This window comes from Indicator indicator, chromosome Z (assembly GCF_027791375.1).
Source record: "Indicator indicator isolate 239-I01 chromosome Z, UM_Iind_1.1, whole genome shotgun sequence".
NCBI lineage: Eukaryota > Metazoa > Chordata > Aves > Piciformes > Indicatoridae > Indicator > Indicator indicator.
Genome location: NC_072053.1, coordinates 64,310,764 through 64,381,861, shown reverse-complemented (window position 1 = coordinate 64,381,861; position 71,098 = coordinate 64,310,764). Strand labels below are relative to the sequence as shown.

The following is a 71,098-nucleotide window of genomic DNA, read 5'->3' as shown; positions in this document are numbered from 1 at the left end:
TCTCTGGATTCACGTCTTTGCTGTTGATTCATTTCATCTTGCTCAGAAGAAACAGGTGATTGATGGCAGAAATTTTAGGTTTGAGATCAGCAGCAGAAGTAGCCATGCTAGCCCAACCCTAGCATGCCTTAACCTGTCCTACCTCCTGCTCTGCAGAGGGCTTGCTGCCCCCACTGAGTGCCTCAGTGGCTCAGAGGAGCACTGCAGATGCTACAGTAGATCTGGGGCAAAGGACTGTAGTGAAGAGCTGAAGCATCTCCTCATAAAACGTAAGATTGATGATGTTTCATTGCCAGGAATAGGAGAAGAAAGCAGGCAGATCTTTGCCCTTTGGAGGAGAAAGACAGACAGAGGAAGTCATGGAAACCACCTGCCTGCCAGGAAATGCCTAAAAGAACAGTCCCCAGTAAGGCATCCTGCCTTGCAAAGGGTGGCAAGATTAGATTATAATAGGGTCCCACAATGATCTCATGAGGAGTGTGAAACAGCCAAAAAAGCAAGGACAGGGTATAAGTACAGTTTGGGTAATGGGTCCCAGTGTTGGCAAGCTGATGGATGAGAGTTGTATGAAGGCAAAACCTGCCCTGCTGCACACTAAGTGCTGCAGAGCAGCTTCACCACATGCCAGAGAGGCAAGCTGATCCCTGGGGCCAGGGCTGAGCTGAAGTCAGCAGCTAGCCCAGCACCCCTGCAAGCTGGTTGGGTTGCTAGGAAGGTGGAACATCTCACACTGTGCTCCTTGATGTGGCTGCAGGGCTCTTCAGCTTTTTGAGGGTCACTTGAGGTCTTACGGTGTCTGTTTCTTTGAGGTGCTGCAGACAGTGACTTGAGCCCAGTGGGAATTAGTTAGTTGCATAAATCTTCACAACAAAACAAACAAACAAACCCCAAAAAACCCCATAGCACCAGGTTGCTTGTGTCCTCCTTGCTTCAGTTAGGGGAGTGACTTCTGGTTGCTATGGCTCCTGGTAAATGTGATGGCAGGTAAGCAGAGGCTGCATGGCCCATGATCTCCCTGTCCTTATGGGAAGTTTCACAATAGGTCCAGGATGGGATGGGCTCCTTGGGGTAGTGTGTCTCATGTTGGTGTCTCACTGACCTTTTGCAGGCATTTTGCCATACTTTCTTTCTCAATTTGCTTTTTTGGTACATTTTTCTTAAGAATTTATGCTTTCTCGGAGATGCTATGTCCCACAATATCCTCCTGTAATGACGATTTCCTTTGCTTTTTATCATAAACTTGGGATTTACTGCTACATGTAAGCTGTATTGGAGTACTGTCTTAAAGCCAGCTTCTTGTCCTTATAGCATGTGAAAAACCATGATAGATATACTTTAAATAGTTAAACTTTATTAAGTACTAAAATTTAGTGAAAACTAAAAAATCCGAATGGGAAAGGGGAATCAGTTTGGGGATTAGTCATTACTGAGTAGGATTTTACAGAGGAGTAAAACTAGCGTACAAATGTAAACTAGCTTTGCATCCACCCACCATACCATGTTTGCTTGCTGAGAAACATCAAGCAAGAATCAGTAGGCACATCATCTGATTTACTGCAGCAAAGGTTCATGGGTCAAAACAATCTAGCAAACATCTCAGACAGCAGATGTACATGCTTGACCTGGGAAAGACCTGCTTGCAAAACATCACTTAGTGATCCCTTGGCCATTTAGTTGCCCAGCAGCCTTTGCCCAGAGCTGTTTGCAGATCTTTGGTATTGCCTGTGTGCCCACTCTCCAAAAGATGTTTCACAGGGACTGCTGCAAGCAAAAAAATTTTCCACCCAGTCCTGCACTCTACCCCTTCCTTTGGCAGATTAGATCCTTGGACAGTTACACAGCATCCATGAGGTTATGGACAAATGTGTTACGCCATGGAGGGCTCCTTTGCCTCTGATATGACCCTTTGCAGTAAGTGTGCAGATTAAACCTCCTCTGTTCCAGCAGCCTTCTCATGTCTTCCTCTGACAGCTCTCTCCTACCAAGCCTCAACCACCTCCCAACAGATGGCAGCAGCCTTGCACATTGCCAGCGCACAAGGCTTGACACTGTGCACAAGGTTTGACACTGTGTACAAGGCCTGACACTGTGCACAAAAATTATGCTTTTGTCTGGCAATTTTGGGGATGTTTTTCATCCCTAATCACCCAAAGACCTTTTGTTTTCCAGACAAATGTAGTCCAATAAAGAGACTAACTCCTTTCCTCTATCTCTTCCCAAGACCTTCACAAGTGCCTTGTTTCTTCTAACAACATCAACTTTTGAAGGCAGGTTTTGTCAGCACTGACACTTCTCCTCTTTCTCTTCTACTACTGCCCTTAAGTCCATTTCTTCTTCCTTTCATCTTTCTTGATTCAGTACTGCCTTTTCTTCATCCCCTTGTGTGATTGGGGGAGCTTTTTCTTCTCTGTACCTGCATCTTCAGAGCAACACCTCTTCTTAGAAGGCAACTGAAGGGTGAGGGAGGTCCTTTTGCTTAAGACCTCAGCATTGGTCTGTAAAAGCAAAAAAACCATAGGCTCCAGAAAATGTGTGAAGTTTTAGATACATTTTTTCCCCTAATTTAAAAAAATAATCATGCCAGGCCATCTGTTGCTAGTGTAAAAAAAAAAAAAAAAGATGTAAATAGATGATACATAGTGTACAGAGTATCACATGAGTGCTCCATCTGCTGTGAGGAAAGTCACCATTCCCCAGCAACAACACTGAGTGCTGAAGTGCAATACAGGGTTTGGAGCAGACTTAGGCTTTCCAAAGGCATAACCAGCTCTAAAGGCTGCCCCAAAAGGAAAATAACTCAAACAAGAGTGGATAGAGAAGATCTTTGCATATCAATCCCTTCTGTTTTTCTGGCAAGAAGCAATAATGGCTGCGCTAGGCACAGGATAAGTTATACTATGCTCTTGTTCCAGACTCTTCCCAAACTCAGGAATCCCACTCCTTTACTTATATTTTCAAGGTTTACCTGGCAGCCAACAAACTAGCAAGTGAGATACAGATTTACCTAATGAGAGCAGAAGGCTCCTGCAACGTCAAAGTCCTTGGACAATGAAGTGGCAGGTGAGATACAGCTTTGATAAACATGAAATAGTTTGGTGTGCTCAGTAAAGATCAGAAAAGGAAATAAAAGGTTGAGAATTACTGTGAAGAGAATACAAGTATTAATTAATTCATTCTTTGATGTGTCTGCATTGTGAACCCTCCATCTAGTTCTGGTCTCCCTGTGAGTGAAGTGACAGGACAAGACCTATTCTGAAGCACCAGAAGTACGGAACAGGTCTGTGCTAGAACATGGCAAAAGGTACTAGGACTTCTAACCTGCAAAACAGAGAATGTATGGTAGAAGCATAAGAAACCACAACTCAAATGGCAAACATGAACAGCAAATCACTGCTTCTCATGCCACTAGGTCTGCGTGACCACCCATGAAGTTAGCAGAAAACGATGAGCTGAAGTCTTCACAAGACACACAGTTAACTTCTGCTGCTGGAGCTGAGCTTGTGACGTTTCCAAAGGCTTCTAAACAAATCTGTGGCACAAATTCCATGATAACTGTTAAATGTGGAGGCTCCAGAGCAACCTCTGCCTCATCATCAGCAGATGGAGGATGATCTTTTAATCCACTTGACTCTTTCTGAAGTGTCTGCTATTAGCCAGCAGCTGTATCAAACGGCCACATAGTGTCACCAGTTTAGGAGCAGCAGTTTCCCAGAATTCATGCTTTCAGCCTGCAACATACTTGGAACAACAAGGTGGTGCAAAAAGAAAACCACAGACAAAAATCCTTCACAATACCCTGTAGGAAGCACTGCTCGGTTGAGAAAATTATCCCCTTCTTCACAGTACCTTCCTCTGCTAGGTTCTCCCTGGAGGTTGTGAGGAGAGGGATTGTGAAGGGCAGACTTTTGCTCCAGGTGCAGAGACCATGCTGCCATGGCCTACGTGCAGCCCAGGGGTAGGGAGAAAGGCAGCAACACAGGAATCAGCACAGCTCATTTGGCTGGACTTCATGGAGGGCTCACCACCCCTTGGTCTTCTCTGGTTACCGCAGGAAGGAAACATTATCCAGTCCAGGGAGAAAGAGTGAACCATCCCTTGAAAGCACCAGTGGGCATTTATCTTTCTTTTCCAGTGCTGGAGTGTGTCGTCCATCCCCTCTTCATTTCCAGAGGAGCAGACGGCTTCCCTTCAGGGGTACAGCTGGTATTAACAGCTCTTCACCCCTGAATATGACAGCAGTGTCTTAACACAATGTGGATTTTCACAGTGAATTGATGACTAAGGAAAAAAAAAGAAAAAAAAAAAAAACGGAGGAGAAAGCATCTGAAGTCTTTTGGGAAAGGGGAAATTTGAAACACAAGGATGCCCATGTTCTCCCTGCCTGGCCCAGATCAGGACACCTTGTTACAGTGGTTCTTGGTACTGGCAGACACAGAAACAATCGAGTCAAAGACACCCCACTTCTGGGTTGAAGACAGCTGTTAACAGCAGGATGAAGCCTCCCCTGTACTACCAAATTTGTCTGGGGAAGCAGGACACACACAGGTTTTGCGAAAAGCAAAACCAGTTGCAGAAGAAGAATAGCACCCCACTCACCCCAGCCCAAATACTGCTGATCCAGACAAAGCCTGAGTTTTGCTATTGCTCAGGAAAAGGTATCACAAAACACTATTTTCTGCCTTTTAAAAAATCTGCTCCCTTGGAACATAAAGGAGGACTAATTCTGCCTACCCAAGGGTGGTGATGCAGATGCATATCTGCCCTTGTACCTTACCATGTTGGAGAAATGTTCCCACTAGGGGTGATTATGGAACACCCAATGCAACAGACCAAGCAGGAGATAAATGCAGTTTGTAGCCAAGTCAGTAAGCAAACAGTAGGTTTGGCGTCTTAGGATGGGGTTGTGGAGCTAGTGCCAGCTGTTTTGCACCCCATCCCAGTCTCCCCAGCCAGAGCTCAGTGATGGGCAGCTCCTGCAGCAGACATAGAGGAAGAGAGCTGGCACAGGGATCCATTTCCCTGCCTGAAAAGCTGCATCTCAGAGATCTAATGCAAGCAGAGCAGAGGCAGGTGAGCCATATCTGAGATTATGCTCCTGCTTGTTTTCAGAGGGCATTTAGGCACGTGTAGACTGGTTGTGACTGGGCCATTCCCTTTTTTCACCTTTAATGGCTGCTTGAGAGTCCTGAATGGTCCTAGTTTTGAATTTATACCCTCTATGTGGATGAGCAAACAAGTTGTGCCTTGTCTCCACTGGACTTCTCCACCCTTTGCTGGCTGCCTTTCAGTTATCTGCCAAAGTGTGTTGAAGGCAAATATTTGCTCCGTGGTCTCAGACACTACCTCATTCCTGTTTGCCCAGGTTCTCACTTCAGTGCCTTGAACATTGTGCTTACTCCTCCCACACCCTGGGATGTTCAAACAGATACCCGAGTCACAGGGACATGGGCTTTGTGCATGCTGCTCTACTGCATGCTCTCCTTTCCTGGTGCTGGCAAACATGAAGAAGAGACAGCACAGTTTCATAGATGTCCAGGCTGTCAAACCCACACAGAGTCCCTGCAACAGGCATGTCCTTGCTTTGAAGAGCACCAGCACAGCTCAGCACCACACTTAGCACCAGGAGGTGAAGTGAAGTGGCAGGCACTGGGCCTGCTTTCTGTAGAGCTTTGTGTAAAGACTAAGCCCGTGTGTCTCGGTTTGGTTGGACTCTGTTCTGTTGCAAACCAGGATGGGTAGAGGCTTGGGGTGCACCTTTTTCGTCCACCTGTGTGTGCCTTGCACACAGAGCTGTCACCTGAGAGGGTTGCATTTAATTATTTGTATAATTTTATTCCATTGGGCTGCGCTTCTATGAGGACATGCAAACTAGATAAGATACTAGTTGTGGACAACGAGGAGTGCAGTGCCTGAAACAGCCTGGAAAGGATGCCTGGTCTCCTCATCTTGGCAAAATTGTTCAGTTAAGGCAGCTGCAGGCCCATCCTTCCCAGAACTCTCTCAGTCAGGTGTTCAGTTTGACTTCCCCTTGGAAGAGCCCTTGCTTAAGGAACAATAGGAAAATTAATTTCTCTGTTCTCATACCTTTCTTTTTTCCCCTCTTGTCCTGAGCTTACAGCTGCAAAGCTCTGAAGAGCAGCCAGACTCTTCCCTCTACAGGGCAGTGTCACAAAGACCCCTGTGTGACCTGACAGCAAAGATGGCTTTTATGCACCTGGGGAAGTTTAGCCAGGACAAGCACCAGTGCTAATGTAGTCTCCAATGTCTGTCACAGTGGAGCAACAGCTTTGCAGAAGGCCCCACATGGTTTTAATCTGGAGAAAAACAGCACACTGAGAGGTCAGGTTCCCACTCTTGTAATAGTTCCCAGAGAGATGGACACTCTCTGCTGCAGGTTTCCTGCTCTGGGGAAGCAGTGCAGCTGCTGCAGTGACGTGATGTGGTTAAGAAGCAGTACAAACACTGCAGTACTCTCCTGAAGATCTGTCAAAGGAAGAGGTTCTCACCTTCCTGCAGCTTCCTGCAGCTTCCTGCAGAGCTGGTGTGTGTAGCAAGGGATCAAAGTTTGTGTTTTTAACAAAGCAGAACCGGCATGCAGTTTGGCACATAGCAAACATTTTCATTTCAACAATTTCTGTTTCTGGCCCAGCACATTCACTTCTCAAAAGACAACAGAGGGTACTATAAAGTCTCTCCTGGTTTTGGCTTTCAAAAGGAAAGTAGTGATGCCAGTTTTGAAAGTAGAAGGGAAAGACAGCAATGGCAGAAGGCAGCTGCCCGTCAATCTCAGCTGCACAGCACAAGGCAGACACTCCCCTAGGCCATGCTTTGCAAATCTGTCATTTCCCCAAAACGACACTGAGTCACATTTGCCCCAATTCTCATTTAGAGAAACTGAAAGAACTAACCGGCAAGACACTAAGAAAGGCTTGTCATGAGTCACTCTGCCAGAGCCATATCTGAAAAGGGATGGGAAAGCCCAGAAGGCTGTTACCAAAAAGCAGCCTATGGGCAAGAGTGTCCCTCAAAATTCCTATAATCAGTAATCAGTAGGACTCAAGCACCTTCAGAAAGGCAGTACAAGGGGAATACTGAAGGTTGAAGATGTTCAGTGATTTGCAGTCATTTGCATAGCTTGGTTTTGGCTTGGCTCATTCCTATCCACTGTGCCTGATCTCAGGTAATCTGGAAATAGATTTCAGAGCAGTCATTAAGAAAGCATTTTGTCCATCACCCATTAAAATTGGCTGCATCATGAAAGAGAGTAGTTATAGCTGGGGAGTGAGAGTTGCTAATCTCAGATTAACCCAGCTGTCCAGCAACTGGAGTTAAATCTCTATCTCTTCTCAGAATACAGTGCAAAAAGAGACTGAAAACATTCCCCTCCAGTCAGCTCTTCCTTAATCTTCAGCTGCAAAAGCTAGAAAGTCTTGTCCTGTGGTAAAGGAGCAGAGGTATTCTGGTACCTTTGTTGTGTTTTCTTAATTACTTTCAAGATGCCAATTTTCTAAAGTGTATTTTGGGGAATAGTTGCAAGTCTCCCCATGCTGGTGTTCTGCCACAAAGTATTTACACTAGTCTTAGTTTTGTGTAATTGTCTCTTTGGGATTTTCCTTCATTTGCTCCCCCATTTAGGCATGCTAAACACAACCCCAAAGAGAAGTGAGATCCAAGAGCTCCTCGGAGCCAATGGTCAAATCTATAAAGCCTATCCAATTTTAAGAGCCAGGCTCTCTCTGTGGCTTTACCCTAGTCCTGCCCAGCAACACTGTGCTGACCCTGTAGGCTCACAGTGCTCATGAGTTAAGCAGTGCCTCACCTCTAAAGCTGCAGTTATTGGTCAGTTCACCAACCTGAGATTTTTCTCTTTTGGGTATTGACAAATGAAATCATAGAGGGGAACATTCCTGCTAGTAGACACTGTTTCTGTCCTTCTCTGTTCAGGAGGATGTATTCAGTGAATTTCAGGGCAGAGGAAGTCGAGGAGAGAGAGAGACAGGAGACAGAGAGCTGGGGAGGCTGCCAGCTGCAGCCAGAGGGAGCAGGTGAAACAGCATTAGGGTTAGAGATAAGCAGTGAGTGGGAGGCACTGAAGAAGAGCTCAGGCATAGAGAAAGGATGGCAATGGGGTGGAGAGGAAGGCAAGGACAGATGTGTATCAGCATCAGGACCTGCAGAGCATTAAGGGGTTCAGCTTTTTGCTGAGGAATAGGGTAATACAGGGGGAGAGAGACTCTCCTGTAAAACACAGGCCATGTGTAGCTGGAAACCTCCTTCACGGTTTAGGATTTGCTTAAGACCTCTCACTGAGGTTGCTTACCAGATGCAACAGTTGCAGCTATCAACCCATTTCATATTCCTTTCAGTTAGGCCCACAGCACAGGGTTATGGGCCACTATGTTGCTTGCTGCATTGCCTACCAGTCACCAGGAGCAGCAAGCTCCCTCTGGAAACTGCAGGGAGACCCCTCTACCAGGTCCAAAAGAAAAAAGTTGCTTCATTAAAGGAAACAAACAAACAAAACCAACCAACCAACCAAACCAAACAAAAACCCCCAAACAACCCCTGCCACACACTCAACCCCCCACCCCAAAAAAAACAAACATACAAAGAAAAACCCACAAAAACCACCCTAACAAGCTGAGGAAAGAATAAGCATTTAACCCTGTGCTTATCCAGCTGGGGGTTGGCAGTGTTCAGAACTGTTGCATGGCAGGGGGGTTGGAAGTGGATATCTTTAAGGTTCCTTCCAACACAAACCGTTATGTGATTCCATGACTCTGTGGCTTCAGTACAGAGGAGCTACCAGGTCCAAGCAGGAATCTACTTAACACAACAGGATGGCTTGGAGATTCACTTACGGAAGATGTATCCACAGATCAGTAAAAACTGCAAGGATATAGTCAGAAACTATGTGATCTGCCTGCCCCATATCTCTTTTACTATGCTGCACTACTTTATTCCTGAAGAATGAGCTTTGAGGCACCCTCCAAAACTCAATCTTTACAATGTATTACCCATAGCCATCAAATCATGGTTCATGACACATATCTAGGGAGCTGTCCTTTGCAACTTGGACTTTCAAGCCAACAGGACGTTGGGTTGCATTAATAAAGGTATCACAAGCAGGGATAAAGATGTCATTCTCCTACACTACTCAGCACTGGTCAGGCCCCAGTGTACACAGTGTGAGTACTGTGTACAGTTTTGGTCCTTGCTTATACAAGACAGATGCAGACAGGCCGTAAAGGGTCCAGAGAAGGGCCACAAGAATAATCAGAGGACTGGAAGACCTGTCATGAAGGGAGGCTGAGTGAACTGGGTTTGTTCAGCCTTGAGAAGAGAAGGCTTAGGGGAGACCTCATAACCATGTACAAGCACATGAAGGGTGGCTTTCATGAGGAGGGAGACTCCCTTCTTACAAAGAGTTACATGGTAAAAACAAGGGGTAATGGGCACAAGTTGCTACTGGGGACATTTTGACTGCATGCCAGAAAAAAATAAAATAAAAAAATCATCATTCCAACTACTGGACATTGGAATAAACTCCAATGGGAGGTGATGGATTCCCCTACATTAGACAGTTTCAAAGCCCAGCTTGACAGGGTGCTGAGCCATCTCATTTAAACTACATTCTTACCCCGAAAGGCTGGACTAGATGATCCTTGAGGTGCCTTCCAACCTGGTATTCTACGGATCTGTGAATCAGACTTCCAGCCATGCCTGGCTTGCAGACCACAGGCAACAGCCTCCATTCATACAACCACTGGTCTGAACTGATGGACCCATCAGTTACAGTCGTTAGCTCCTGAGACAAGTCTTTTTGGGACTGATGTTTGAGAGCTGTGGCAAGAAGATGAAAGCACAAATTTCAGATTTGGCAGGATGATTCAGATGAAATTGTCATTTATACTGCCTGACCTTGCTTACTGTTGGTTGCAGGAAATTCAATGTCATGTCTTGCACATGGCTATGTCACAGCAGAGAAAGGCAAAACTCTTGAAAATTACATAATGTGCCAACTGCAGGTGAAATGGAAAGTAACCAGCCCCCATTAGGACAAGAAAGAGAAGTTCATAGCTTTTTGTGTCACCTGTTCTTTAACTTCTGTCAATTTCCAGAATCATCTGAAGGGTGTATGCCAGAATTTGAGTCATCCAGTCTGAAAGGAGAGAAATAGCAGGCTGCAAGTGTACCACTGGGCCTTTGCTTCACCTAGTCTAGAAGATGTAGTGCCAAGAAATAAGTGATGACTTGTTGAATTGCATACTGTGCAAGGGCCATCTTTGTTTTGCTCTTGAAAGCACCCTGGAGACAGAGAGGGAGGAGAAAGGAAAAATGTCAGAAGAAAATGTAAAAGAAAAAGACAATTATCCTGCAGGTTATTCAACCAATGAAAGGTACTTAGTTTTTATTCCACATCTTGTAGAGCACAATCAGTCTAAACTATGTCCTTGACCACTTCTGAAAGCACCACTCTGAGGCATTCAGGGCCAGAAGAACTGAAAGCTTAAAGAGAACATGTAGAATGATTTCTCTACCACATACTCAAGATATTTTTCTATGGAACTAGGCTATGAAGTTCAGGCTGACACTCAAAATGATATCCTCAACCATTTATTAAAGCAGTGAAGGCTCTCATGATGTTGTTGTTCTTCCTTCCCTCTGTGTTTAATTTGGAAAGTATCTAGAATATTCTGAGAGTGTTACACACTCTCCCGAGAAGAAACCTGTGTTAGAAATTTGCAATTGGAGTGGTCTGGCTATGGTGTGAAATGCAGCCTGCAGCCACACACGACGTGGAAATTAAAAAGCATTAACTAACTCCCAGAGCGCTGAAGGGGGCATGGTACACATTTAGAAGCCCTACTAACCTACACAAAACTGATTATGTGGTCACAAACCATCAATGCTAACGTACAACATCTTGAACTACAGAGTACTCACAGCTTCCTCTTTTTTACCCCTAACATTTGCATGCTTCTGAAATCTTGGTATCTGCATCTTAAACCAGAAGAAACTGGTTCCTGTACCTTTTCTTCAGTGTCAGAGCTGGAACTGAGGATCCCCTAAAAAACAAGCCTGGGTCCAGCTATGTGCTGTTGTGTGAGCTAGCACAGACAGCACCATCAGCACTGCCTTGCTTCTCAGCACTTCCTGTTTGAACTTGGCATCCTCAGAGCATTCTTGGTGGGGCTTGGCACTCAGCCCTTCCCCTCGTCACTTGGTTTGGAAGGATGTATCCTGAAGGCAGGGCTGCCTTCTGAGAGCAGGGGAGCTGGGACTTCAGAAGTGTTTCTAGCACGTGGCAATGTTTACTGAGTAGCTTTCCTTTGGGAATTTATCAAGATGTAGCAAAAGACGTAAGAATGATCAGAGGAAAGAAAAAGAGTAGCTTTATTTAACAGATTTCCTCCAGATGAGGCCTCAAAAGAGCTACTACCATCACTAATTCTGCTGAAACTGAGAAGTCAAGAACAGGCAACTATAGTCCCATCCCAGACTACTGGTAACTCCACAGTCAGCTCCAGTCAACAGAGCTGGACTTCCCCTTCTTCTCTTTCACACTATTTTTTTAAAAGAAGTTTAGTTTTCAAATTGCACCTGCTCTAGCACAGGCAACAGTTATCCTGAAGACCAAAATTTTTACAACAAGAAATCCTTCCTTGCACTTCACAATATTGATACAATCAAAAGAAGCAAGATACTAAGCATGATTAAAAATATTTTTTAAAAGCCCAGATTAACAAATTCTTCTTGGATTTTCCAATAAAATGACAATTGACTTTTACATTTTTGATGAAATAATGAAGATCACAGCCAAAAAATATGAATATAAAGCAATTTTAATTTTCCTCTAGATATTTATATCAAAGAAATAATACTCGTGTCCAAGTACTGTACATACAATATCTTCCTTATAAACTCTTTAGTTTAAAACACATGTACAAAATTGCACATTGCAGTTTGCAAAAAATCATAAATACCTTTTTGCATGTAAACAATTCCAGCACAAGGATCAATGTTATACATTCCAAAATGTCTAAGTGTCTGTTCAGAAACAAACAAAAACAAACAAACAAACAAAACCCACTGTGATCTCAATAAAGGTCCTAGCGTTACAAATCAGTCATTAACAGATTTCTAACTGATGTACTACACACAAGGATACATAAATGAGCACAAGGCAAGTCGCCTTTTAGTCAAAGTACTTCAGACAGAGGCTTGGCATACAATTCTGCTGCCATTTAAACCCATGGTGTCCATCCCACAGTATTTAGTGGTAGCAGCATTGAGTTAGTTTTTCCAAGACTGCCAATCGCAGTATGCCTTACTTTTAATTCTTAAACAAGTGGCCTACCAGTGAATAGTAGGAACTGGAAAATTACTGTAAACACAGTTATCGCTGTTGTATATTTAGTAAACACATCACTAAATTAAGAAAATGTTTTACATTTAATCAAGTGCAAGATACCAACTAATATTGTCCACTTTGTCTCTGAAATAAGTATTTTTAATATAGTTCTACATAGTCAGTAAAAGTAACATAAAAAAATCACAATGGACATAATCCTCAGTTGTCTATTATTAAGCCCTGTAGCTTCTGTTTATAGAAAAAAAATAATTATCACCACATCAGAAAAAAACTCTCTCAGAACTGAGTGTCCTTGATAAACCTCTCCTGAACAAATCCAGCGAGTAGCTATTGGATTTTGTTTCACTGCTAATACCTCTGCCTGTGTGCAATGTCCTTACTAGCACATCTGTTTGAAGAGGTCCTAAAAATAATCAGGTTTTAAAAATTGAAGTATTTCTGTATTCAGAGTAATTTGTTTTCATGTTGTTTGTTTGAACCTATTTACATACTGTAGTGGGGTTTGGTTGGTTGGTTAGGTTGTTGTTGGGTTTTTATTATAATTATTATTCCTGAAGCAGAGATTTTGAAAGGGTTTCTCAGAGGCTTTTGCTGTGCCAGCTAATTTAATAAGGCAAAATAAGAACATACATCTAAACCCAAGAACCCAGGAAAGGCTGTAGGCAGACAATCATTCGGTGACTAGTTCCAAGTAAGCAGCTGGATGGAGCAAGCCAAATCTGAACTGCTCTGTCTTCACCCTTTGTTTTGAACAGCTGCCCTGAACAAGAAAGTTTCAGTGCCAAGCACAAAGGCCTGGGAAGAACCAGTTTGGATTCAAGAGCTGTAGGAGGTGGCAGTTTGCTCACTTCTTCTTTTGGACAAAAGGAAAGCTTGGGCATGTTGGTGGCTACTGAGCAGGGAGGGACTGCTTCTCCTTTTCTGGAGATCCCTTTGGTCTGTTGATCAAACTGTGGCACAACTGTAATCCCAATGAGGACCACAGGACTTGTGTGATTTTAGCAGCAGCCCCTGCCTAACATACTGCAAGGGTTATGGTACTGCAGGGCATTTCATGTTTTCTGCATCACAGAAGTTCAGCAAGAACCAGGCACCAGAAACCAGAGAGCACTTTTGAAGCTGGGTCCTACTGCCTAACTGTTCTCCTTTTTAGCTGATAGGAGTTAATTGTTCTGTTCAACTGATGCAAAGACATACTGCTCAAAGAATGGTGGATTTCAGCTTTCCCAGTCTGCACTACCCAAAGCTGCTCCTTTCTTAGGAGGTCTATTAAAAGTAATACATTTAACATGACAAACATCACCGCAGCAAGTGCCCATATGAGGTCCCCTTAAACATCAGGAAGATTTTCAGTCTAGGCAGAAATTGCAGGAAGAAAAAGGCAGCCCCAGAATAATGTCCTAAAACACCACAGAATGAAAAACACAAAGAGCTGAGGAGCTACTTCAGCAAGAGTTATTCAGCAATACAGACTTAGCTTTCTTTTTGGTGAGACCCTACACAGGAAGCCTGAAAGATTACCTTCAGACATCACAAACTAAAGGTAATCCCGCAGATTACCTTCAATTTTAAGGCCCAAGAGGATCAGGGCCTTTCACAAAAGAACAGTCCTGATACAGCCCCCTCTTAAGATCTCTACCTCTCTCTCCTTTTGACCTTAAGAAGCCAGTAAGCCCGTTCCTAATTAGGAAGAATGGGAGTGGTAAGAATCAGTGGCCAGATTTTAGTGGGTGAGAGGCCTATGCAGACTTGCTCATCATTTTCTATCTGAAAGCCAGGAATTGCACAATACTATATTGCAACAATTATTCCATTCCCTTTATCCCCTACAAAGCAGTTAAGCATAACCAAAGCAAAATCACTGGTGCAAGTGTTTACATCAATGGCTCAAGTTAGAACAGTGCTGTAATTAAAAAATAGCACTTTACAGCCAAGCAAAGATACTCTCCAAGACTTGCTTCTGTTGGCTCTTTTGTTCCAGGTTTGGGATTTTTTTTTTCAGGGGCAAGGGGAGGTGATGGGGAGGGCAAGAGAGAGGGAAAGAATTAACAAAGCCTGAATATTTAATCTGTTGGACGTGGGAGGAATGCTCGAGGGTTCCTATGAAGTTCCTATACTACATGATAAACACCACCACACAGGAAAGCCTTGAAATCAGAGAAAATGCTTGAAGACAGGGTGTAGCTGCCTTTTGGAGCTCACCCTTCACAGGCTGTGTTTTATTAGAAAGAAGACTTTTGCATCATCAGTCAGTATTCAGACCTGGACTTGACTTGATGACATTTCAGTACGGTGGTTGCCATGGGTTTAAATAAATAAGGGTAAGTGTGAAGTCACCAGCCATGAGGCCAAGCACAGAGAGGCACACTTTCCAAAGGGAAGTTTAGAAAACAGTAACAACAAAAGCAGTAACAACAAAACAAAACAAACTACAGAGCATTCTAAAAAGCAGTCTTAATTCTCTGTCACTTAAGGATACAATAAATATTACCATTAAATACTGTATTGGAGACAAATTTTATTTCTTCCTTGGCTGACTTGTTTATTGTTACTGTTTATTGTTGCTGATTCCTCCAGCTGTCATCTCTAACTATTACCATGGGGAAAAGAATAAAAAAGTAGACACTTTCGGCCTACTGGGAAAGTAGTAGCATACCACAAAGACATCACAAACTTACCAGCTTGTGTCATGATTTCAGCTTCAGTTACAGTGTCCTCAGAAAGGCTTTCAAACATCTCATAATACCATTTCAATAACTGGCACAAAATGGTTTGTACTAGTAATGACACTCTGGGAGCATAAAATGGATTTCCTGTTCTGAAGGTGTCTTTTTGAAAACTAAATAGAATAGGTGTCCTAGGTACTTATGGCCATAGCTTTTGTAACATATTATATTTTACAAGGTAATTTAACTCCCCAGTAGTCATTATTTTCCCACTATTTCTGTCACCCTTCCATGAAAAATATTAAAATACAGAATGGTAAAAGTTGGGGGGAGAAAAAAAAAAAGTTCAGCTTCTGGCTCTGTTTATTAAGAATGGTAAGTTTTATACCGGTATTTTCTACTGGTATCATTCCCTAGCAGTTTCTAGAGAAAAAGAAGGAAAGTAACCTAAATATACTTTCTGGACCTGTTAGTTAACTTAATGCTACTGCATTGGTTGTGTCATGCATTATATGAAAATCTGGAGATATATGAAACAGCGGCATGGGAAGGTTTCTCACACTCAACATGCTGTCCTTCAAAAGGCATAGCACGAACAAGATGACCATCTTTATAAGCCTTGTTTTAAAAGACTCTTCATTATTAAAGATTAATTGCCTATGTTGGGCAAGAGGGCCACGCATTACTCAGGGCAATGGGAAGCTTTTTGGAGAGGACAAGAAAATGGTATCAAACAGTTGTATGAGTTCAAGCTACTAGTTATGACTTTTTGAATGTTCAGTTTGTGGTCTAAGAACAGGAACACAGTGAGAAGCCTGAGTTTTAACAGCTTCAGCTTTCTCCATCTACGACATCTTTTTCCATCTATCTCCACCATCTCACTAATTCTAACTGAACAGTTGTAAGAGATGTTTCAAGGTACTTCACAGAAAGATTTTCACATTTATTTAAATAAAAACAGGACTTGATCTAGAGAAGTAACCAAGCTAAAAAAAATCAAAACTGCAACAGAGGATTTTTTTTTTCTGGAATAGGATAGAGGATCTATTACTGATGTCCAGTGACATAACTCTCCAAATTTTATGGACCTTATTTAGATGGCTTACAATTCCACCCCATAACTAGCTCTAAACCAGTAAGTAAATCCATTACCGTAGTAGTAAATCTTATCAGCAGCGTGCTAAATACCAGAATCTAGCAGTGTGTTAGTGCACAGTGAGCTGGTCATATCTATTATCCTCATGTGTTATCATGGTTTTATAGTTAAACATCACTCCAAAGTGTTCCTACAGAAATCGTAATTCCCCTGGAAAACCATTTAGCCAGCACACATACTCCTTAAACTATTGCAGGCCATGTTTATTGCTAGTACTAGAAATTCAGAATGGAAAGCGCAGTTCACAGCTAGCCACACTATGGCTACAGACCTTTAGATAAAAGATCAAAAAAAGCAAATGGCAGGAAGGTAATTATTTAGAGTTACCCCTTCCAAGCATTATTTGTAATAGGCTTCCTTCCACATTGTAGCATATTACTACATAGGGACTGTAGCACTTTAGATTACACTAAGGCTAAATGTGACTTTAAAATAGATTATCTTTTTATGTTAATTTAGCACTGCAAGATTTGAAGTCCTTCATTTTGGAAATCTAAAAAAATCACCTTGCAATCACTCATAGAACTGCAGACTAGTTTTATTCTAGAAGAACCTGACCATGATAAAGAACAGAAAGATGTCCTGTTGTGTGACACTGCAGCTAAGAAAATTGTAGTTCTTCCATTTGGCCATGCCTTTCTCTATTCAAGCCAGTGTCTGTGCACAACACCTTGTCATGCATTTGCAGGCATATATGTGTTTCAGAAGAATTTGTCCAGGGGTTTGCCTCTATTAAGTGTCTGGCACTGAATTGTGAGGATACCACCCAAAGCAGAATTGTAGCACAAAAAATGTTCCTTGCAGGCAAAAGACCAAGATTCAGTGCTTTACACCAGTGGCACACTTTTCCCAAGACTACTTAACAGAAAGCTGCATTTCAAAACACAAACAAATATCTTCTTGGTATGAAGATACAGATCCTACATTGGTTTCCTTCCTCTCCCTGCCACTGTTTCCACAGCAAGACCCTATGACAAAGTAGCTAGAACATGGCTTTCCGGTTGACCTACACATGGTGGACTGTTTCAATATCCAAGCAGAGATCTGGTTTGTGACTGTACTGATGCAGAAAGCAAACCTTCAGCTATGCAATAACTTAGGATAACTGCTTTCAGTCTAAAGCAAGAGGCAAGGACCGATGCATGTAGCAAGTCAGCTGGATGGCATCTCAGAAAACCATCCACGTGTACATGTTTCTGGACTCTCTTAGTAGCACAAAGACTTTTCTCCACTGTGCACTCACTGCTGCAGTGTTTTTCAGAAACCTACATTTAGTTTGTTGCATATGATCACTTTGCAGAGAAGTTGCTTCTGTCCCACTTCTGAGTTACTACTAGCCACTACAAAGAGGTTTCACAACACAAATAGCTGCAAGCCACTTCATAGGCAGGATAAAAAAAGAGTGACATCTTTGAAACACAGGACAGGAGTACCTGAGAATTAGTAAGACCTCTTGTCTCCCATAATGTACCTTAATATCCTGAGTTTCCATAAATTCAGATTTAATTCATCAACATTTTCACAGTAAAGCAAAGCATGATTAACAGTTTTAGAAGAAACTTTATATTTTGCAGTTTGTTACCCAACACTAGGCCCTGATGCAGCCCCACTGCAAATGACTGTGACATTAGGAAGATTAGCCAACACATTCAGAACTGTTGCACACTGTGAAAGCTTTCTACTGAAGGCTTTTTCTGATGATACAAGTCTTGACAAATGTTAAAAAGAGATGAATCCCTGACCTGTCTTACTATCCACCTCTGCTGGAAGACGCATAGATATTGTACAGAATTCTAATCAGATGAAGCAACCAAAGAGCGTCAAAACTCTTCAACCCTCCTTCTCGGTTACAGTAAAACTTAGAATACTCCAGAAATGGAAGTGGGTTTTTACAAATCAAATATGCACACAGATACGTCATACTCCAAGTTATCTACTGGCTAAACATAGAAACATAGAGAATCAAGTAATGAAAGAGCAAAATTATGCAGCATCAGTTACAGCTGCATATAAGAATAAACAAAAATGTAACTGATCATTTTTTCTTTTTTAACTTGCACTCCAGAAGCAGAAGACACATAAAATGCATTGGAGAATGACTTGGGTTACAAGTAGATGGGATTTTTTTTTCCTTATGTGTTAATTTCAGATACAGAGAAATGTTCTGTGAGAAACCATCGGATTCAGGTAGCCAAGACTCAAGCTATGGCAGCCAAGTCACTATTTTCAGCACAGTTAGCAATTCAGATACAGCATGCATCTGTACTTCAGATACCACTGAGCAACACCATAAAATAATTTTGAAAGTCTCATTGAGCCAATGGCTCATTGTGCCATTAGTTGCCAATTAAAATTTCGATTTTAGCAGCTGCAAACTGCAGAATGCCTCAAGAGTTAACTTTGAGAGATCATTCCTTGGTGAGAAAGACACAGTCAATCAGATACTTAAATGAAAAATAAGAAACGTGCCTCATGACTCTTCCTTCAGCAAAGACATAAACGTGAACCAAGGTAACACAGAATTGTACCAAGGCCACCCTTTTGATCTCAAACAGTGCATGGCAGTCAGTAGTGACTCACAACATGCAGTGAAGAGCCCAAATTCTTTTAAGTACCAACCTCTTACAAGACAAAAGCTCATGACAGAAATGTCACCACCATGACCAGTATCACTCTTCTCGGAAATCATGAGTTATCATTCAAAAACACCTACACTTCTCAAAATATGCAAAGTACTTGTGCTTGGGGAATTGGTCTCCGAGCCTGCCAAATGGGTTTGACCTGGAGTCACAGTGAAAGTTGTAAGAACTACTCACCAACCATCTGGACGTGTCTAGACACCTTGTGATACTGACAGACTTCACTTCCCGTTCTACACTGGGAGCAAACCAATCAGCTTTTGTAGTAATGACATCATTTAAATCAGCCATAGCAGAGTACTTTCCCTGCACTCAGAGTAAGCGGGGGCAGATCTTATGGGAACTCCTCCCTCTGCCCAAGGAAGGAGTGAACAGGACTTCCCTCTCCACAAGCACTCCTCCTCCTGAAGACAAAAAAAAGATCTGATAAAAATCCAAAGAAATGAAAGTAATTTATGAATCAAATAATTTTGCTGTAGCATCTAAATGGGAAGGCACTTCACATCTAGATCAAGACATTGGTTCAAGTGCATTCAAAATCTGCTGATGAGCAGCAAGCAAGATGTGCACAGGAGCAAGCATCCATCCACCAAAACAAAGGAAGGTGCTGCATTACCTCCAGAAAAGAGATTAAACCTAGGGCAAAGAAACAAAGAGGATGTTTACTTGTCATAGGTTCACACCTGAATGCAAAACTAGATCAGAAGCGCATGAAGGTAGCCTGAAAAACAAGTCACACAGCAAAAATCTTTGTGAGGACTAGTGAATAGTGTGCACAAGTATAAAAAAAGTTGGCACAGTTTTGAAGAATGAAAAAAAATGCTAGAAAGCACCAATATTCCACTGAACATACACTTTTTTTTCCTCCTTTTTGTCTTTCATAGTGACACACAGCCAGCTTGCCTACAGTAAATGAAAAGAAGCTACACTGATGCAAATCTTACAAACAGTCTGGAAAATGTTTACTCAGTATTCTATCTCTTAGTATCTCACAGTGACCAAAGTTTTAGGTGGAAAACTGAAACTTTAGAGAAATAGATATGCAACATGCTGCAAAATGAAGAAAAAAGGCAGGACAAAACAAAAGTGGTATTTAAAGATTTAGGAACACTGCAGGGGTAAAAGTTAGAGCACTGATACATTTTAGAAGACGGGAACGATTTCAGTCTGGCTGCAACAGGAAAGCACTCCTGAGTCTTGTTACATTCATTCAGCTCTCAGATTTTGGTCACGAAAAGTGTTGGATCCTATGTCTTAGCCTACCAGGTAAAAGAAGCCATTTATCAAGGTAACCTGGTTTTCTACAGAAAACATATCTACTTGGACAACTCTGCTACCACAATAGTAGCCTCTGGCAGAGACCTGCAGCCACCAGGCTCACTAGTAACTTCTCATCAGAGTAACACAACTGGCCTGTCAGCACTTCTACTACCTGAAAGATGTCAACTAAAACACAAAAACAGCCTAAGAAGTAACCACATAAGATCGTTGAGAGGCTGGATTCAGGATTGCTCTTGCAGGAAATCCAAATGTGAGAGAAGTAACGTGTGGTGGTTACCATGCTGAAAAGGGTGAGCTTATTACAATCTCGCCAGGTTGCAGCCCATTACAGCCCTGCCCTTGGCTGGGATGGGGAACTGCCATGACTTCCTGTGGTTTATGTCCGCTTCTCCTTAGAAACTGGTAATTTATTCTGACCAGAAATGACAAAATAACCAAAGAACAAGTACAGCACAGCTGCATTTATCACTGTCCTGCATCCTACAAGACCTTTACCTAGACCTATGCTTGTTTGTAAATATAAGAACTGAAACAGTAGTGTGTGTCAATGTAATTTTTACAAAATTTTCCTGGAATCCTTAGGGAAAAAAAAACCCAAACCCTCACTACACATGCAAGTAAAGCTAAGCATCTCATATCAATGTATTTGCCATGCAGCACAATACCTCTCTCACAAGAGAAAGTATGTGTGTGTGTAAAAGTATTTAGCAGTTTCTCCAGTCTTGCAGCATCTTTGCAGATAGGTGATGCCTGCCACATAGTAAAAAATAGTTATTTTTCACCCACTTGTTATGTAACAAGCTGTGCTACAGATTGTGTGCTCTCCAGTTCAGAATGCCTTTAAGTCTTTAAACCTGTGTTAAGATCAAAATATTTTTTTCTGTTCATCAGTATTTCTAACAGCAGAAGATACTGTTACAGGCAATCATTTCAACCATCTAGAAAGGCTCTGGTGACATGATTAAACAGTTACACAATGACTAATATGGCTTCTACCTAATTTGCATATGCTTTTAGAAAAGAAAAATCCTCAAGAGCGTCTCAGCTACAGTAACACAATTAATGAGAATTATCATGTCATTTTCACGTGCCAGGAATGACTATGGACTAAAAGAGAAAGACCACACACTTACACACTTGACCACTGCACCTCAACTATCTGAACAGACAGCACTCACGTATCCCCAATAAAGGCAAGAAAAACCTGTGAGTCTATCCCATTCTTCTTGAATTTCAAAGCATCTAGTATAGCTTTCAGAAAAGTACAAGATGTTTAACAGCTCCTGAGTGGGTTTAACAGATCTGAGCAATGGCTTGTACACATTAAGATGTCTATGCCCATTGGTTCCTTGTGCAATCCCCCATTTTCAGTAGCTGGCACAGACACATATCCCCATGTAAGTTTTGCCTCTGAGTTCAAGCAGAGTTTTAGCACAGTTTCAAAGTGGGGAGCGGGCCCCAATCTGCAGCTGGATCAGCTCAGGAGAAGCCATACCCTCCTACAGGAGTAGGCGCGGCCCACAGCTACCACATCGAGGGGCTTCTGGTGGGGTGACGGTCACACTCCAACAGATCCTTCCCACAGCACCATGCCACAGGGCTTGGCTTTGCTGCAACAGCAGCTAGGCTCAAAATACACAGGTATAGCAGAAGCAAGGCAGGCAGATAGTAACGAGCAAGGGATCTAAAGCTTTCAAAAACTTATTGAGGATTATGTCTAATCAGACAAAAATAGTTCCTTTGCTATTCTCTTCTATTACTAGAATCTTGACAAAGAAATAAATCACACCAATTCTTCCCAACCAGAAAAACATTTCACATTCTAGCACTGACTCTTCCTGTCTCTGGACTATTGCAGAAAGCTTCTTTAGAAAAAGTAGACCAAGGAGCAAGATATACAGATTTCTACTGAAAAATATATCACTTCTCCATGATATTCCTGCAATTTATTCAAGCAGAATATTATTCAATTACCACTTTTACAGCTAACCCACCCCAAATCTGAGCCCTTTTCTGTATAGCACTGGATTGTTACTATACTATTTAAAGAGCAAACACTACTGGAATGTACACAGTGAAGGAAAATAAAGTAAAGCTCTTCTTTCCAAAGTAACTGTTTTCCCTACTAAGGTGTTATATAGAAAAATAAGGTCTAGGCAACAGCCAAAAGTGTTCAAGTTTCAACAAATAACTATCAATGCCCCAAGTTTGCACTGGCACAAGAAATATGGAGTGTACAGCTTTGAAAAGTACTTTCATATGACTCAGCAATGCATTTCTTCCTGCTTAAGATTTACAATAAAAATAATTTTCCTCCAGGGTTTGATTTTAAAACCAAAGCTGTGTAAGTGCAAGAGCACCCACACAGTTGCCTCAACTCTCAACGGCAAATTAAAGCTCTAGAGAAAGACAGTATTTAAAAAAAAAGTTCTTTATCAATACCAAGAAAATATACATAGCCACATTGTGTTTTAAATATATATATATATATATATATACACACACATCTTTTTTCAAAAGGGTACGATTCTGGATTTTTTTTTTTTTAAGTTTTCAAAGCTTATCCATTGCTATACAGTTCATATAAGGTGTATTAGGAAACACACTTTTTATATCCCCCATGAAAATAAAGTTGAATCTTTCTGTAAACAGTAATTTCCTTAATTTCCGAAATCTCTACAGACCTCAAGCACTTCACTGAAGAAAACCAACCACCGGCCCCAAAACCACCCACGGGAGACCCTCGTTGTTGAGTGCAACATCGATAGACCTCGAGAAACGCTTAGCAACACCCGGCTTCCGCAACCGCTTTCTCCGGGCGCAAATAAATAATAATAATTAATAATAATAATAACAACAGAAGAGCAGCGGCGGCGGACGAGCTCCTCTGCTCCGCGCCTCGGGCCGCTCCGGGCCGGCTGCCGGCGGGGCTTCCCTCCTCAGCAGGCGCTGGTCTCCGGCGCGGCGGCCGCCTCCGGAGGTACCTCCCGAGGTTGGGAGGCTGGGGCGGCGGGGGGCGGAGGGTGCCCGGCGGCGTTGATGTGGCAGCCGGAGGAGAGATGGCTGCGCACGCGGCCCTGCAGCTGGGTGACCTGGGCGCGGAGGAGGTTGGCGGTGGCAGCCAGCTCGGCGTTCTGCCCCTTGAGCGCCTTCACTTTCTCCTCTAGACGGGCGATGCGCTCCAGCTTTCGTCGGCGACACTTGGAGGCGGCGATGCGATTTCGCAGCCGCTTGCGCTCTGCCTTCAGCCGTTCCTGGCTCTCCGCGTCCAGCGGCGACAGCGATGGTGGCGTCGGCGCGCTGCTGCCGCCCTCCCCGCCCGCCGACGGCGGCACCTCGGGCACCGTCTGCGGCTCCTCCAGGGACCGCGCTGGAGGTAGCCGGCCGCTCCCCAAACCAGCCGCCCCGAAGGCCAGGCCCGGCGGCGGCGGCGGCGGCGGCGGGGCGGAAGCGGCGGAGTAGGCGCTGCCCGAGGGGCTCAGTGGCCCCGCTGGATTGAAGCTGCTCAAGTTGGTGTAGACAGCCGGTGGGTCGGTGGCGGCGGGGGCTCCCGGCGGCCCCGGGCGGGCGGTGCAGCACGGTCCCGGTGTAGAAAGCGGTGGCGGCGGTGCCGATAGGAGCTGGTTTTGCTTGTGCAAGTCGGCCAGGGCCTTAACGAAACCGTCGGCAAAACCCTCCTGCTCCTGCGTCACCGGCTGCCGGTAGAGAAACGGCCCTGCCGCCGCTGCCCCGCCGCTGCCCGCCCCGGGCGCCGCCGGCCCCGGGCTGCCGGCCCCCAGCCCCGCGCCCCCCTGGATCAGCAGCTGCTCCAGGTCGGCAGCCGGAGGTAGTTTCAGCAACGGCAGCTCTGCAGCTGAGCCCAGCGCGGCTTCCGGGCCACTGCGGGCCGCCGCCGCCGCCCCGCCGCCGGCCGCCGGCTCCGCGGAACCGGCGGCCGGTGGCGGGGCGGCGGCGGCCGGCGGCGGCAGCAGTAAGCGCAGAGCTGCCGCGCTGCCGCGAGCGCTGGCGGGCGGACGAAGGGTGAAGGGCCCCGGGAGCGGCGCGGGGGCGGCGGCCCCCAGATCCCGTTTCTTCCCAGCACCCAGCAGCAGCTTCTGCCCCGCTGCCGCCGCTGCATCGGCTCCGGGTCCGCCCGCCGTACCGAAACCCGGCAGCGCCACGAAGTCGGGGAGCAGCTCCAGTCCTTCCTCGGGGTAAAACGGCGCCTCCATCTTCACGGCGGATCGCCCGCTACGCCCGCCGCTCATGCTGCCGTCCTCGCTGGCCGGCAGCGGCGGCTCCCGTGCGGAGCGGGCCGCGCTGGGCGCCTCGTCTGCGGAGCCGGCCGCCCTCCGCTGGCGGCGGCGACTGAGTTGCCTCCCGGCGCCGCCGGCCACACGCCACGCCCCAGGCCCACCGACTGCCCGCCCCGCCACCGCCTCCCCGCCGCCTCTGCCGGTCCCCGCGCTCCTTTCCCCGCCCGCCAGGCTTGCGTGAAAGGGCTTCCCGCCGCAGTCCCGGTGTTGCTCTGGTAGAGTGTCCGTGGGGAGTCCGCGCTGCTTCCCTCTGAAAACTCGCCTGGCGACTGCTGTGCGGGAGACGAGGCGCTGCCAGGGGCTTCACTCGGGACTAGGGGATTCCCGTGGGCGTTCCCCGAGGATGCTCCAGCCACGGCTTGCGTCCCGCAGGAGTACAGCCAGCAAGGCCCACGCCTAGCGGCAGTAGCGGGCAGGACCTCCTGCGCTGCGTCTGTGACAGACGGGCACAGGACAGTGCAGGTGGGGAGGGTTAACGATTCCAGACTACCCGGGCTGGGAAGTCTGACGAGGATATGTTCAAGCCTTGGAAAATGTGCCGGCTTGTCAAAGCAAAAGTCTCATGCAAGCTGGAGATGGATCTGATGTAGTTTTTCTTATTAAAATAAAAAATTGTTAGCGAGACAGTTTAGACATCTTTTCAACGTTACTGAAATGTGAAAGTACTGTTCTTCAGTTTGGGAGTGGTATTTGTTATCTTCACTTGAGACAATTTCCCAAGACCCTTTCCAAGTCTATGAAATTCTTACAGGACGAGGAAATCGCTTTCCACCCAGTCTTTAAAAAGTCCCTTCTGCTGGGGATTCTAATTTGATCCTGACAGAGCTGCTGAAAGCTCTCTTTTAAGTCAGCTTGCTGACTGAAGGCCTCAGTAGATCATCTACGTCGGCCAATTCTCCCCATCCATGGTGGCGTCCATCAGCATCCCCTCAGTTAGGTATCACCTTTGTGCAATCTGCTTGTGCTTTCTCCCCACACATTTCCTCCCTTCACACTAAGTGCCTCTTTTCCCAGGGTCTAGTGCCACTGCTGAGCTCTAGTGTAGTGGTGTAGCTCTGCTGTGTGCATGGACACATTGTGCCTAGGTCTATTGCAAAACTATGAGCTAGGGAGGAGGCAGAGATGCTGGAGTCAAGTTAGGACTTTGCCCCAGACGTGCCACTTCAGATTCATAGCAGAACTAGAGTCCAAGTGAAATAGCTAAGGCCTTGATGACCTTGATTTACTGACCTTGGGACCTCCAACTATACACTCTGCCCAAGGGGCAAGGAGCTTCATTTCAACTCAGCCCAGGACCTTCAGTTCCTGCCTACATGCACCAACAGATGTTTCTTTTTCCAGCCCCATCTCCTGGGTGGACTTTAGACATCTGTTTCCAGTTCTGTTCCTTGGCACCATCTCCTGCTGCTCCTTCCTGGATTCCCAGGGTGGACGTCATACCTGGTCATAACTTTGCCTTGGGTGTGCCAGGGAGTCCAGCCACTAATGCTTACTCTGCCCACCCAGATCAGGTGCTGCAGGACTCTGCCAAGGCTGTGACTCTGGCTACCCCTAGCACATCTTCCTGTGAGGCAGTCCTGCTTTGCTACTCCCTAAGGATGTGGCAGAATTGCTGCCCAGAAAACTGAGAATAAAGTCATCAGGGGGAAAAAAAAAAAAAAAGCAACCAACCAACCAGAAAACAACAACAACAAAACACAAACCCAAAACCAACACACCAACCCAAAACCCCCAAAACAACCAGAAACAGAGGCACTTGCAAAGACAGAGGAGGAGGAATCATGTCTTTCTTGGTGAGAATGGTGGTGCTAGAGCTTATTTTTGTTTTCTCTCTCTTGGCTGACCTAGCAGCAGAAAGGAAGAGCTAGCAGTGCTCAGCCAGCACCGAGTAATGAAAATAGCTAATGTGAGCAACTTCATGGAAGTATTGCTGTGGCTGCCTATTGTGTAGCCTTTTTATGTCATACTCCTAGGCAAGCAAATGACAATCACTACTACATTCTCTGCAGCTGGACAAAGAGGGCTACCTAGGCAGAGAAGACAAAGCCTCCAAACTCAAGTCACAGAAAAAGATTGGTGAGTCCTTTAAGATTATCAAGTCTAATCATTAGTCAAACACTGACAAGTCCTTGACTAAACAACAATCCCTGAGCACTAAATCTGCATGACTCTTAAATACCTCCATTGATGGGAACTCCACCACTGTCCTGGGCAAGCTGCTCCAATGCCTGATAACCTTTTCAGTAAATAAATTCTTCCTAATATCCAATCTAAACTTCCCTTGGTGCAACTTGAGGCCATTTGCTCTGGTCCTATTGCTTGTTACTTAGTTTCACAGACCAACCCCACCTCCTTTCAGACAGCCATAGGGTTTCCCCTGAGCCTCCTTTTCTCCAGATAAAATAACCCTAGTTCTCTCAGCCATTCCTCAAAAGACTTGTTCTCAAGACCCTTCCCCAGCTTCATTACTCTTCTTTGAACATGCTCCAGCACCTCAACGTCCTCGTAGTGAGGGGCCCAAAACTGTACACAGCATTTGAAATGTAGCCTTACCAGTGCTTAGTTCTGAGGTAAGATCACATCCCTGCTCCTGCTGATCACACCCTTCCTGACACAGGCCAGGATGCCATTGGCCCTTTTGGTCAGTACAGCTTCTCTTCTTTGTGAAGCAAGTGAAGAGAGGAAAGTAGACTGGGGAGAAAAAGAGGTCCTGGGTGGAGGCAGAAAAAAAGTTTGGAAGGATCACTTGGCTCTGGGGTAATTGTCAGAAAAATTCTAGATATGATGTGATGCATGACAGAGAGGACATAAAAGATAGGTCTCTTCATGAGTCCTCTGAAATGACCTAGGATGGTTTTATTCACCGATATAGGGCAGAACAGGAAGGTAAGAATACAGAATGGAAAAATACAGAAGCTTCTTGAAATGACCTTCTTTGTAATGACAGATCGATTTACTTAGATGGCTACTATTTGCCAATATACGTGTGATCCCAGTTTTCGTGAGTGAAACTGAGTTGTTTTACGCATCCTTATGGACACTGTGTTATGACAGTGTGGCTTTTTGTTGTTTTTTTCTTTTTCCCCCGCCCCTTTTTTTTTTAATCATTGTCGCTGAAAGGAGCGTGGAAGCCCTCCGCTGTTCAGAGACAAGTTCTGGTGCTCGCTGACAACCGCGCTGCGCACGCAGGCCCGTCAGTCCGCAGCCCTGACTGCCGGGCAGGGAGCGCACCACCGGCCAGGGCCCCGGGCATCGTAGGGGCGGGGCAGGCCTCCCACCCTGCAGCAACGGCTATAGGAACATCACAGCTCGGCACCCCTTAGTCCAGCGACTGCTGCGACCCTGCAGGCCTGCGGCCCCGCCTCGCTTCGCTTCGTCTCAGCCTCGTCAGGGTTCCTCGGGCGGTAGGGGAGGCGGGGCCAGGGCGATGCTCGAGCGCTGCAGTCGCCGCTGCCCAGATGTGTCGACGCCGGGGGGGGTGGCGGGCAGGTCGCAGCCTTGGGGAAAGGGGCGGAGCGGAGGCAACCTCTCCTCGCCCTCACAGGCGAAGTCTGATTGGAAGACCCACGAGGAGGCTCCGCCTCCAAGTGCAAATCCGCCAATGGGTGATTGTGAAGAAAGACCGCGAGAGTTGTGCTGAAGCTGGCACCGCCATCTTGGAGTTGGGAGAGGCCGCGTCCCGTTCCTCTCCCTCTCGGAGGGTCACGGGCGGGGGGAGGGGGGAGTGGGCGCCCAGCAGTGAATTAACGGCGCCCTCGACCTCGTCTCCCTGACGCTGAGCTGCGGTGAGGGCGGCAGAGGAAGGATGGTGCAGTCGTGTTCCGCCTACCGCTGCCGGAACCGATACGACAAAGAGAAGCCCATCTCTTTCCACAAGTGAGAGCGGAACGCGGGGGGCGGGGCGGAGCCGAGCCGCGATGAGGGCGGGGTCGAGGCCGCGGTGCGCGTGCCCGCCTGGAGGGGGTGGTGGCGTCAGGCGCTGTCGAGGTCTGGGGGAGAGGGGGACGCTCGCGCATGCGGGCCGGCAGCGCGGGGCGGGGTGCGGCGGTTGGCCGCGCGCTGTGGTTGGCCGCGGAGGCGGTTGGCCGCGGAGGCGGGAGCGCCACGGCAGGAGCGGGTTGGCACTGTGTGCATGCCCGTCTCGGGGGAAAGCCGGGGGACAGCGTTGTTTTTGCTGCGTGTGCCAGAGAGAGAGGACACTCTCCACGGTTCCAGAGTGGGGAGATCCCCAGCCCGCACCGTGTGCGATGTCTGGGTTGGCTCTGTGAGCCCATCAGAGAGCTGGGATGCATCAAATATGCGTGGCTAGAAGTCAAGGGGGATGATTTTACTCTGCTCTGATGAGATCCCACTTGGAGTACTGCGTTCAGCTCTGTAGCCCCCAATAAAAGAAGGACATGGATCTGTTGGAGAGGGTCCAGAGGAGGGCCACAAAGGTGATGAGAGGGCTGGAGAACCTCCCCTACGAGGACAGGCTGAGTGAGTTGAGTCTGTTCAGCCTGAAGAAGAGGGAGGTCTCCGAGAAGACCTTACCATGGTCTTCCAGTGCTTCAAGGGGGCTGCAAGAAAGCTGGAGAGAGACTTTTTATAGGGGCTTGTGGTGATAGGACAGAGGTCAAGAGCAGAGTAGATTTACATTTGACATGAGGAAGAAGTTCTTTACAACAAGTGTGGTGGATACTGGAACAGCCTGCCCAGAGAATTTTTGGATGCCTCATGCCTGAAGCTTTTAAGACCAGACTGAATGAGACTTTAAGCAACTTGGTCAAGTGAGAGGCATCCCAGTCCATGGCAAGGGTGTTGGAACTAGATGGTCTTTAAGAACCCTTCCAACTCAAGCTATTCTGTGATTCTATGGGGTTTAGCTTTAACCCAACCCCGTGTTAAAAGGTTTTCCAAAAAAGATGAAAGTACTTCTTATTTACAGGTTTCCTCTTACAAGACCTGATCTTTGCAAGAAATGGGAAGCTGCTGTTAAAAGGAAAAACTTCAAGCCAACCAAGTACAGCAGTATTTGTTCAGAACACTTCACTCCTGATTGCTTTAAAAGGGAATGCAACAACAAGCTTCTAAAAGAAAATGCTGTGCCCACAATATTTTGTTATACTGAACCCAGTGAAAAGGTAACTTGAAACACTCATAGTGTAAGATGTGTGTATATTCCTTACATTAGCTTAGCAGGGCAGCAGGGAGAGGATACAGACTGTGAAGGATACTTGGTAGCAGGTGTACCTGGAGGCACGTGGAGGACTGTGGTAGCCAAAACACATCCAACAGGCATTCTCATTGGCTTTGACAAGAGCAGAGCTGTAGGCCATCTGAGACTCTGGAGCACTTAGAGAGCATTGTACAGCTGTGCAGTAGCACTGACCTGCTCTTGTGGGCATATTTGGGAGCCTGAGCAGTGAAACTTTGGTTAAAGCCTTTTGGTGAATTAAATGGAATGACATCAAAGTAAGAAAGCATTGCCCTGTAGTTAAGTTATTTAGCTGTATTTATGGCATTTGGAGTTTTAGAGAGGCTTCTATAATACTTGGAAATTGTGCTGTACTCTGCCATGCTGCTAATGTTGAAGACCTGATGGACCTTAGTTCTAAAGGGTTCTGGCTTCACAGAGTTAAAAGTGAAATGCAGAAGAGTAGCTGCATCTGCCCTCTGTCAGTGCTGAGACCAACCGTTTCTGTCTTCCCTTAACACCCTACCTTGTGTTTATAAGCCAGACTGGCCCCTGACTTTCTCTGAACTTCTGATGTTATTCTCCATTGAGATGTATTGTTCCCGTCACTATGCCACTAAAGCAGTGTGCTCTGAGGTGGGAGTCAGTTATGAATTCTTCCTTTTTGATGTAGTAACTGCAAGATGAGAATGGAAAAGGTTGATTCTTAAATAAAGGACATAAAATATTAGTTCTCTTGGTACTCTGCTGTAGAGGAAGTGACAAAAGAGAAAACAGGATTGATAGGTCTAGGATATGAAAGACTGTAATGGGATGAAATGCACAGAGGTAAACAGGGATTTCTGCTTGTTTGATTTTCCTTTTTATATGCAGTGTTGGATCTGATGCAGAAATAAAAAGGGAATGTATTTGAAAAATACAAAGAAGAGACTGTGTGTGTCTCTACCACACACCTTTTCTTTGTCACATGCAAAACCGTTGCAAAATTTTTTGAAATCTGAAAGCTGAATAAATGTAAGTGTGATTGGTACAGCAAGATTAGTGATGAGCCATGTCTCCCATTTTGGGATAGTGCCTGGATCTACAAAAACACAGAAGAGTGTCTTTTTAATTACAGAGAAAGATTTAGTTCTATTCCTATTTATCTCATGACACTTTTAAATAAAGTGCCACATATCTTCAGGAAATAATGTAACAAAGAATAGAAGTGGTTGTATTGAATCCACGCTTTAAATACAACTTCTTATCTTTTGCGTTTTGTAATTTGAAATACTTTCATTTACTCATGTGTGGAGGGTGTTTTCTTTCCTGTGACAAGTTGTTGGTATCACTGACACATACCTGTTTTCCATGATATGTTATGACAATAGCAACATATTTATAGAGGTGGCATGTGTTTGATAAACTGCAAATAGAAGTATCTGTGTGAATTCAACTGTCCTGCAACAATCTGCTTTTTGCTTGGGCTTCTATCAAGGGTGAATTTTTCTTTGCTTGCTACATCTTTGTCTTATATTTTTTTTTTTTAGTAGAGAAGTTTGAAAGTGATAACTAATAGAGTCGAACTCTATAGAATATTCATGTCTGAATTAGGCACGCTATTAGGAGCAATTTCTTATAACTGAGAAATAAAAATGGTAGCTGATTGGTTTTGTAAAGTGATCAGTAATACTTGACTTTGTGTCAACTCCAATCACAAAACTGCTTTGTCAGCAGCTGTCTGCCAAGTGTTGTGGTTTGTACAAGAGCGATATCTAGATGCTGCAGTACCAAGTATTAACTTGTTTGTATGTAAAGTCATGGAAGTTAATGACATAACCTTCATATCTGATTAGCTTGATATTTAGACGATGAGGATTGTCAGCTGCTCTTACAGTCCATGTTGTCCCTGTCCTTATGCTTTTATGTGTAGTAATAACATTGGAAACAGAAAGGTAGCTAGAAAATTGGTTCAGTACCTCTTTCACTGAGAATGTGTTAGGTGTTCTTTCAGACAGGGAATATACAAGTTTGTTTTGTTTATCAGTGCTACGGTGGGGTTTTTTTGTTTGGTTGGTTTTTTTTAATACTGTGCTCAAAAGCATTTGTGAATTATACCGCATTCCTCTGGGACAGAAGAATCTGATTCTCTGCTGACATGTATTGTCAAGTGATAAGGAATCTGTGTTGTCCTGAACTATATGAGCAAACCCATTGAGAGCGGTATGGTAAAGACTGCAGTTTTGTGTGGAGTTGAGCCAATCGATACTCTGCTGCTGCCAAAAGAGAGAATCATGCTCCTTCATTCTCCATCCCATATGCCAACTGTTCAGCCTTGTTTTTCAGTCCTTCCACACACCAACACAAGTGTGGGTCATACTTTGTGTTACATTGCTCTGACTTGTAATAAAGGACAGAATACTTCTGTACTGATGATGGGAGAACAAATAGCTTTCTGTCATGTTAGCATTTACTATGTTTGAGCAAAGAGCAAATACCAGGGCTTGGCTGTTGAAGAGCTGTTTTTTAGTTCATGATGTCTCTTAAATCTGAACCCTTATGCTGCAGCCCCAGCAGCATACAGTCCCTTCCAGTTGTTGAGGTGCATGCTTTCATGTGTCTGCGTGTGCTGGCTTAACACATTCTGCTTTCCCCCCACACAGAAGTGAGGGAAAGTAATGCAAAAAAACCCCTCCACGTTGAGATAAAGAGTTGAGATAAAAAGAGTTTACTATATAAAGGAGGTAATACAGTGCACAATTACATTAGCCTACTTTGTGGTGAAAAAAGCTCAGCAAAATGCAGAAGCATCAGCAGAAGCCAGTGACTACCCCGTCCCTGTGACCCGCAGCCCAGCCCAGTGGAAAAAGCCCCCACCCTCAAGCCCAGAAAACTGAAAGCAGTGACTGGAAATAGGAAGCCTCTGGTGTTGCAATCTGAACTTCAAGCCCCGTAATACTTTCCTTTTGAAGCTGGCGTGATGACAGCATGGTGTTGAATATCAGAAACAGATTCAACTCAACCCATGACACTACCTCTCTGCTCTGCCAGTTTATCAGCCCCCCCTTAGTAAGTGACCATTATTCTACCTCAGCAGAAGGTTATCTGCTTCTGCTGTGGTTTCAATTAAGTTATCTGACGAGTTCAAAGTATGTAATGGTGTGATGCAGCAGAAAGAAGGAGGGGCAAAGGGAAATGGGATAGCAGTTGAGGAGCTATCAAATGAGCTGAACTCAGTTTTATGAAACTGCACCCTGCATTCTTGATTCTTAGCTAATTGTAGATATATCTTTGACCTAAGTCTTCAAGTGAGAGTAATTGCTATGTTCTTCAGATTTTGATTTATGTGAGACATCGAAGACTTGAGTTTCAAAGAGTCCTGAAAATAAAGCTGCTTTAAAATATCTTAAGAAGCCAGACCAAACAGGCCCAGAACTCTGTCAGTTTTGAAAATTTAGGCTTTGAAATTTATTAATCTCAATCCTGGTTCTTTATATTATTCTGGGGCTGTGGTAAAGAAGCTGTGATGAAAACAATGTTAAGAATTTTAAATGTACTTTTTTCTTATTATTTCCAGCCTGAAGAACTTGCAGAACAGCCAGAAGATCCACTACCTCCTCCTCCTCCTCCACCACCACCACCTCCACCACCGCCACCAGCAGCTCCAGTACTACCACCATCTCCATCAACTCCTCCTTTTCATTTGTCTCAAATAGATGCCAGATTTGTAGACCCAAGTATTGGATTATTGATGCCTCCTCTCCAGACCCCTAGCAATCTTGCTGTTTTTTGTGATCACAACTATACCGTAGAGGATACAGTTCATCAGCGAAAAAGAATTCAGCAGCTGGAGGAACAAGTTGAAAAACTGCGGAAAAAGCTCAAGACAGCGCAACAGCGATGTCGGCGTCAAGAAAGACAAATTGAAAAACTGAGAGAGATTGTTCAGTTTCAGAAAGAAAAAGACATATTGGCAGGGAAAGGCTATGTGATTCTTCCCAATGACTATTTTGAAGTTGTAGAGGTACCTGCCTAGAAGTCATGAACATCACTTTTCACCTTTCTAGGCCAACAAATTTATTTTAAAAACTAAACACTCTCTAATTCTGTGTAAGTCTCCAGAGTCCTAAGCCAGTAAACAAGCAGTCGTACAAATGAGATCACATTTTTTTCTTCGTCATTTCAGTTTGATACAGTTCTAATAGATTGAAAATAGAAGCATATCAGAATTAGAATATGCATTTAGTTTACAAAATCTGAATTGCTTTACAGGAGTAAATGATGCAAAGTTGAATATGTGTAAAATCTGTGGGTTTTTAAAGTTTGTTTTGTTGTTTGTTCTGTTTTGGTCGTTGGGAGGGAAGGAGAGTTGTTTGTTTTTTTTTTTTGTCCATTTGGTTGGTTGTTTCTTTACAGTGGTTGTCTTATGCTTACATGAGATGGGGAACTGAATCTGGCCAGCAGCAATACGATGTCATTGCACACTTAGTGCAAAGCTTTGTCAAGGCATTTAATGTTGGCTTTGGTGATTCCCTGGAAGTAGTTTTCACTGATTTGAGAAGGGGCAGAATTAGGCCAGCTAAGAACACCTGCAACTGCTATGGAAAGGGAAAGATAAGATCCACATTTCATTCTGGGAAAACTTCCAACCTGAGTTGGCTATGCCTTCAAAGCACTGCAAAAAGTCTGATTCACCTATCCCTTTGGTGAGGTATGTAAATAAACCTCTTCTTTGGGAGTAACCTTTCACCACGTGTCTGTTATGAGGGAGATGAAGAGAATTCATTAGCATAACTGAAAAGAGCTGTAGAAGAAAGAGGTCTAAGTTATGAGGGTGCCCAAAAATTCTCCTGAAGTGCAGTGCTGCACTGTTGGCAGGGTACTGTTTAGGGTGACTGCATTTCAAAAGTACCCTGATAATATACAGCTGGCAATATGCTTGAGTGGGATTCTCTCATAAACACTGCAAAGGGTAGAACGTGTTCTCATCTTTGAAATTGCTGATCTTAACTCGCGTCTCAACCACGTGTAGCTTCAGGAAACAAAGAAGTTTTCTTACTTACCCAACCCAGTTAAGGGCATTTATGGAAGTAGATTTTGGGAGTTGCTTGGTGCTAGACTGGTTTGTAATATCTCAAATGCTGCTGCCTCTTCTTCAGCCTTATTATTAAGATTCTTCCTAAAAATGAATATAGCATGAGAAAGTAGTGCAGCAATTTGCACTTACTGTCTCATAACTCATCTGGTCAGTGAACTCATTGAAAACCAGAGAAAACTGCATCCTGCTAATCCTAATGTAGCCTTCACTTCTGGAATTCCTGGATAGATTACACAAGGAAAATTACTTTTCTCAGTCCATGTCAAACTTGTTTGTAGTGTGGATTCTAGCTCTGATGTTAACCAAGCCCCGTCTGTGATGGCTTTAAAAGCTTCCCGTAATATCCTGTTAGCATGACATTTTGAAATGTTTTGAACCAGTCTTGATACTTCTGACCTCACTCATGCCGTGTATCTGCTTCCCCTGTCATTTCATATACTCAAGATGAACAAAAATGAGGATGCATCCTCTTGTGTACATTTATGATAACTGATTAAAAATAAAAAGCAAATGGTGTGTTAAACTTGTAACTGCTCTTTCATTTTTTTCCCAGACTGTGCCAAACTAGCTTGACGTTTTTTATCTTGTGTTGTAAAGTAGTACCCTGGTTTAGATGCTGGCTTTCTCTCACAACGGTGGTGTTTTCTCACAGTCTTGTGCTGTTAGGCTTTATACTTAAAATAAGCTTGAAAATACTCAAATTCAAAACGTGACAAGGAAAAAATGTTTAAACAACTGTTACCATGCTGTTGGCATGTGTGGCCAGATAGCAGATTGTTTCTGTTTTCTCTTCAAAATACCCTCTCTTATTCTTCAGGATTTTAATGTGGCGTTCTGATGCATGAGGGGTTGCTGCAATACCCAACTCAAATGTTTGTTGTGCTCTTGCCACCCATTTACTCCCTGATCTTTTCAGCTGTGTACTCCCATTACCATCGTTGTTATTTGCACTGGTTCTGGTGCTGTTTCTACCCTTTTGTGGGACAATTCAGCTCACTAAAGCAGTAGATTTAGCTTGTAGTGGAGAGGTAGAAGACGACCAACAAGATGGGATCAGACAGAGAGAAGGGCAGATGCAGGACCTGGGGATGGAGAGAAATAAGGCCTCTTCTCCAGCTGCAGTAAGCTGTAGCCTTATGTCAGCTGCTTTTGAGGATAGAAGAGTAACTTAGTACAGTGCTGTTTCCTTCTGCAGTGGTCAAAGATTCCCATCTCCCCTGATCTGACCTGATGCACTGGCTGATGTGCTACAGGGGCATGCATTCCTACAGGCCAACAAAAGTAAATCGGCAAATTAGATTAGCAAATTTGCAGCAAAATCAGTCAGCAAAATAGATGACTGATGTGTAGAGCTTTTGAGCCTTTTAAGTTTTTTTGTGTTAATGAGGTTGATTTAATGGCTGATTCAAGCAAACATTCTTTCCACTGGGTGGGGTGACTATTGCTCTTTGTGAGAGTTTCAGTAGCACCAGGTTGAAAAGGGGGCTGCTGCCCAGCTGCTGCTGATTCCTGTTATCAAGGAATTTTTACAAGAAGAGCTGTCATCCTGACAATGAGCTGGATTGTATTTTTTAAATTATTTTTTATTTTTCTTTTAAAAAAGCCCTTCACTAATTCCAGATGCAGTGCTGTTAGTGCTAGGTGAGGAGGGACTCTGTCTAGGCCCATGAGTGCTGTCAATATCACAGAGGTCCGACGTGGGGAGAAAAGGCTGGCAGGGAAACAACTGATTATCTTTTAGCAGCTGACTTTTTCCTGCACTGCACACTACCTTGCATTATATTGCAATCTTTCTAATGATTCTCTAATATAGAGAAGCTAAACTATCTGCTACTGGCTAGGCTAGGAAAGGAATTCTAGCTTTTAATATTGCATTAATATGTACAAGTATGTTTCTCTAAGCATTTCTTGAATTTTTTTCCTTTTTTTTTGGTTGGTTGGTTTTCTTGGTTTTTGTTTGTTTTAAAGTGGGATCTGTAACATTCACACAATCAGCTGTAAAAAAGGGATACATCACTTACTGTTTGTACTGCCCACAACTGCTACCTGAATACGACAGAGTAAAGAGAGTAAAGAGATGAAACAGTTATTGCGAGTAGTGGGAACATAGAAGGGCATGTGGTTGTCATATTCCATGTGTTTAAATGCATGTAGCTGCACTTTAATGAATCCTATTTTATAAAGAAAACAATTCAAGGAAGTTGAAGTCTAACAAAATTAGTGAGAGTGTTCCATCCTTAAAATCTGGGCAGACAGATTTGTTTTGAAAAGGGCTGATGCTTTGATAAGCAGAAATTAGAGTTGTTTCTAAAAAGAAAGGGTTTGCGTGCTCTTGTTGCTCCAATTTCCCTTTTGCCATGGAAGGGTATTGACCTGTGTGTAACGTCTACTTTTCTCCTGCTTACGCTTTTGTAAAGTGTTAGGCTTCCCTGGCTAACAGGGATATTTCAAACCCAGAGGTGTGTATGTTTTATGGGGGTAAAAAATGAGAATAGCTAAATACTTGGATTTTCATACTGGGGGAGTCCCTTGTCACTACCATTTTTTCCGCACTGCTTCCAGTTGCCATCTTGTCTATGTTGTTACTAGCACGGTCTTAACAACCATGATAGCAAATTAGTGAAACTGCTATTTCCAAGAAATCTTGTCTTGGTGATATTTCATATTTCTTCAGCCCTACATAGGGCTTAGGCTACAGGTGTTCTGTGTGAAATTTGAAGGAGTTCTCTTGCAGCTGAAGGAACTGAAAGGCAAGTTCCATTTTGAATCTAGGAAGAAGGAAAGTGAAGTAGTTGCTTAGTTAAAACTGAACCCACAACAATTTCTAAGTTCATTTCAAAAGGCTTCTATTACGTATTTCTCTGGAAGGAGGCAGTTATTCCTAGTTGCCCTGTTGTTTTGTTTCTTTCCTGAGATCTGTTCTGGGCTTTAGTCTATATGTTTACCTGTTTCCTGACAGGAAACACCTTTGCCATGTGGCTTTGGCAGGGTGGAAAGGGGTGTTTGGAGCTCTTACTTAATTTTAACAGTCAAAACACAATCTGCCAAAGCATATTGATGCTTACGGTCTGTCATGACTACAAGTTCGGGTCTGTAACTCCTGCTGTTTTAAGCACAGCAGGTTATTTGCTACTCTTCAGCCATGATAATGGCAAACAAGGATACATAATTCAAAAAGATGATGATGACAGTAATTGCCATTACAGATTTCTCTTTATGCCTGTTCAATGCTTTCAATGGAAATTTTATCTTCTTGTAGAGATCTTTTGATGGGGAACAGCAGCATTTTATTGTGCAAATTAGGCTGGAGCCCTCATAGTGTTATACAGACTGAAGGAGTTTAAAAGTGTGCTAAAAAATCTGTTGCAAAATGGTTATTTAATACATTATGAAGAAATTGAAACAGTTCCTAAAGGAAAGGAATCTTAAGTATTCCTAAGTCAAAGGAAACATTTGCCTCAGTTACTAAGATAGGAATGTTCAAGAACCTCTCCTGTGAATAGGTACATTACATTGTCATAATTAAATCATTGCAATAACTAAATCTCTTCACAGTCCTGCCACTATTAGTTTGTGTAGCATTGAGTACCAAGACTTTTATTGTCTGTCCTGAGAAATCATCTAGTGATCCTTGTGTAGCTGCCTCTTTCCACTGCACGGAGAAAACAGATTGTAAGACCTGGGCTCACACATGTGTCCAGCATGGTGGGGCACTGGGCAGGTTCTTCATGTTCTGGATAATAAGAAACGTGTCTATCCCCCAACGTGAATGTGCATGTGGCTATTTCTGTGTGAGGAACTCTAGTTATTTGGATGTAGTCTGCTGCCTGTTTAAAGTATACACACACACATACAAACTGCAGTTATAATATCTTTCCTTGGTATGGCCATCAGATGACAAAATCAGATTTACTAGTGGTAACTTTCATACAACTAATTTATATATATGTATATGTATATCATAGAATCATAGAATCAGTCAGGGTTGGAAGGGACCACAAGGATCATCTAGTTCCGACCCCCCTGCCATGGGCAGGGACACCTCACACTACATCAGGCTGGCCAGAGCCTCATCCAGCCTGGCCTTAAACACCTCCAGGGGATGGGGCCTCAACCACCTCCCTGGACAACCCATTCCAGGCTCTCACCACTCTCATGGTGAAGAACTTCTTCCTCACGTGTACATATATATATATATATATGTAATATATTTTACACTCAACTGTTCAAGCAAGTTTATGATGACTTTATAATTAATCTAATGGTATCACTCTATCATTCTTCCATCAGTGTTGACATTTACCTTTTGGCCTGTCTGCTAAGTTTGTTATGACTTACATTTTTTGCTTCATGATATACCAGCTTCATAGATCTTATGTAACTGACATGTATATAACTTCAGTGGCAAGATGTAATTAAATTAAACTAATACCTGCAAATGGTGCTTTCTTGTGTTGTTCCCAATACTGCCTGACAGACTAGATTTCTAAATCAAATTAAAACCCAGCCTTCTTCAACACATCTTTCAGTCACAGAAGAAATCACAAGACTGCACATGCAGTAAATTACATTGGCCTTGCTTTTTTTCCCCCCCCTCAGTGCAATCACTACAAAGCCTCGTAATCATTCTGTCTACTGAAGTCATCTTCTTTGTGATGAGATATGACTGTAAGACCTTTCTCCCCACTGGAAATATTTTCTAATGTTGAATGTTATCTCAGCTTCTCATTTTCTTTTTTGCCTTACCTTGTTTCTCGACAGCATCACTCTTATCTCTTACCATTTGATCTTTTCTATTAATGTTTTCAGAATTTAAGCATCTGTGTTTCTTAGCACAACCGCTTTTTCTGATCTATTGTACATGGTAATGAGACACTGGCATGCTTGGTCCCAGAGGTTATGAACAATTGAGCACTGGGGTATTTGGAATGTGGGACAGTAACCTTTTATTGTGGACCAGTAACTTCTTACTTGTTCATACTATACAGTGTACCACAGATATGAAAAAGCAAAACACTCTTGGAAGCAACACTGAAATTAAATGTATGTCTCAGCTGAAAACTCCTTCTGCTTAATGGATGAGTTTGGCCTTGTTATTTCAGTGGGTTTTGCTCTCTCTGCTTTCAAGCTGAATGTTTACTTTTATTCTAGTTGTCTCTTGATTCCTTTAGAAGAAAATATAGAGGTGTAAAAGTTAGCTCAACATTTCTCAGGGGAGCTGAGAGCTTTCTGAGCACAGTGTTCTTCCCTCAGGACACAACAGTAACAGTCCTGCCTGTGCTGAGACGCTGAAAGCTTCAGTCTGAACATTTTGGGCAAAGCCTTACTAAGTCCCATGGAGCTTAACATGTTATCATGTCTTTGGAAAGTCCACCATGGGTTTTTCTCAACAGCTTTGTGCAGAAGAGGGGACATCGGGCAGCACCATTGTCTCAGACAAGTCTAATCAGCATTGCTTTTTGTTGACAAAGTCATGAAGCCATATATAGCTTGAGCTACACTTCACGATATTACAATGGGAAAGGGGCTCCACAGCAATGTGACAGTGTGCTGGGTTAGCACAGCCCACTCTTACAAGCCTCCTCTCACACAGATACAAGAGAAATTAACACAAAAAGAAAACTCCCTGTTGAGATAAAGAGAGTTTAATGAGATGATAAGATGCACATTTACCTTAGCCTATTTGCAGAAAACTACAGCAAAATGCAGAAGCAGCAGCAGAAGCCAGAAACCTACCCACCTACTGACCCACAGCCCAGCAGAAAAGGCCAACACCCCAAATCGAGAAACCGAAAGAAGAGGAAGCCTCTCATGTTACAGTCTGAACTTCAAGCCTTATGATACTTTGCTCCAGCCAGCACTTTTGGTTTGGACCTGGCATGACGGCAGCATGGTATTGAGTATCAACAGCAGATTCAACTCAACCCATGACTGTTGCACTGCTGTGAGATCACAGAAAGTTAAAATCCAGCTGTAATGATAAATGGTTATTTACCTGAGTGAATAAGGATAGCATTCCTAACCAAATGCCCATCCCCATTACCTGTAGAGAAATGTTCTTGCAGTCTTTATTCACTTTTGATTTTGCTGATTATCTGATCCATACAGACTTAATCTGTTATGCTCTCTGGGCTTGGTGAGAGCCTTGAAACACTGCAAACCTTGTGAAGCCTGTCTGTTGATGGACCGAAGCATTATCTGAGGCAGGCACATTGCAGTGGAAGTCAATGTGAGGAGCTGCCCCGTTTTGCTAGCTAGCATTACTTTCACATCCCTTCTGTTGTGATGACATATTGCTTAAAATTTAATTTTTGCAAATTATATAAAAAGCATACATGACAAAGAGCTTTATTTCTTCTGTACTCTTAGATATCTGGTATGAAAACTGAAAATCTACCAATTTACCAACAAATCATGGGACAACTCAGAAATCTGACCAGGCACAACTGTGAAAATTTTGTAGTGTCTACATGGAAGCAGACAACACTGATGAATGTTAAGTGCACATATAGACATTCAAGGGGACTATATCTCCTTTTGAACTAGAAATAATGGCTTAGTATAATACTATGGGTATTCATACAATACTTATGCCCAGAAAATTCCAGAAGTTATCATATGTGAAATCTGGTTTCTAGGTCTATATTCATGAGCCAGTGAAAATGGAAGCCCAAAACATGCCAAAATTATTCAAAATGATGGTTCTATATGTTCTGTCTTTTTGGTTCCTACCTGTGAATATTCCTATCTTATCTTAAGAAATCTCTAAACTCAGCCATGGCAATCAGGCTATGTGGTGGTTTGAAACTGTCTTTTTAATTTTTCCTTGCAAAGTTCAAAACAGAGAAAGTGAAAGAATGTAAATAAGTCACTATTGGGTGTAAGAAAGCAAAATAACGATTGTTCTAAACACTTCCATTGGATAGATAGAAATGTTTAAGAACTATTACCCAAAACAAAGTAGGCATTCGGCACATTCTGCGTTCGGCAGTGGGGGCAGTTGCTGGGCTGTCTGGCTGCTGTTTCTTCTTCTCTTCTGGCTGAAGATAACACACTGACCTTGGCAGCTAAGTTTCTGCTTAACTAACTCTGCTTCTCTGTCCAGGGGAGTCTGGGGGGGAAGCTCCTGGGAGAGGGAGGCCCCTTTGGAAGGGTCCCCTTGGGGGGAAGCAAAGGGAGATCGGTTGTGCTTTTTCTGTTGATTGTATATATCTGTGAATGTTGTGAATTTTGTATATTTGTACATATTCATTGCATTTCATTGTAGATTTTAGACTCTGCTTGTAAATACAGCTTTTCATTTGCTTCCAGACTGGGCTAGCCTGGTTATTGTCGGTGGGGGGGGAATTTCAGCTCACACCGACACACTTTTTATTTTTGGCGCTCCAACTCGGGGCTCGATTGCTTGTGATTTATTTCTGCTCAGATTAGGAAGCAAAATGAAGCTGTTTTGGATTTTGAGTAATTTTATTTCCTCTGTTATCAGTGTGATTGTTTACAGATGGGCTGTTTCCTGCATGATAGACAAGATTGTGAGATACGTGGCATATAAGTCGTTTCTTTGGGTTAAGAACAAGTTACTGAATGTTGGTGAATTCTGTTATGGTCTTATTGGGCTAAGAAGCTATGGTAACTCAACTATGGATCTGCTAGCAGACACATATGAGTTTGTTACTCCTCTTACAACTACAGAGGGTCTTTGGAACCAGTGGTACCTTAGGTATCTTGTACTAGCCTTAATCTTAATTTTGTTGCTTCTTGGAATAATCATATGGCTACTGATAGCACTGTATCAAGAAAGACATAAGGCTACTTGCTCTTCCAACTCTGCTGTGAATGTGAAAGCCAAGCCAGTAAATTTGGTGGCCACTGTAACCAGAAAGCGTAAAGGAGATGCAGATGCTGCAGGAGATGGTGCAGATGGAGATGAGGGTCCTTCTACTCAGGGTCCCTCTCTTAAGAAAGATCCTTCTGATGAGGAAGAGAGGGTTAGCCTTAAAACTCTGGTAGACCTCTTGAGACCCCACATGGATGATGGAAATGTAGGTCAGGATGTAGACCCTGGTAGATTAGCAACTGCTGGTAGTGCCTCTGAACTCAAAGAAATTCAACGGAGGATTAAAATAGGATTATGGGGACAGCGACCTCAGGAGGATGATGATGATGATGAGGATGAGGATGACATACAGTCAGCTAATGCACCCAGACAGGAAATTAGACATGTGAGAAAGGATTACATCAGAGGAGATAATGAGCCAGTCCTGTCTTGGCTAGCCAGGTGTTTTGATATGGGAGCCCCAGCATTGGTGGTAGGTGACAAGTCGGCCTCTCAGTTGGGGATGCTCTCAAAGGATACAGGCATAGACAGGCACCTAGGCAAGTGCATTGGTAAAGTTTCTCTGTGGGCACGCCTCCTACTGGCAGTCTCACTGAGGTACCCCAGCAGAGATGATTTACCATGGAACCCTAAGCCTTGGACCACAATAGCTGAGGGAATCAAGCGTCTGAGAGAGTTTGCTGTGAGAGAAGTAATGTATGGAGATCATAAGACTCTGAATCCTGATGAAATTCCTGTTGGAACAGGCCTTGCCAAAAAGCTCATTAAGCTTGCTCCTCCTAATTATGCTACTATTCTGGCAAGCAGGATTGTGGCAAGAAATTATGGTGGAGCACCTCCTACTGTTGGCCATTTCACTGACCAAATGAGGCAGTTGGAGGATAGTCTTGCACGTACTTCTTTGGTTTCAGCCATTGAAACTTTGTCTGGAGAAATGAAGAATTGCATGAAAGAGCTGAAGGAGGAACTTAAAACCTCCATATCCAACTTGATGAAGGGGGATGATTCTAATTCCTCTTCCTCCAGATGGATACAAGTTTCAGCTGTTAGGAACAGACGTGCTCCGAGGAGGCCATTCCAGAATAGGTCAAACCAAAACAGACAGCAGAGGCAATCACGTGGCAGTATCTGGATAACTCTGCGTGATCAGTTTGGTGAGAACATGAACAGATGGGATGGTCAACCAACTTCTGATCTTTTCAAGAGGTTACGGGAGCTGCAGAGGGGCAGATCCCGAGGTAGCAATACCAGGAGGGTAGCTGTCGCTTCCTCAGTTTCCCAGAACAACTCTGATAGCTCCAACAGTGATCCTAATTCTGGTGCTGGACGTTGTGCCAGTTGTACATGTGGAGGTAATCCCCACCATTAGGGGTGCCCTGCCTTCCGCCAGGGGGAGGTAAGGGATAATGGAGATAACAGAATCTATTGGGATGTGTACATCCAGTGGCCTGGCACTTCAAAATTTCAGAAGTACAGGGCCTTGGTTGACACAGGAGCTCAGTGCACCATAATACCATCAAATTATCAAGGGGGAGAATCTATAACTATTCAGGGAGTCACTGGTGGATCTCAAGAGTTGTTTAAGATAGAGGTTGACATAAGTTTAACTGGGAAGCAGTGGAAGAAACATACTATTGTAACAGGTCCTAATGCACCTTGTATTTTGGGAATTGACTTTCTGAGAGAAGGGCGTTTTAAAGACCCTAAGGGTTACAAATGGGCTTTTGGAATAGCAACTGTAGAAATTGATGGAGGAAAATTGAAGTTGTCCATTAGACCTGAGCTTTCAGATGAATCTGCAGTTGTGGGACAACATGAGATAGAGGATGTAAAGCTGCCGGTTGCTTCTCAAACTGTGCATCACAGACAATACAGAACCAACCGTGACTCTTTGGTGCCCATTCAAAACTTGATTCGTCAGTTGGAGAGTCAGAAGGTCATCAGCAAAACTCATTCACCTTTCAACAGTCCAATCTGGCCTGTGAGAAAGCAGAATGGAGAGTGGCGTCTGACAGCTGATTTCCGTGCCTTGAATGAAGTAACTCCACCCATGAGTGCAGCTGTACCAGACATGATGGAACTCCAATATGAGCTGGAATCCAAGCAGGCCAAATGGTATGCTACCATAGACATTGCTAATGCTTTCTTCTCTATTCCCATAGCAGAGGAATGCAGGCCTCAGTTTGCTTTCACCTGGAGAGGCATTCAGTACACATTCAATCGTTTGCCCCAGGGGTGGATTCACAGTTCAACCATCTGCCATGCAGTGATCCATGATGCTCTGGAGAAAGGTGGAGCTCCAGAACACATTCAGTTCATCGATGACATCATCGTCTGGGGTGAGACTGCTGAAGAAGTCTTTGAGAAAGGTAACAAAATCATTGACATTCTCTTGCAAGCTGGTTTCGCTATCAAGCGAGACAAGGTGAAAGGACCTGCCAGAGAAATCCAGTTTCTGGGAGTGCGGTGGCAAGATGGTCGCCGTCACATCCCAATGGATGTGATAAACAGAGTCTCCACCATGGCAAATCCCATCAACAAGAAAGAAACTCTGCGTTTCTTAGGCATAGTGGGATTTTGGAGACTGCACATTCCTGGATACAGTCAGATTGTGAAACCTCTCTATGATGTGACTCGAAAGAGAAACAGTTTCCAATGGGGTCCTGAGCAACAAGCAGCCTTTGACCAGATCAAGCGAGAGGTAGTCCAAGCGATGGGTCTGGGACCTGTCCGAACTGGTCCAGACATTAAGAACATTCTGTACACGGCCACGAGTGACAATGGTCCAACCTGGTGCTTATGGCAAAGAGCTCCAGGGGAGACACGAGGACGTCCTCTTGGTTTCTGGGGTCGTGGCTACAGAGGCTCAGAGGCAAACTACACTCCAACAGAGAAAGAGATTTTAGCTGCTTATGAAGGAGTGAAAGCTGCTTCTGAAGTGATTGGAACTGAGTCACAACTTCTTCTAGCTCCTAGATTGCCAGTTCTGAATTGGATGTTCAAGGGCAAAGGTTCTTCACCACATCATGCAACAGATGCTACCTGGTCTAAGTGGATGGCTCTGATAACACAGAGAGCTCGAATGGGAAATCTCGAAAGGCCTGGTTTGGTGGAGGTGATCACAAACTGGCCAGAAGGCACAAGCTGTGCTAAACCTCCAGAGGAGAGAGTAACTCGTGCAGAGGAAGCTCCTCCTTACAGTGATCTGTCTGATGATGAAAAGAGATGTGCTTTGTTCACAGACGGTTCCTGTCGTCTTGTTGGGAACAAGCGGAGATGGAAATCTGCAGTGTGGAGTCCAACGCGCAGAGTGGCAGAAGCGAGAGATGGAGAAGGAGAATCCAGTCAATTTGCAGAGGTAAAAGCTGTCCAGCTAGCTCTTAACATAGCTGAACGTGAGAGATGGCCAAAGCTTTATCTCTACACTGACTCGTGGATGGTAGCCAATGCCTTGTGGGGTTGGCTGAAAAACTGGAAGAAGAGTGGCTGGCAGAGGAAAGGAAAGCCAATCTGGGCTGCAGATCTGTGGCAAGACATTGCTGCTCGCATTGAGAGAATCCCAGTGAAAGTGAGACACATTGATGCTCACATTCCTAAGAGCAAAGCTACTGAAGAACAACAACACAACCATCAGGCAGATCTAGCTGCAAGAGTTTCCCAGGTGGACACAAACTCTGATCCTGATCCTGATCTTGACTGGAAACACCGAGGTGAGCTGTTCTTAGCTCGGTGGGCCCATGACTCGTCAGGACATCAAGGCAGAGATGCAACCTACCGATGGGCTCGTGACAGATCCATTGACATTTCCATGGATGCTATCACACAAGTCATCCATGACTGTGACATTTGTGCTGCTATTAAGCAGGCAAAGCGGATCAAGCCCTTGTGGTACGGTGACCGATGGTCCAAGTACAAGTATGGTGAAGCCTGGCAGATTGACTACATCACTCTACCTCGTTCTCGATCTGGTAAGCAGTATGTGCTGACTATGGTAGAGGCAAGCACTGGATGGCTGGAAACTCATCCAGTTCCTCATGCAACTGCACGTAACACCATTCTTGGTCTGGAGAGACAAATCCTGTGGAGACACGGAACTCCAGAGAGGATTGAGTCAGACAACGGAACTCATTTCAAGAATAATCTTGTAAAAAACTGGGCCAAAGAGCACGGCATCGAGTGGATATTCCACATTCCCTACTATGCACCAGCTGCAGGGAAGATCGAACGCTACAACGGTTTGCTGAAAACCACTCTCAAAGCCATGGGGGGTGGATCTTTGAAAAACTGGGAGAAGCATTTAGCACAAGCAACCTGGTTGGTGAATAGTAGAGGTTCAGTGAATCGAGCTGGACCTGCCCAATCAGATTTGTTGCGAAAGGAAGAAGGTGATAGAGTTCCTGTTATCAGAGAAAAGAATCTGTTAGGCAAAACTGTTTGGGTATTTTCTCCTTCAGGAGAGGCCAAACCTGTCCGAGGGGTGGTTTCTGCTGAAGGTCCTGGTCACACCTATTGGGTGATGCAAGAAAATGGTGAAATTCAGTGTATTCCACAAAGAAATCTAACTTTGGCTGAGAGAGGTTAAATTCAGAGTGTTGCGCAGATACAGCATCGCGCCCAAGAGGAGAGTTCATGAGATCTACGGTGCACGAACCCTGAGAGCCCTGAGTCACCTGAGAGTCCCTGTTCCTTTCTTCGCTCCATCTGCGAGGAAACAAGCTGTTTGCTGTTTTTCCTGTGATTTGACTCTTTTGAATCATCTACATCTGAAATAGCCGGAATGGACTATGGTCTTTATTCACCTATTGTTGTAGATATTATTTTAGATTAGATAAATGATAGTAGCAGCCAATGGAATTGTTTAGAAGGGGTGGACTGTGGTGGTTTGAAACTGTCTTTTTAATTTTTCCTTGCAAAGTTCAAAACAGAGAAAGTGAAAGAATGTAAATAAGTCACTATTGGGTGTAAGAAAGCAAAATAACGATTGTTCTAAACACTTCCATTGGATAGATAGAAATGTTTAAGAACTATTACCCAAAACAAAGTAGGCATTCGGCACATTCTGCGTTCGGCAGTGGGGGCAGTTGCTGGGCTGTCTGGCTGCTGTTTCTTCTTCTCTTCTGGCTGAAGATAACACACTGACCTTGGCAGCTAAGTTTCTGCTTAACTAACTCTGCTTCTCTGTCCAGGGGAGTCTGGGGGGGAAGCTCCTGGGAGAGGGAGGCCCCTTTGGAAGGGTCCCCTTGGGGGGAAGCAAAGGGAGATCGGTTGTGCTTTTTCTGTTGATTGTATATATCTGTGAATGTTGTGAATTTTGTATATTTGTACATATTCATTGCATTTCATTGTAGATTTTAGACTCTGCTTGTAAATACAGCTTTTCATTTGCTTCCAGACTGGGCTAGCCTGGTTATTGTCGGTGGGGGGGGAATTTCAGCTCACACCGACACAGGCTACAAGGCTTACATGCCATTTCAAATCATCAGGAGGTAGTTTTCAGAAAAGCACTGGGCTTATTTGAGCCCTCCTGTGGCAGGACTAGCAATGAACAGAAACAAATTAGGGTGAGAACACCTTGCAAACTCCCTAACCACTGTTTTCTCAGTAAGAAATTTGCCTTATGATGTTAGCTAGGGTGACCACTGTGAGAGAAGTGAGATGTGGTCTGCTAATGGGCTGCTGATAGAGCAGTTTGTGCCTTTTAACCAGGCATGATTGAAAGTAAAATAATGTACTTCGTAGGACCTGCCCCTTTCACCTGTCTGTCTTGACTGCTATGTTAGAATTCCCACTTTCTAGAGTTTGTGGTTGTAGTGTAGCTGACTGGGGGGATGTTGCTCTTGGTGTGCTTCATTCTTTGAAACATGAGTCCAGGCTAGACCCAGTCCAGGGCCCAGAGCTCCTTCTGAGATGAGAGTTGCAGCCAAGTGTTAACATGTAAAATACAGATGCATCTCAAGCTTCAGGAGTCTTGCTCACAGGAGGACTAAACAGCCTGGATGCTGAGTGGCTGAAGATGCTTGGCATCGCCAGTGTCTCCTAACTATGCACGCTCAGACACCACCTGGAAATGCAGCATTTCTAAACAGAGCAGGCTTGGTTCCCTTTGCAGGGTTTCAGCATCTTATCATTTGGTGGGTGTCTAGAAAGTCATACATAAAATCCCAGCAAATCAGTGCCTGAATGAGGTAGCAGTACTGCACTCACATTATCAGTCAAACAGGAAGACTTCTAACATTTCTGGCTCCAGTTTTGAGACTGGAGGAAGACCAGAGTGGTGAGACATGATATTATTGAATAGTTGGCAATGGGAGGTTTCTGAAGAGCCCTCAAAGTGAAGGGAAATGGTCAGAACAAGTGAATTATGTGGATGATGTGCAGGGCAACCAGATGATCAGGTCCAGCTACCATGAATTCATGAAGGGCAGATCCTACTTGATGAACCTACTGCATACAGTACTGAAGAGCCTGTGCACCTCCAAAAGGTCCACCTCTCTATGTGTCTCCAGTCTCAATGGAGCAGAAGAAGCAGAGAAAAACGGCCAGTGAGCAATTGCACAGACTGTACACCGTCATGAGACACAGGGACTCAAAACTGCCTCAAGTCTGCATTCACATAAATGTGGTGGAAATGGGTCAGAAGCCAGTCTGGAGTTCGTCACTGCACGAAGGCATCAAGGAAGTGTAGGACTGGAATGGTTCTTGTTCTGCAAAACCTTGTCCCTGTACTTGCAGAGCCTAGTCACTGCTGAAACAACTGTCTGAGCATTGCTTGAAAGTGAGTTCAGTTTTGGCAGCCTCTGTCAAGTGCTGCCACCAGCCCTTTTCCAGCTTGCTATGCTAAGTGCTTGCTTGTTCCCTAGCTGACACAAAGACCTTTCTTCCCTTGCCCACTATGCAAAACAGGTAAAATCTCTTGAAGCAAGCTGTAATTGCTGCCACAAACAAGTTCATGCCTAAGTGCAAAATTATTACGTCTTTAGAGAGCATCTAGCCCAAATTAACAGTATGCAGAGTTCCAGCTACAAATGCATCATTCACAGAATGAGTTTTCAAAACTACACACATTATGCCAGGTGCCCAAATAAAGCTCATACAGCATGTCGTCTGCATCGCAGCCCAGACAAGTCCGATGCAGTAATAGTACCCACAAACGTTTGGTGTTTGGAGCATTAACTCCAGCCAAAGCACTGCCTGCCCTCGGCTCGGCACTGCCTGCACTGCCAGGCTCCTGCCGGGGAGGGGTGCTGCAACAGCACAGGAGAGAGGAGGGAGGGAAACGTCCTCAAACGCAGGCTGGGAAGGAAAAAGGCAAGAAGAAAGCCAAAGGACATTCTCTCGGCGTGAGAGGGGGGTGAGGGGGAGTGGGGAGGAAACGGGGAAAAGTGGTGAATTTCCTGGGGCACCGCGGAAGAGATGAAGGACTGTGGAATGCGGTGCAGCTCTCCATGGGAAAATGGTGCATGGAGGAGGAGGAAGGGATGGAAGGCAACCACGGGGAGGGAGATACTGATTGGGGTTGTGCTTGGTAGGGCCTGTAAGCAAGCCAAGATGACAGGAGGAAGGCCTGTGAGGGGGTCAGGGAGCTGGAGGGGGATGGAGAGGCTTGAGGGTGTATGAACCTGTGGATGGCGCACAGCAAACTTCTGACATGTGAAAGCATCTAGTGCTACAAAAGTTGCTGATAAGCTGGGCTAAAAACATCCCAGAGCTGGAGAAGGTGTGTGTTTTAGGAAGCTGCTGATGGGGAGAGGTGTCTGCTGACAGTGAGGACCAAAAGAAGAGAGGATTAGTGGAAAAGCACCAAGGCAAAGATGAGGCTGAAGAGGGCCACCCTAATTTTGCTTCAGAAACTGTCCCTCACCCTTTCGGGGATGGTGTCTGCCTGCTGATTCCCTGTGAGGCGTGAGATGGCACAAAGGTGTCTCAATTCTTCCTTCAGAGAACTGTGTGTCCACTACCTTGAGGTTGGTGAAACCTGGAACAGCTTGCCCAGGGAGGTGGTAGAATCCCCATCCCTGAATGTTTTTAAGGCTAGGCTGAATTGGGCTCTGAGCAACCTGATCTAGTGTGAGGTGTCCCTGCAGGGGGGTTGGACCTGGGTGATCTTTGAGGTCCCTTCCAACCCTGACAGTTCTATGGTTCTGTGATCTGGGGAACCTGGCTCAATGTCAAATACTGGTACCCCAGGTTTGTCTCCCTTGGATCCTGGCATTGCAGTCCCAGGGAGGCTGAAGCAGGTTGGGGAGGAAGGAAGTGCATCCACCTGGAAGGAGCATCCTGCCTCATAGCTGCTGCAACAGGCTTACCTCTGCAGCCACTCTTCTCCTCCTGCAGTTTTGCAGTGCTGCAAACCCCTCTCCAGCTCTTGGTTCTGAAAACAGGGCCTCTCCCATCCGTGTCCTTTCTCCCCACCTTCCTTCTTTCCTCAGACTAGGTTCCCCACCCTCTGGTCATCAGCCAGTACTGCCACCTCACCCTGGAAAATGCATTTTTCATGCTTGGCTGTGTAACACCTTTGAGTAACATGGCTTGTCACTCTCCATTATAATCTCAAGATTTTGGTTGCTCCTAATATGGGCTCAGACTGACAGATTTGTACCTCTCTGTGGATTTGTTAGTATTTTATTTTTTTTACCCAGGAATTTGAGCTGCTCACAGACTGAGGCCCATTTTCAGCATTCCTTGTGCTGAGGAAGCTCTTGGCTCTTTGCTGCCTGGAATTGCAGCCCCATGTCAATTACAAACTTGTGGAAAAGCAAAGGCATATTCTCAACAGAAAAGATTCAAGTTTTATCTGGGAATTTACTTCCTAATTGTGCTGGTTTAACACAGTCTGCTCTAACAAGAAACCCTCCCCCCGCCCAAGATCATGAAGGCAAGTAACGCAAAAAGCCATGTTGCTGAGATAAGGAGTTTAATGGAAATAATACAATGTACAATTACCTTAGCCTATTTCACAGAAAAGCACAGCAAGAGCAGAATCGGAGCAAAAAAAAAAAGTGATAAAATGACCCAAACCCCACAGCCAGCCCAGCAGAAAAGCCTAATAACCCCAAACCTGAAATGAGAATCAGCAACTGGAAACAAGAATCTTCTCATGTTGCAATCTGATCTTCAAGCCCCAAGATACTTCACTCCAGCCAGCACTTTCATTTTAAAGCTGGCATGATGTCAGCATAGTATTGAATACTATAGATTCCGCTGGCTAAACCATCATCTCTGTCATGTCTGTCAAGGGTGGGTGCTCAATGTGCTTCATGACCTAACTGGTACCGATAAGGAAAAGCCAAACTGAGCTCCTGCCCATGGCCTGCCAGAGAGCAGGTACGCTGGAGATCTGGATGAAGGAAACTGTAAGCCCACAGCAGCACAAATAAGGTGGTAGAACACTTCAAGAATGTTACTTGTATCAGCAATGTACTTTGAACCACACTGAAACGACATCTTTTTCATTACAGGAAGTGGAATAATCTGTTAAGGCTATAACTGCCGGTTATCAATCCTCTGTGAGGATGCTTAGATAAGGCAAATCTGAATCACATGGCTTCTGACTGTAGCAGAATCTAGGCCACTGCAAGAAAGAGGCCAGGATGTTACTGGAAAACCCCCTAATTTCCCATGTAAAAGTCAGCAATCAAGTAGCCATAAAGAATAAATCAAAGCCAGAGGAGCTTCAGATCTGGGTGCAACCTAGAAGAATTTTGCACCGCTTTATCTTGAACTTTTCAAGTTCAAGAAAAAAGCACTTCTTTGGAGAGAGATGGCAAAGTGACTTTCACTTGGGAAGAAAACCGAGAAGATCCTGAGATCGTTTGGCAGAGATGTGGCAGGGGAATAGGAAAAGAGAAACCCACATCCTTTTTAATATCAGCGGTTTCTGGTGGCTTCTGAATGGAAGCCCTGTCTGAGGTGCTGCTGGAGAGGAGTGACACCTACAAGTGGAACTAGCTAAATAATCAAGCCCCCACCACTCTCATTGCTAAACAAAAAGCTCTGGAGCAACATACTCTGTTAAAGCAGTGCCAGTAAACAGTGCTGTGCAAGCATTTCTCTGCTGCTGTCTGTGATGTTTTGTGTATGAGTAATGAGACATAAATTTAGAAATCTGCCCCGTTTTCCCACCTATACCTGACTGTTTTTTTCCCTCCAAAAATCCATTTTATAGCTGCAAGCCAGCAAGTGTAGTATGAGAAATGAATAAGCTAAGTTAGATCTGTAGGCAGGCTGCCTTTTTTATTAGACCAACCAGTACAGCTGGAGCGAACAATCTTCCAGGCATATGATCTCTCTTTGGGTCTGATCTGCAGCCTTGTTTTTAGCCCAGATGTGTCAGCATAATAAAAGATGTTCCTCCTCCTTTAAAACCTTGTTTCACTTCTACTCACAGACCTGAAGTGGCTATAGCCACCCAAATACCACCACAAACAAATCAGGCAGAGTTTAGGACCTGGAGCCCTATTTTAGGCTTATGGGATGTGACAGCTGATGGAAAATCAATGAAGTGTGATTTACAGAGCATCGTAATGAGGCAAGATAAGGCTTGAAATGTGCTGCCTTGCCTTGCAGACTCAATTGTCTGCTTTGATTTTCAACTAGATAGTTTCAATCCCTTTCTAGGATGAGACCAATTTGCTTATGAAGACAAAAGATCAGATTTAAAGGACAAGCCACAGCGGTGCCCATGCTTTGCCTAGTGATTTTTGTGCTGTGTCTGAGTCACTCAGGTAAGTGTGATTTCTTTTTTTTTCCAAGTTGAGCTGCCGGTGTTCAGGATTTTTGGGGCGGTTGGCTGTCTGGTTAGCTGCTGCTGGGTGGGACAGGGTAAATTCTGGCTTCCTTTGGTTCTCTTCTTAACGTAGTCTGACTAGTAAAAGAGGGTTGTATCAGCTGCTGCTTTTGTATTGTAACCACAGCCGGTTTGGCAACAAGGTTTTAATAACTGGGGGGTTGGGGAGAGGGTGGTCACTAAAGGGAGTTACAGGAGAATCTCCATCATCAGGAGGTAAACTGAAATGCCTTAGGGAAGCTGATGAAAAGCTAAGTGTCTCGTGTGTATTTCTCTGGGTGTTTTGCATGTTTCTTTAGCAGATTTCTTGCCCCAGCACTCCTAAAGGGAGATGGCAAGCAGTGCTTGGTTACTTGTATGTGCAGTAACCAGAGAGCTCCCTAACTTTTGCCTTCTCTGTTCACCCTATGGTTAATTCAGCCACACACCAACCCTACAGCTGCTTCTGTCTCTTTTAAAAGGCAGTACTGCTTCTCATGTCTTTTTCTGGCTTAATCGTCAGATAAGGCTTGATGAAATGAGCTAATTTTTTCCACTTGATATCTTCCTTCTCACCAAGAACTGCTTTTGAAGTGTCTTCTTGCAAGTACTGAGACTGTCTTATAATGGCACCAATCTCACTTTCTTCTTTGTGATACTTTTCAAGTCCTTTTCACTCTTATGTGGCTTTCCCTGCAGCTGATAATTAACACATCCAACCCTAAACCCAGCTTTACCACCTTTCTGCTATATCCTCTTGGAAAATTATGGCCCATGGACTTCATGTGAAGTATGGGCTGTGAAATAGAAATAATTTCCTATGAGGGAGCTCATACACAGCTATGGACACTGTGGTGACAGTGTATGTGGCTGTGTATCTGTGTGCAGGTAAACTTGGATGTGCTCGGGTAAACCCAGAGCAATGTATTCTACCATTAAGACAAAGCTGGTTTTAATCCTGCAAGTTGTGGGGTTGTGGATTTCTTTTATTCAATGGCTTTCCCATTAACTCTCTTATGTTTAACAACCATGCATCCCTATGAACATCCTAAATGGAAGCAAAAAGGCTGGGGCCAGTGTCTCTGCAGAGGCTCTTACGTGTCAGGGAACAGGACCACTGAGGTTGTGGGTAGTGAGGGGGGGAGAAATACATTCTTTATGTTTGGTTGCAGATGCAATGACTGCATGGTGTGTTCGGGACACACCAGTTTCCTGGGACAGACAGACGATATCTGTTCCCCATTTGCTGTGGTGGAGGTTGGGGTAGCCCCGGTGTGAGAATAAATGGTGGAATATGCAGCTTCGTGTTGTATTTGTGGTTTCCAGATTAGTAACAGCAGGCCTCAAAGATGTGTGACAAAGCAGCAAGACACTAAGTGGCCACAGAGGCTGCTATAAGCTGTACGGATGGCTGCATGAGCCTGTCTCTGGTTGTGGTGCAGGTGGAAAGGAACATGAACGATTCCTCTGACTGCCTGGACTCCCCTGTCCAGGGTTTGGTAACTGAATGTCCAGCAACAGAGGACAAGCACAACCTGTGTTAGAACATCTGACAGTAAAGTTACCCTGAGAGTGGCAATCATTAGGCTTCAGAGTTTACAGCTTCTTGAAGAGGGATGAACATCTATCTGCTGTAGCTGGAAGTGTGGGATGACAGTGATTCTTGGACTTTGTGCTACTCTGAGAGAATCCAGACTGAATTAGGGAATAATTATGTCCAATGGCAAGCTCTAGCATGGGAGCAGGTTTTTATTTCGGTCAGTTCTTCATCTTTGCCTGTTCCTTCTAGGTCTGCCACTACCCACAGACTCATATAGACCCTTTCAAGAGAGAGGAGGCTGCACAGCCTGTCTCACCCAGGAGATGGGCAGCAGCTGCTGGGGAAAGATGAGACAAACAGGGTTAGTGTCTATGGTCATACTCTTTCAGCCATGCATGTGCCAGAACAGTACCCTCTGCCTCCAGTTCTCCCTCTGGAGCAGCTTCTGAGCTCAGATGCTCTTTGCTCTCTCTCCTTGTGGCGCAGGGACCCTTCTGTGGGCTGCCTTATCTCTGATGTTCACTGCACAGTGTATGTGAGCCCCTCAAGTGTCCCATCCTGTCAGAGGTCTCCCATTTCCCATTCCTCACACCATCCCTTGGCCTGACCCTCTGCCTGCAGGATCCCTCCTGTACCTAATAGATGGCAATCTAGGCACAGGTGTCTTGCTCACACTGGGGCTGGCAGGGCGTGGATGGTGAGGAGACAAGGTGGGCCCTAAGCAGCACCCTTTGAGTTGCCCTTTGACTGCTGGCACGTCAATATGGGCTGTAATCCCCATAGAAAAGGGCTGATCAGCACAAGTTCCTTTTTCTGTCATGGTGTATTTAAAGAGAGATTGTTTGAAGAGGGTGCTTCACGTGTGTGAAGGAAGATGTGGAGGTCATGTCAGGACTTCAGCATCAGAATAGGGCTGGCATTTGGGAAAGGATAGAGGGTCTGAAATGCCCTTTGCCTTTCATGGTAGCAAAGGGAAGAGGGAGTGTGGTGCCAGGGACTGTGTAAGTCTCAAGTCTTGCAGATACAGATCGTGATGGCTCTGTGCTTGGCTGTGGGCAAGCCTGGCCCTGGCTGCATCATCTAGTTCCTCCTGCTTCCAGATGAGCCCCTTCCGCTTTTTGGTCCACTGATGCTGTTGTTCACCCAACTCACCTCCCGACTCATTTTTCTCAAAAATTTGCTACTATAAAAACAGAGTCATAGAATCACTTGATTGGAAAAGATCTTTAAGATCCTCAGGTCCAGCTGTTAACCCAACACTACTAGGTTGCTACTAAACCATGTGCCTCAGCACTACGCCTGCACATCTCTTAAATATCTCCAGCGGTGGTGACTCAGTCACTGTTCTGGGCAACCTTTTCAGTGCAGATCACCTTTTCAGTGAAGAAGATTTTCCTGTATCCATCCTAATCCTCCCCTGGTGCAATTTGAGGTTGCTTCCTTTTGTCCCGCAGCTTGTTACTTGGGAGAAGAGACCCTTTCAGGTAGTTATAGAGAGTAAGAAATTTTACCTTGAGCACAGCTCTCTCAGCTGCTCCTCACAAGATTTGTTTTTGATGCAGCTGTGCTGCTGTTCTTCAGATGATCTCCAGCACCTCAATACCATTTTTGTAGTGAGAGGCCCAAACTGAACACAGTATTTGATGTTTATCCTCAGGGGAGATGGTCACTTCCCTAGTCCTGCTGGACAAGCCAAGATGTCACTGGGCTTCTTGTCCACCTGAACACACTTCAGCTGGATCACCTTCAGCTGGCTGTTGATCAACACCCTTAGCTCCTTTTCCACCAGGCAACTTTCCAGCCACTCATTCCCAAGCCTGTAGTGTTGCATGGGGTTGTTGTGATGCAAGTACAGGACCTAGAACTTAGTTTTGTTAAACCTCACACCACTGGCATTGGTCCACCAATCTATCCTGTCTAGATCCGTCTGTATAGCCTTCATACTACCAAGAAGATCAACAGTCCTATCCTACTTTGTGTTGTCTTCAAACTTACTTTCAGAGTGTATTTGATTTCTTTATTCAGATCACTGATAGAGATGTTAAATCCTGATACTGAGCCCTGGGGAACACCACTTGTGACCTAGGATTTAACTCCTTTCACCACAAGTATTTGGGCCTGGCTATCTAGCCAATTCTTTATCCAGAGAAGTGTCCACCTATCCAAGCCCTGAGCAGTAAGCTTCTCCAGCAGGATGTTGTGGGAAATGGTGTCAAAAACTTTACTAAAGTCAAGACAGATAACATTCACAGCCTTTCCCTCACCCACTAAGTGGATCAGCTTATTGTAGGAGGAGACCAGGTTAGTCAAGCAGGACCTGCCTTGCATAAATCTATGCTGACTGGGCTTTGTTGTTTGATTATCTTGTATGTGCCACATGATGGCAATAAGGATGATCTGATTTATAACCTTTCATAGCACCAAGGTCAGACAGAATGGTTTGTAGATCCTGGGATCATCCTTCTGGCCCTTCTTGTAGATGGCTGTCAAATTTGCTAATCTCCAGTCAAGCGGAACCCCCTCAGTTAGCCAGGACTGCTGAAAAATGATGGAAAGTGACTTTGTGAGCACTTTTACCAGCTCTCTTAGAACCTTTGGATGAATCCCTTCCAGCCCTTTAGGCTTGTGTGCACCCTCGTGGTGTAGTATCTCACTGTTTTTGGATTGTAGCTCTGGAGGCTGGGCACTCAGGGCACAGCTCATCATAGTGTTAAAGACTGAGGCAAAGGTGGCCTTCAGTTCCTCAGCCTTTTCCTCATCCTTGGTCACTATGTTTCCCCTCATATCTGATACAAGATGGAGATTCTCCTTAATCCTCCCATTGCTGTTAATGTATTTGTAGCAATATTTTTTAATTGTCTTTTATGACAGAAGCCAGATGGAACTGTAGTTGGGCTTTGGCTTTCCTGATTTTCTCCCTGTGCAACCTCACAAAATCTTTGTGGTCTTCCTGAGTTGCCTGTCCCTTTTTCCAAAGTTCATAAACTCATTTTTTCCCCCCCATGAGTTCCATCCAAAGCTCACTTCAGCCAGGGTGTTCTTCCTTGTTGGCCTGTCTTTTGGCACATGGGGATAGTCTGCTCCTGCACATTTAGTTCCTTCTTGAATGTCCAGCTTTCCTGGCTGTCTCCTCCAGGATTGCATCCTGGGGGATTGTGTCAAACAGTCTCCTAAACTGGCCAAAATAATGCCCTCCAGAAGTCCAGGGTGGAAGTTTTGCTGCCCCCCTTTGTTACTTTCCCAAGATTTGAAAACTACCGGATCACTATGCCCAAGTGTGAAGAAGGAAGATTCATTTCCAAGTGCTGCATGAGGCTTCCTCAGATCTGACTTACCAGCCATATAGCTTCCAGCAAGGAGATCCCACCACCTTGATCATTGTGCAAAGGTAGTATCTGTCTCAGAGAGGCCATAGAAACCAACCAAGGGCAGGTGAAATCCTTGGGCCTTGAGATGCCCACAGTGTTTTTCTTCTCTGTCTAGCTGCAAGCCAGCAAGCCAGCTTGCATTGGCTCACAGTGACTGGATTTCCCCTGTGTCCACAGTTCTCTGTGGTACAGCACAAGTATCTGAAAAAACAGAACTCTTTCTCAGTATGGTGTTTGTCTTGCTGGGTATTTACTACTCAAGAGTGAAAGGAAGCACCTGATGCTGAGCCTGTGGATCTTATAAAGAGTGATAGGAAAGACTGGGCAAGTACATCAAATCAAGACAAAAGGACAACAGGAAGCAGAAACCTAGTACAAGAGTCATTACTGCTCTGGTGTGACAATTTTTTCTGTGTGTGAGGTGGACTTAGGTTGTCTTGCCTTCCTGACCCCTTGCACTGACTTTGCTGAGAGCCTATACATCTAAATCCCTACAGATTTTACTGACAACAGCCCCCAGAGGCAAATTTGTCTCACATCATTGCTCTGTGACACTTCTTCAGGACTTGACATTCTCCACATCTGCTTTCCAACATGTTCATGTTCCCAAACTCTATTACTCTCTTCCAGATGTGGCTGCCTTCAGCTCTATTGCTGAAAATGAGGACGCTCTTCTCAAGCACTTATTTCAAGGCTATCAGAAATGGGTCCGCCCTGTGGAAAACTCCAATGATACCATCAAAGTCCTTTTTGGATTAAAGATATCACAGCTTGTTGATGTGGTAAGTCTTGTGTTTGGATTGGTGAAACATCTGTTCTTTTAGAGACAGTCATGTATTCACCTAGAGGGCTGGTGGTGCTCTTGGCACCTGGCACAGCAGAATCCCTCACCCTGTGGGCTTCCTGAGGCTGGACTGAGCTTTTCCACATCAGATTCTTGAGGACAACCCTCTTTCCTCCACGTCCTCCTGCTGGCAAGGCAGAGAGCAGGAGGCCAGCACAGCTTGAGCAGCCCAGGCCCACCAGGGCTGGAGCTGCTTTCTAACTCCAAAGGAAGACAGGAAAACACTATTGGAAAAAGTATTATCTTTGTTATTCTTCTCATGGAAATTTTACCACCTGACACATGAAATGCAAACAGATGATCAGGAACAAAATACCGAGTGTAATGTGGTGCTAGTGATGTGATCTCCTGCCTCATGCAGAGCACATGTCAAAAACTTTTTAGTTTTGCAGCAAACCTGAAGGTCCTCTTTTGGCCACTGTTCTCAGTGAATAATGCCTCATTGTATCGAGGCCGAGGGCAGCTTGTATCTTGAGCCAGATGGCCACCAAATAAGACACTAGGCACCAAATAGTCCCATGTTTTTGTCCATGTGGAAATTTTCCCTTCCCTTTCACCTCCATCACCGTCACAAAGAGGGGAATTTGGACATAGCCCAGAGGTACTCACACAACAGTGTGCTGCTTACACTCACTGGCAGCGTCCTCTTGTGCCATGGAAGGTAGACTCTTATTTAGCACTTTATTTACATATTCAGGGCAATGTTCCCAAGCTCACTCCAGGCTGAGCAATGTGGGGAGATGAGCAATCCTTTGAGTCTACAACCATGTTATATCCTGACTCCACGTGCTGGCTGAGCCCTGCTGCTTCCCTGCTCTTTGGTGTCTGAATCTTTTGGGCTGCTGTGAAATGCTAGGCCTCAGCATTGCAGCCTCAGGAGTTCTAGATGAGAGCAGGTACCTAGAAAGTATGTTCACATCCCCTAACAGTGGCTGAAGAGCCCAGAGCCATGGGGAAACAGGACCCTGCTTAGTACAGGGCTGGACTCAGTTATGCATAGGGTCTGTTTCTGCTGGCTGTTTTGGTATTGCAATTCACTTTACTTTGTGTCCCTCTAGGATGAGAAGAATCAGCTGATGACAACCAACGTGTGGCTGAAGCAGGTAAATTAGACCAAATTTTCTTCTCAGTGTAGGGCTGCTGAGCCGAGCAGACGTACCAGCCTTCTGCCCAACCTACCACCCATTTCCTTTTGTGATTTTGAGTGGCCAGACAAAGCAGCACCATGTGATCTTGCCTGAAGTTTTTTCTTTACTCCTCTCACTCCACCAAGTTCATGAAGGGTCAGAAAGACAGGCAGGTGGGACTTTAGGAAACAGAGTGCCCACTTGTCCTGACCTGCCCTCCAGCTGTGTGCTCAAGCCAGCTGTACTTCAGGACAGCCACACCTTGTGATATGAATGGCTGTCTCTGGGACGCTGTGTGCGCCCTGAGGGACTATCCTCTCTCAGACTTAGAGGTCACCCAAGTGCTATCTCTCTTGCCCAAGCTATGACTGGTGGCTTAGATAGATTTCTTCAGCATAACTAAAAAGAAAGAAAAAAACAGCATATTACCAGCCTCCAAATTCAAATCTGTGGCAAATTAATCCCATGTCTCTAACATAATTGCTCCTGGAGGTGATGATAATTTATACAAATGGGGGAAAGGTGCAAACTGAACTGTTAGGTCTCCTTTCTTCTCCTCTCCTGGAGAACACTGCATTGGTTCATATTACATTGCACCAGTTCACTGACCTTGTGACAGTTTTTTCTAACTCTCTCGGCCATGTGAGCATCTATAAACATGTCAGCTGATCCCAGAGAAAGGACATAAAAAGCACAAGCCATACTTGAAATGATGCTGTGGAAAATGGTTCCCAGAGGTCACTGGGATGGTGAAGAATGTGTCTCGGTTTTTGTTCTCAGTCTGGTACTTGTAGTGCTGTGGTGGGGATGAGCTTTTGGGTGGAGCAGAACCCCTAAAGGCCATATGGACATTACATGCAAAGACGGTCTTTCTCTTGGAGAAGGAGAAGCCCAGATTTCCTCTTACTGCAGGGAGGGCAGGAATTTCCCTGTTTGCTGGAAGAATTTGCTGCTGATCTGAATCCAACTGCTGAGAGCCTAGCCTGAAAGAGCTGTGATGTTACCTTTTCCTTACCTTCAGCTGCCGTAGCAGAATCCCTCACATGCACAGGGCCAGATCCCAGGTTCCTTGTTTTTCCTCAGTAGACGCTTGGGCAAATAACAGAGCCCTTCTACCAAGGTAACTCCTCACTCTCCTGTCCTCTCCCCATTCCCACTGTCTTTCATTACAGGCTGCAGCACCTACCTCTTGCTACAGGTCCAAGCCATGCAGTCTGCAGATGTGGAATCAACTCATTTTACACTCCTCATTCTCTCTGTTCCAGCAAATGTACCCAGAAAAATTTTACAGTCTTTTGCAGCCTTTGACATAACATTCCTTGGTGTGACCATCTCCTTCTTGATAGGGAAGAATTGTCTGCTGGGACAGCAAAGTGTCCCTATGATTTAGGGCAGCCTTCATCTTTCTGGCTGGGTGATATTTTCACTCAGATTACAATGTCTGTAGAAGAGAGAGACCTGAAGTACTCACTCACAATAGAAGGCCAAATGCAAGTCCAAGCTGCCAAAGGGCATTAGGCCTGGGATGCTAATATAGACAGACATCTGATTCTCTCTCCATTGATGCATGTACTTGTGCATGGAACTTTCAGGTTAGCCCATCCATGCTGGCACCCTGTTTGTACTGCAGTATCAACCTCCCCAGAGTCATAGCCCCTTGGCTATTTTTCCACCACTCTGGCTGTGGGAAATCAGCTTCTGTTGCCCATTACTCCTAAATGTGCTGCAGGAGGTAGAAACACGGCCACCTTCCACTCTCGCCTTTCTCAGTGCATAACTGAGTCCAGCCCTGTACTAAGCAGAGCGTAACATATGGTCCTGTTTCCCCATGGCTCTGGGCTCTTCAGCCACTGTTAGGGGATGTGAACACTTTCTAGGTCCTTGTTCTCATCTGGAACTCCTGAGGCTGCAATGGTGAGGCCTAGCATTTCACAGCAGCCCAAAAGAATCAGATAACAAAGAGCAGGGAAGCAGCAGGGTGAGGGAGAAGCAACTTTATCTGATCCTTCTGCCTCATGCAGTGACTGAAAATAGGATCTACGCAGAGTATGCTCTATAGACATGCTAATTTCTCTAGAGGTCTTTGGAATCTGTGGTCAGTCTTTAGCCAGCGCAGCTCCCTAGGGTACCTCAGTACCATGACTGAGAATTTCTGAGCTGAGGTCTTGGTAGTTGTTACCATTCCTAATACATATTCTCCATCTGAGGGACTTGAGAACATCAAGACCTGAATGAAATCCAAAAAGAGCAGAAAATGTGAGGCACAGGCTCTGCTTCTCACACGTGCAGATGCCTCCAGGAGTGCAGGCTGAGCACTATAATAGCCATGGCCTCCTAACCCAGGTGCCCTGCTTAGGGAGTTATGCATTCCCATAGGCTTAGTGTGAACTGTTGCCACATGCAGTCCAGTGCCTGGGGGATAATTAGAATGCACAGGCAGAACAGCTAGAAGAAAGCCCATAAAACTAAGCAGAATTAAAGTAACTTATTTTCATTTGGGTAAGGAGAAGTCAAAAACACTATAACAAACCAGCACTCTAATTACACAGACCCTGTCCTTCTTCAGGAGCTGGAGAGATCAGAGAAGTTTGGTCCTCACCCTGGGTGTGTGAGGTTGAGGGGCAAGAGTCTGGCTTTTCGTAGGTGAATAAAGCTTAAATCCAAGGTTTTCTTTCTTTTTAATGTCTTTATTTTCTTTTACCTCAAACATCCAGATGCTCAAATTGGTAGAACTGGATGATATGCATGTAGGCAGACCCAGAAGGTGTAAAGGTGCTTTTAGTAGTTGCTGAGAACGTACCAGGATTTGGGCAAGCTATGGAGTCTGCTAGCAAGGGTCAAGAATCTGAGTCCAGTCCACTTGCTGTGGGTTAAGCACTTGAATGACAGCCCAGAGACAGGAATTTGGTAGAACTGGAGAAGGTGGAGAGCAATGGGAGGGTCTGCAGCAGTTTGGAGGAAACTGCTACAATTGTTGTCAGCGTAGCCCATAGGAAGATTCACATTTTAAACTGCTCAGCTTCAAAGTCTGCCCACAATCTGTTTTCTGCTCTAGTAAGAGGACACAACAATTTGCCTTGCAGACATGAAAGAGCACTTCATATGGGAGAGAAATCAATGCAGGGCAGGGATAAGAGGGATATTGTAGATGCAGCAAATAACCCAGGCTGAGAGGCTGTTCCAGTTCAACTGTAGATGGATGTTTTTTTCTCCAAGTGGCTCACAGGGTATTTGCTTCTGTTGTGTTAGTGCAGGCTATGAGCTGACTGTGTTGGCTGTGCTGTCGGCCCTGACTATCCCTTTGCATAACAGGTATGTTTCCAGCCTAAATCTCCTTGCACCTGTTACGGGAGATGTCCAGAACATATATGAGTCTGTGCCCCCATATGAGCCCTGTCTGTTGGAAACACCTGCTGGATACCGATCCACAGAGAAAAGTTCATGCTAAAAGTTGTATGCTCTATCTCTGCTGCTGAGGCTAAGAGCAGCAGTAGCCATTCTTCTCTTTCCACATCTGAACAGCTCCCATCCCTCCTTCATCAACCAGAGGTACCAGGAATGGAGGGCTGTGCCTAATAGCTGATGCCCACCATTTGGACCAATCAGAGAGTGGGTTCGTATCTCTTCTGGTGCAGGTAGTGGAGCCATTAATCCTGTCATGACACCACCCTGGGTAACTGCCTCCTTGGCTTGTGCCTTAGGTCAGATTTGAGGAGGGGTCTACCAGCCACCTGCCCATGCCCTTGGGTCCCATCCCTTGCCTGCACCTGGAGGAAGAAGATGCTTGTTCTCACTCTGTTCAGGTCTCTACTGAGGCTCTGGGTTGCTGCCACATGGTAAAGGAATGCAACAACAAGTTTTTATGGAATCCCCAGTTGTATGTGGAGTCAAAAAAATAGAAAGGGAACGATATGGCGGGAGAAGAAGCAGGGAAGATTTATTTTTGGTTCATTCTTAAGACATGGAGGAAATTGTCTGGAGGAGGCTGAGGCCCCCACATCCCTGGAGAGCTTAGTGCTGGAGCTTAATGGAAAGTGGTTCCTCGTTTGCTTCTTGGTATTGACCACAGTCTACAGCTCTTGCTTCCTCTCATTGCTATTTCTGTGAGAAAGTGAAACCCCTCATCAATAATGAACGGAGATCAGAGACCTGCTTTTACACTGCATATCCATGAAAATCTCCAGTTTGCTCTGCTAGGACCTACCCATCTGAGAAAAAAAACAAATGAGGAGGAAAAACTTTTTCTAGAATTCAACATGATGAAAATGGACAGGACTTCACCAGCTTTTCCCTGTTTTGTGTTATCTCTTTAGGACAATAACCAAATGCTTTACAGCAGTGTTGGATTATTTTTTCTGCAATAGTGTGCCGGTCTTCCTGATTAAAGAACAATGATCTGCTCTGCAGGGATAGTGTTCAGTTTATAGCTGAAAAAGGACAGGTTTCCACTGAGAAATAATTCCAGGCCACCTCTCTGTCACATGGGTAGTAGTACCCCTGCCAGATGGATCTTCTGTGGGGTCAGTGCCAGCCAAAACCAGCATGAGTTGGTTCTCAGAGGGAAGAAGAGGTACCATACTCAAGGGAAGAGGCTCTTTCCTTCTGGACTATCTTCAGATAGGCTGGGCCAGATGGTGATTGAAGTGGGAGTCAAGTACTGTCCCAGAGTGAAGGTTGCCTGCAAAGGGATGGGTTGCTGTTGCTGGGACCCACCTGTAGTGAGAGGGGAAGTGCTTGTGGGAATAAACATCTCCCAGCCATGTCTGCCTGGTAGTCTCTCTGCAGCTGAGCAGTCCTGTACCAAACTCTGCTCATTGTGCTGTGCAATGCAGTCCCTTTGAGGCTTGTAGTGGGAAAAGGAATGAGGCTGTTGTGAGTGGGTAGAGGATTCTACTGACTTGTTGCAGGAATGGATGGATCACAAACTCTCTTGGAATCCAGAGGAATATGGTGGGATCACTGCCATCCGTGTCCCCTCCGAGTCCCTGTGGCTTCCTGACATTGTTTTATTTGAAAAGTAAGTAGCATGGCTCCTTGCTCCCTGCTTAGACCAGAGCTTGAGCAAGACATGTCTGTGAAACTTGTGCGTGTTGTGTCTTTAGGCAGTATGAATGTTGGCTTCTCTTGTGCTTCATGTGATGGGTAGAAAGCACAGCTGTGAGGGGCTAGAACTGGGGCAAACATAGTCCTAAACTTATTGTTTCTTGCTGTCCATCTCCCAGTGCTGATGGGCGTTTTGAAGGATCCCTGATGACCAAAGCCATAGTGAAGTACAATGGAGCAGTGACCTGGACACCACCAGCCAGTTATAAGAGTTCCTGCACAATGGATGTGACTTTCTTCCCCTTCGACAGGCAGAACTGCTCCATGAAATTTGGGTCATGGACATATGATGGCAGTATGGTGGACTTAATTTTGGTAGATGAAAATGTAGACAGGAAAGACTTCTTTGATAATGGGGAATGGGAGATCTTAAATGCCAAAGGTATGAAAGGCAACAGGAAGGACGGTCTGTACTCTTACCCATTTGTCACTTACTCCTTTGTGTTGAGACGCCTTCCACTGTTTTACACTCTTTTCTTAATAATTCCTTGCCTGGGATTATCATTTCTAACTGTCCTGGTGTTTTACCTGCCTTCAGATGAAGGAGAAAAGCTTTCATTATCTACATCGGTTCTAGTTTCCCTCACTGTATTCCTTTTAGTGATTGAGGAAATAATCCCTTCTTCTTCCAAAGTCATCCCTCTGATTGGTGAGTATCTGCTGTTCATCATGATTTTTGTGACTCTCTCTATCATCGTGACTGTGTTTGTTATCAACGTCCACCACCGCTCCTCAGCAACTTACCATCCCATGGCTCCCTGGGTTAAAAGACTTTTCCTCCAGAAGCTGCCTCGGCTGCTGTGCATGAAAGGCCATGTAGATCGTTACTCCTTCTCAGAGACTGAAGAAAAGGAAACTAGCTTGAAATCAAAGCTCCTAGGGAAGCAGAAACACAAGCAAGCAAAAGATGGAGAGAAAATTGTTATTGCCTTTTTGGAAAAGGCAGCTGACTCCATTCGATACATTTCCAGGCATGTTAAAAAGGAGCATTTCATAAGACAGGTAGGTGAAAGGAGGGATCATAGTTTCCTTGACAGAAACGGCTTTCAAGCTCTTAACTTTTCTGCATGCCTTTCCTTTTTCATGCTCTCATCTAAGACATGTCCTGGGAGATGCCCCTGATAGATAAATAATATGTTATTTTGGGAAAACTCACTGCTTCAAGGAGAACTGCGTCATGCTGTGGGAGTCCCTGCTCTTCACAGACATCAGCTTCTCCTAGAGGAATTTCTGTTTTGGGATTATTTGCCTAACTTTGTCCTGTTTAATTTGGGAATACATATGAATCTGGAAAACCTCTGAACTGTCACATGCTCCATGCTCTGAGAGTCTGTCTTCCACAACAGTTATAGGAAGGCTCGGCAGCAGTTGCCAGGTCTCAGTCCTGGCCTCCTGGCAACTATGTATAGTGCAGCTGCCCTGTTTTGAGTAGAGGTCCTTTAGATTTTCACTAACATCAATTCATATTAGTCCTTAACTACCATCTTTATTTTTCTTCTAATAAGCCATGGAGCTCTTAAAAAGGCAAATTACTGTGTGCATAAAAATGTATCTCATGCGAGGTAGAGTAGTTCACTTAGCAGCTTATGGAAAGAAGAAAACTGCTGTTAGCACCCTCCTAGCAAACAGTAAGTCTTTTTTTCAAACTGTGCTGAGAAGACTTCAGCAGAAAGATGAGCAGTAAATCAAACATGTAGTATCTGAGCATACAGTGTCCCTGACTGAAGCTTTCTCTTTGAAGCTTAAATAATGTTTAATAGAAGAAGTCCCTTGAATTGCTTTATAATAGCTATTCTGTGAGTGCTAGACCTCACAACAAAAAAAGCTCTCCCCTTAATGCACAGAATCTGGGCCAACAGAGCACTTAAGCAAGTACAACCCAGTGGGACCGCTTGTACTGGAAGCAATAGCTGCCTTGAAGGACTGTGTTAGAGCCAAATCCTGTCACTTGAAGGGAGATGTAGTTCTGTGAAAAGAAACACATCTCATTAAAGCCATCTTGAAGCTTGAGTCTGTAAACCTTCACATATGCACTTAGCTTAAAGCTTCTGCACAGGCTGAAAGAAGTCTGACTACCATGTGTGTAAAATTATGGAATTGTTTTGGGGTTTTGGGTGACTGGCAGCTATGGGTGCTGAAAAGGTGGTCTGCGTCAGTTTTAGCACACAGCATACTACAACCTTTAACTTTTAAAATAGGATTTTGAAGACTAAATATATGTAGCATTATCAACAAAGTCCTGGGCTCATTACTGTTTCTGTTTGTTCTCCCTCTCTCCCTCCCAGGTTGTCCAAGACTGGAAGTTTGTAGCTCAAGTCCTGGATCGGATCTTTCTTTGGTTATTTCTTGTGGCATCAGTGACAGGCTCAGCTCTCATCTTTACCCCTGCGTTACAAATGTGGCTGAACAGTGCTTTGTAGAAAATGCTCCCAAGGTAGCACAACCCCTGGGGCTGCCTCTGAGCTTTGTCTCTATTGTACAGGACAGGAAGCAACATAAAGAATGAGAGAAGGTGATGGTAAATAGTGGGCATAGATTAGTGCTTTCTGACTCCATACCACTCCACCAGTTACAGATTTGGCTCAGATCAGAGAAGGGCTTGGTGCACAGCTGAGTCCTTAAAAATTAATTGGGGTTGCACAACTGGGTTAATATTTTAGTATTAACTTGGTTATAGTACAACAAATCCAAAGATTTTAGTTAAAATTTGAAATAGCACAATGATTAAATTTAAGAGAGGAGTCTGCCAGTTAAAATGATACTTCATAAAAGATGTTACAGTAGGAACACAAATCAGTGCTCAGCTAATCTATATATTGCTTTGTGTGTGTACTCTACAGATTGCTTTGTGCATGTGTTAGAACTAGCAATCACATATCATGTGCATCAGAAAAAGTACAAATACCCTTTAGATGAGATGTTCAAAGCCTGGACTCTGTGGCCTTACCCTGCTGTAGGATCAGCTCAAGAGTGGCAGAATTTACTACTCTGCCCATATGCTACCAGCCTTTGTAGGATGCACATTCTATGCCTCCTCTTAGCCATCAGGAAGTTACAAGGTGTTACCCACTTTTCTGTATTATTTGCAATTTTTCCTGCTGCTCTGTAACATACCAAAAGGCTGAAGAAGTAAGGATTTTCCCCTTCTAAATGCCCCACATTTAGAAATGTTGATCCCTGTACCTGCTTGTTCATAGAACAAGTGGAAGATCACCTGAAGCATGAAGAAAGATGGCTGTACTGCTGCAGAAGGCAACAGTATTCTTCCTAACAGTTCAGCTGGAAGAAAGCTGAAGACATTTTTTTGGCACATGAAACTTGTGGTTGGTAAAGAAGTGAAGTTTCTCCTGAGAGCTGTGGGATAGACTGGCTTCTGGGAAGGTGTATTTCTGGGTGTTGTCTTGTTCAGGTTTCCTAGGCAATTCAGAATTTTGATTCCTCTGATTCATTTAAATATCCTTCTGCATGACTAGAAACAGTTTTTGCAAGTGTAAATGAGACCTGACAGACAATGCATAGGTGAAGCTCTCACTACTTTTGCTGAGGCAGTTTTTTTGTCAGTATGGAGCGTTTTAGAAAATCCCATTCAGAACTTGCAAATATTTTCTAAGCTAGCAAGGCATTTGGAGATTTTTAACAGTCTTAATGTGGATCTGATGTTAGAGCTTTGTCTAGCCTTGAAACTTTCTCCCTAGGGATAGGGGTTGGAAGGTGTTAAAAATACACAAAGGTATCCTTGTGCTTGGATTATATGTACATGCTAGACCTCTGTGAGTTAGTATCATCCCACCTTCTTGTACCACTCCAGAAAGTTCTGTTCACCTGTGCACTCAGTGTTAATAAAGATGTATTTAGTAAGCGATTCCTGGGGTGACACAGCTCACTGGACTTTGCTCTTTTGTGGTCAACTAAGGCTAGACTGTAGCCCATTTGAAATGCCTTTTCTCAATCTATCCAAACAGAGGAGCTGTCATGGTCTTGGAAAGTCCTCATCACTTTTTAGCTCTATATGTGAGTTTGAGGAAGGAGCATTCTGGTCTTGCTATTATACTGCAGGAACCTAGAATGGCCAATTACTTTCCAAAAGCTGAAAGGAGTATGCAAGGCTCCCAGTCTGCGTATACAAGCCTCCCAGTCTGTGCCAAGCACAACTGAAAATGGCAAAAGGAGGATCCAAAATTTACTGGGTGAAGGAAGGGGAAATAGACATTTTATGCTTTCTTGGAACATCAGGTTGATGGGCTAAGCTGTCCAAACCATGTCTTTAAGTCCAGAGGCAAGATACATGTAGTACTGAATCACAGAATCACAGAATCAATAAAGTTGGAAAAGACCTTAAGGATCGTCGAAGTCCAACCTGTCACCCAAGACCTCATGGCTACTAAACCATGTCACCAAGTGCCACGTCCAGTCGCCTCTTGAACACCTCCCGGGATGGTGACTCCACCACCTCCCTGGGCAGCACGTTCCAAGGGCTAACAACTCTCTCCGTGAAGAACTTTTTCCTCACCTCGAGCCTAAACTTGTCCTGGTGCAGCTTGAGACTGTGTCCTCTTGTTCTGGTGCTGGTTGCCTGGCAGAAGAGACCAACCCCCTCCTGGCTACAACCTCCCTCCAGGTAGCTGTAGACAGCAATGAGGTCACCCCTGAGCCTCCTCTTCTCCAGGCTAAACGATCCCAGCTCCTTCAAGCCTCTCCTCGTAGGGTTTGTGTTTGAGGCCTCTTACCAGCCTCATTGCCCTTCTCTGGACTGCAAATAACAAAGACAAGGAGTTGGAGCTGGGGCACAGAGGCCTCCTAACTAGAGATGAGAGACGCTGTACAATTGTGAACGCCTTCAGAAAAAGCCAGGGATTTTGCTAAGGTCAGTTTACTGACTGTGAGGTAGTAGTTGTAATGCTCAATACACCAATGCAGTACACCACCAGCCACAGTATTTCGTTGTTTGTATGGTCATAGACTGTAACAGTGAACACTGGCAGGCAGATGTCTCTCCTATAGAAATGAGGCTTCTGGGCTCAGAATGTGGCTCTCCATTTCAAACTCCCTTTCTTTCCCCTTTCCACCTTTCCGATTTAAGAGTCAGCATAGCACCTGTCATTTAGTAGCATCACTAAACACATCGTACAGCAGGGAGTTTTTTAAAAAAATGCAAATTCTTCAAGAATTTGTATCCCAGGAGTGATATTTAATTGACAAATTGACAAAATGAACCATGCTTGTTCATGTACCTGTCTGTTAGTCGCTACACATCTACGCAAAATTCAGGAGGATTACAGAAAATATATATTTTCTTCTACAAAATCATGACTACATGTTTCAGCTACTGGATTAAGACAGTTATGTTCTTGCCACGCGACCTTTATCTCTGTAATATACATTTATTTATTTGTATTCTTTTATATGGAGGATCAAGAAAGAGTAAAACACCAGTCAGATACTTCAGGAACACAGTTATACTTTGAAAGGATTGGTGATGTTCAAAGAAGAGGCAGATGCATGGAAGACACTGAAAGCACTACACGGACATTGTACAGTTAAATTTAGAACCTCCTATAATAGAGAAGGTTTTTTTTACTGTTGAAGCCACTGGCTTTAGTTGGACTAGTGCCTTTTAGAGAGGAATCCATCAGCACAAACCCAACAGAAATCTAAACAGACAAGGGACTGGAGGGTAAACAGTAGATGAACATCTACAAGGTGTTTCAGGATTAAACATGTGGCATTTGGCTGCTGGCCATGTTTAAACCATGACATCTGCAGCAGCAACCTCAGCCCAAAAGGATATATTCCTACAATTACAGGTTTGCATATGCAGCACCGACCCATTAGGAGCCAGCAAATGGCC

At 44.6% G+C, this 71,098-nt stretch overlaps 3 protein-coding genes across 3 annotated transcripts; 2 read left to right on the top strand and 1 right to left on the bottom strand.

The window, feature by feature from the left end:
• Positions 1-23,057: 23,057 nt before the first annotated feature.
• LOC128979395 (transcription factor JunD-like) lies at positions 23,058-24,365 on the bottom strand. The gene has a single exon (XM_054397611.1). The coding sequence runs from the start codon at positions 24,363-24,365 to the stop codon at positions 23,058-23,060; it is 1,308 nt and encodes a 435-aa protein (XP_054253586.1).
• A 3,853-nt stretch (positions 24,366-28,218) lies between these two features.
• On the top strand, positions 28,219-33,735 carry THAP1 (THAP domain containing 1). The gene is made up of 3 exons (XM_054397695.1): positions 28,219-28,289; positions 29,341-29,536; positions 33,146-33,735. The coding sequence occupies exons 1-3, from the start codon at positions 28,219-28,221 to the stop codon at positions 33,602-33,604; spliced, it is 726 nt and encodes a 241-aa protein (XP_054253670.1). The 3' UTR covers positions 33,605-33,735.
• A 19,449-nt stretch (positions 33,736-53,184) lies between these two features.
• Positions 53,185-67,670, top strand: CHRNB3 (cholinergic receptor nicotinic beta 3 subunit). The gene is made up of 6 exons (XM_054398254.1): positions 53,185-53,227; positions 58,807-58,958; positions 60,079-60,123; positions 65,055-65,164; positions 65,370-66,252; positions 67,536-67,670. Exons 1-6 carry the CDS (start codon positions 53,185-53,187, stop codon positions 67,668-67,670), a joined length of 1,368 nt encoding a protein of 455 aa, XP_054254229.1.
• Positions 67,671-71,098: the final 3,428 nt, after the last annotated feature.

Excerpts from the sequence above, each read along its gene's own strand:
- CHRNB3 (XM_054398254.1), top strand. The coding sequence starts at position 53,185 with ATGCTTTGCCTAGTGATTTTTGTGCTGTGTCTGAGTCACTCAG. Across the intron at positions 60,124-65,054 it reads CCAACGTGTGGCTGAAGCAG|GAATGGATGGATCACAAACT; the intron begins GTAAATTAGACC and ends GACTTGTTGCAG. Across the intron at positions 66,253-67,535 it reads AGGAGCATTTCATAAGACAG|GTTGTCCAAGACTGGAAGTT; the intron begins GTAGGTGAAAGG and ends TCTCCCTCCCAG.
- THAP1 (XM_054397695.1), top strand. The coding sequence starts at position 28,219 with ATGGTGCAGTCGTGTTCCGCCTACCGCTGCCGGAACCGATACGACAAA. Across the intron at positions 28,290-29,340 it reads AAGCCCATCTCTTTCCACAA|GTTTCCTCTTACAAGACCTG; the intron begins GTGAGAGCGGAA and ends TCTTATTTACAG. Across the intron at positions 29,537-33,145 it reads ATACTGAACCCAGTGAAAAG|CCTGAAGAACTTGCAGAACA; the intron begins GTAACTTGAAAC and ends TATTATTTCCAG.
- LOC128979395 (XM_054397611.1), bottom strand. The coding sequence starts at position 24,365 with ATGAGCGGCGGGCGTAGCGGGCGATCCGCCGTGAAGATGGAGGCGCCG.